A 72089-nucleotide genomic window follows, 5' to 3' on the forward strand; every position below is an offset into this window, starting at 1 on the left:
GAAGACAACTATTAGTATAAGAAGTACAACATAAGGGATGAGGGAACTCTTCCCACCTCCCAGCCTCAGAGGGAATGGAGTAAGAGACTGACAACATCAGCTGGTCCAGAAAGGAAACTGGCACCTGACTCGTAATTCCCCTTAGGTTTGTAGTTTATTAGAACAATAGCGCCCCAAGAACACGAGTGGGTCTCAAGATGGCTGGGAAAACATTACACAGAAACAATGACCTATATGGAGAATCTAAACATGATGAGGCCTTAAAGGGAAGAAGGAGCTTCTTTTTAAAGACTAGGAAGAAGCTTCATTACCAGTGTGCGTATATGGGGATGGAGGCAGAGATGCCTTTTCAGAAAGCAGCTTCAGAATGCCTCTCCCATCAAGTCCCCCATCCCCAGGAGTCTCTCTGAACCAAATTCTCAAGAAAATGGAATAGTCTATTTATTTATAACCTTTTAGGAGTAGCAGGCAGTTTCATATCACACAGTTCAGTTCACTATAGCATACACTGACCAAGAGCATGAAGGAAACAGATATTGGTTAGTATCATAAATCAGGAGTTACTGTTAAGACCACAGCTCAGACAGTGTCTTCTACTCTAATACAGAGAGAGATGTGGAGAGTGGTGGTTTGCTTTAATTTGGGGATCTGGCCAAAAGGTGTAGGTCTTTGTTCTAAAAGCAAGCACCACGTGGAGCAAAAGGAGCCTCTGGTAGGCCACAGAGCCATGGCTTAGAATTCTAGGGTTCTTTAAGCACCAGGAGAAGCCAGAGGTTATCCATATATCTTGTTTTTTAGGTGTAGACCTTCTTTGAGGACCAGAAATGATACAATAGGTTTCTAAAATGGGTGAACTATTTATACAAGAAATCAAAATATTTGCCTGGACTAGTAAGGACAAAACACAGGCTAAATGGAACAGATGGTTATGAGATTGAGTTAACCAGTAGAATTAAGGCAGATGCCCAGTAATCAGGGCTATGAGTCAAATCAACAAATATGATTGAAAATATTGAGTGACTGTCAAGGTCTTTGATTTCCCCTATGGTTAGGATTGGGTTTTGATATGGGCGTGGACTTCACAGTGCAGATAAAGGTTAGCACTTTCCCAACCTCAGTAAAGGAGGCAGGCAGATAAAGGAGTACCAGAATACACCAGAAATTTGAAAGAGTTACCATTTTAGTATATTTCAGTTTTCTGTTTGCATTTCCTGGACTATCGTGTCAATACTCAGATGCTGTGTGTAGCTAACAAGGTAATGAAATAATCAAAGAGATGAATAATTAACTTTACCAAATCCACCCACTCATCCTGTGAAGCATGATCCTTCAAACCCACTGTGTGGTTCTTTCTACCCAATTCTTGAGTGCCCACACAGACTTAGAAGTACACAGAAATGTTTCTATGTACTGAATACTTCCTCTGCACATCCTATTCCTATGATGTACTGAGTTTTTATTTCCTTATGCTTTTTCAGGGACATTTTGTGATTTGTTTTCATTTTATTCACCTTCCATACCATTTGCTCATTTTATCTCTTGGTTTGGCATTCTGATCTAGATTCGGTGGTTTATTGACCTCAGATGCCTGTCAACTAAGTTAGTTCATCATTCCCACCCTAACTCCATGGCAACGGGCTGTCTCAGAGCTTTCTTGTGCCTGTGGACCTTTAGTTCAGTGCCACTGCACTCTAGCTAACTGGTTAGAACAAGCTTTTAAAATGAGAAGCAGCAAGTTAAAAAGCAGTGAATATAAGTGTGTTGGGTTGAAAGGAACCTGAATCCTTGTTGGAACATAAAGTTATCTCTTGGGTGTGGTCTTACTAAGGAAAAGAGAGCTATTTCCTATAAAATTACAGGTGTCTGAAACAGCTAAGATGTAACTTCTGATGTAAACATAGGGAAATGTTAATTTATTTTGAAGAAAATAATTAAAGCACCCATTTGGGAAAATGTCAGCTTTGGGACATAAACCAAACATACCTATAAAGTAGTGTTTTAAAACAATTCTGAAGCAAATATCTAGACATCTCTTTGAAAACCAGTTTGCCTCTAACGTGCTTTAATGTAGATACAATTATGTAGTCTACATTCTCTGTTAAATAAAAAAAATAAATAGAGTAATTATCTCTCAGGTCACTTTTAACATGTAATTATTATTTTAAGAAATTTTTTTCAGGTCACAGTCTTTGACTTGCTTTAAATATTAATAGGAAATTATATTTTATTGTAAAATTACTATTTGGGAAAAAACTATGTCTAATCATAAAAACTTCTATGTTTTAATAACAGTAATGGCAAATACCACTTAATGAGTATATTTTGTACTAGACACTTGCTAAGATTTTGACCATGTGGTCCCATGTCATGCACCCTGTCATCTAGTGTTAGATTATAAGAACATCTATAACAAAATACCACAGAAGGGATGAATCTTATCTGGATGGTGCTTGGTTGTTCTTCCCCAAGCCTTAGAGAAATGGATGTATTCTGAGTCTCTTTCCTTGGTTTATAGATGTCTGTTTTCTCCCCATGACTTATCACACCCCCTTCTCCTTTGCATGAATGTCTTCTCTTAGAAGGACTGTCAAACGTTCATAAATAGGTTAGTGAGGACTGAGAAAAAACAGATAGACATAAAGAAAAGACAGAGACATAGGATAGGTTCAGGGGGGCTCTGAGTCAATACCGCAGCAGCCCGAGTTTACTTCTCACAGCCTTTTTATACCTAAAGCAAGGGGAGGCAAAAGACCCCCCCCCCCACTCCTAGGACACAATGGTTCAAGAAACAAACAAGCATAAACATCTCCTTAACTCTCAAAGCATCTAGTAACCACGCCTTTGACCAAACATCCTGTTATGTGACCTTGAAGAGCAAAACTTCTAGTAGCCACACCTTTGGCCAAACATCCTGTTATCTAGCCTTAAGAAGCAAAGACAAACTTGAACTCTCTGACTCTGAGTCAAATGGAATCAAGCCAGAAGCTGGAGTCACAGTAGGCGCCCACAAAGGACAATGGTGGTATAGATCAAAGATCACCTTATTGATCACAAAATTAACTTCCTCTGTTCAAACTTCACCTCCAAAAATTGTCTCAGTCTCTGATTTTGTTTTTGAGATTTCAGTGCATGGTTGCGGAAGGCATATAATTCAGCTCCATTATGTTTTAGATCTTAAATGTCCTTGAAAGCTTTATATGTTGAAAGTTGGTTCCCCAGCTGGTGATACCTTCAGGAAGTAGGCCTTGATTGGAGGACTAATGTCACTGGGGCTGAGCCCTTGAACTGGGATTCTGATACCTTCCCTTCTCTGTTTCCTGGCCATTCTAGTTGAAAAACTTCAAAGAGCCTTGTGCACCATGATACACTGCCTTGTCACAAGCCTGCAAGCAACTGGATGCTGCCACAGGGCCACCATGTCTAACAATCTCTAGGGTGGAGTCCTGGCTTGCTGCTGCCATTGCTCACACACTGCTACATAGATTAGTAGATGGCCAGATTAATAATTCACTTCCAGTTTACTTTCTTTCAGAAGAGAAATGTATACACATTACTCTGGATAGGAGTACAATGTGATGTGTAACTGTCCACTCCTAGACAAAATTTCTTCTCTATAACTCTGTCATTTATAACTTCATTAATCTATTACTCAGGTTTACAACCTTCCAGAGGCTCATAGCATTAAATTTGACTCTGCCAATTTATTTTCCTTAGGAACTCTGACTCTACACAAATCTTGTCTACATTTGCTTTTAAGTGACTCAGTCAGGCCCTTTTATCTGCTTTATCTTTTTCTCATAGCCTCTTGATTATTTTGACCCTTTGCAAATGCCATTTATATGCAAGACTAAATCATTCACATGTGCCAAAGCTTATCCTGCTCAGGAAATACTATGTCTCACCACAGGGCTCAAGCAAAGTCATTACAAATCCAAACCAGTTTCAAGATTTGTTCTGAATCAGCTTGTTTTCTGTGACTGGACATAAACACCAACTCCATCACGCCCAATTTCCTCAGCAGTGCCTATTCTTCCTGTATTGTCATCCCATTCCTAACATCATAACCCAGTGATTCTAATGGTTTTTACAAGCCAGTCCATCATGGAATGCTTTCCTTCATGTTGCTTCAGGTTATGCTGCAAGCCTTTTCTTAAGGAGGGATGAGCTTCAATTATTTGTGTTCTTTGCTCTATAGTATTCAAACTAATCCCATGCACACATACATCCCTACAGCCTTATAAGCCAGATTCAAAGAGGGCATATGTTTTTAGTTTTTTGAGAATGTTGTACATGTTTCAATCATATTTACTCTCTCTCATCTAACTGTTCCTAGATGCACCCCTTTCCCTCCAACCCAACTTTGTGTCTTCTGTCAATTTTCACTTTTATTCCCATTCAAGGTCACTTTGCTCAAATCTTCTTGATGTGTGGCCATCCTCTATGGTATGGTAGAATTATCAGGAGATATATTCTTTGAGAAATTTGTCTCTCTCCCAGCAATTAAGAATTACCAATAACTCCTCAGCTATAGGACTTACTGATCATTGGAATATAATTAGAACCTACATATAAACCTACACTCTTATAGTCACCTAATTTTTTGGTGAAGAAATCTTGATGTTTATTTATTTGTGTTCTTATTCTAGCTATTAACCCTGAATCCTTATTGGATAGCTGATGGATATTTTTCTCATTTATATAGTCTTTCTCTTCACTTGAGTAATGTCCTTTACTGTACAGAAATGTTTTAATTTCACGAGGTCCTATTTATTAATTGCTAATACTAACACCTTTCCTATCAGACCCTTTCAGAAATTCCTGTATTAATGAGTTCAAGTGTATTCCTTAGTTTCTCCTCTATCAGAGCCAGGGAATTGGGTTTTATGTTAAGGTATTTAATCCATTTGAAGTTGATTTTTTTTATACAGAATGAGAGATAAGGATTGAGTTTCATTATTTTACATGTAGCTATCTAGTGTGAGCAGCACCATTTATTGAAGATGTTTTATTTTCTCCATTTACAACTTGTACCCATTCTCACTAGAGGGAATAGATTCATCCAAAAAAGCACCCTACTATACATAGAGGATGGCAGCTAATATGATTTCTCCCCATGGACACTACATCTTCAGATGGAAAACACTTATTTGCATGTCTTTTCACCCACAGCTAAGGCTATTCAACTGTTACTGTGGCAAGAAGCCATGCTAGTCCATGGTGCATAGGGAAGACAGTCACATTAGAATTGCCCTCATGGACACCAGCCTCAGATAGCTTATCTTCAGTGGCCTGTGTCATCATCCACAGCCGAGCCAACGTAAGTGCTTCTCCTAAACTCATCTTTGGTTTTGTCGTGTCTCACATTCAGGAAGCAAGTGTGATCTGAGCTTCTCACAGGGAAACAAATGAATGTCTATTCACTAGACAAGACACTAATGATAAATCCTAAGGGAATGATTCAACTCAAATGTAACTTGATGGGATAATGAGTTCAATTAGGATTGTTTTCAGGAGCATAGGTGAAACGTTATTTAGAAAGATACCAGTGATTTATAGATGGCTGCACCACTGAAAGAAAAAAAAAGAGGAAATCTTCCTTACTGACTCTTAGCAGTCCATAAAGCCTTGAGGTGAAAGGTGAGACCTCAGGAACCCCTCCTCCAGAATCTTTAAGTACCTATAATTCCTTGAGGAATGAGCTTTTAAGCCTCTCATCTAGGAACTGTTAGCTGTCTATAGTAAATTTATGTCAAAAATAATTTATGGGCTTATATATTGTTATTTAGAAGGCAATTTGACCATTTAGCAAAATAGCTTCTTGGTTAGACCTTCCCAGTGATGAGCATTTAATCAAGTTTATAGTACCATACATGAATTCCTTTCTGTGGTAGAGGCATCAAATCCAGGAAACAGAAAGTATTTGGTAACCCCAATAACACTCTTGCCACGATCTCATCAGTGAGTTGATCTTTCCTGGCTTATTGGTATAATTACGTACAGCATTCATAGTTGAGTAAATTCACACAGGTGACTACTTTTACCCAATAGCCTGTACAGCACCTTCTGACATTGTAAGAGCTAACAGGGAAGAAGTTTACAGCCCAGTTCCAGCATGATTTCTCTGTGTCTTACAACTGAGATGAGGAGTGTATTCATTAATAGGTTTACCATTTAGTTCTGCTGGGCAACCTCTAAAAGCAGCAATTACCTGTATTACTTTAGGGACCTCGGGTGATTATTTGACCAATAATTCAAACCCCTGGTAGTAGGATTTTCTTTTAATAACTTATGGTATCTGGCAGTAGCTTTATCTATCCTTATAGGCCTTTGTAAGTCTCCTTCAGATCATTAGAACTCCTCACAGTTCAAGATAAAAGCCACCATGTCATTCTCATAGTTCAGTGGTTGATGTTGCACAGCATGATCCAACAAGATTCACATGTTTCATTCAGTTTTCTGAGCTTTCAATTCTCCAAATGTCAACAGATCTCCACTTCCTAATATTTTTAAGGATTTCAAGTTAATTTTCTTGTAGAATGCCAACTTATTAATGATTGTATTCAATTTCTGAACTTTTGACAATAAGTGATATCTTGTTCTTCTTATTTGAACCTATCAGGAGTAAGTTCTCTACTACTGTGGACATCCCAAGAATCAAATTCAACCTCTCAGATAATGACTGACCTAGCTGCAGTGTTACATTTGGTCACTTTGTTAGAATTGTATTTGCCAGCATTCTTTTTTTTTCCAGATTAAAATTATACTAAACAGAATTGGCAAATGTAGTTAGAAAGAATTAATAAATGGTTGAAAAACAAACACATAAATGGAGGGATTTTTTTTATGTCGGGTAACAAAAAAATGAAGAAATTTAATTATTGTCCAGGAAAAAAAAATAGCATAACTTGAAGCAATATTTGGCATCAACTCTGACCTCACACCATATATAACCAGGCTCAAAATATATCCCTGATTGTATGAATTCTATTATAAAATGCTTTGAAGAAAAGATACAAAAAACTTTTTACTACTTTCCATTTGACACGTTTCCTAAATAAGTTACTCTAGGTTTTCAAATTATTAAAATTTACTTATAAATTGAAAATTTCAATGACAACATTTTATCTTTAAATGACTTATTTTTTATTTTTAAAATTGCATTTGTGTGTGTGTGTGTGTGTGTGTGTGTGTGTGTGTGTGTGTGTGTGAAGTGCAAGCCATGGCATGCATGTGTAGGTTAGAAGACAACCCATAAGAGTCATTTCTCTACTACTATGAACATCCCAGGGATCAAATCCTTAGGCTTGGTGGCAAGTACCTTGCCTACCGAGCCATTTTAATAGCCTGAAACTTTCTTTTAAAATACCAGATATGCAAACCACTCTCTTTCTCACCAATTGGACTCCTGGAGCTCCACCTGGGGCCTGGCCTTGGATCTCTGCATCTGGTTCCCTCAGTCATTGGATGAGGTTTCTAGCACAACATTTAGGGTGTTTGGCCATCCTATCACCAGAGTAGGTCAGTTCGGGTTTTCTCTCACCCATTGCCAGTAGTCTATTGTGGAGGTATCCTTGTGGATTTCTGGGGACCTCTCTAGCACCCTGCTTCTTCCTATTCTCATGTGGTCTCCATTTACCATGGTCTCTTATTCCTTGTTCTCCCACTCTGTTCTTGATCCAGCTGGGATCTCCTGCTCCTCAAGCTCTCTTTCCCTCGACCCTTGCCCTTCATTACCCCCACTCACGTCCAGGTTGTCCATGTAGAAAAAGCACAGGGACAAATAGCCAAATGAATGGAAACACATGAACTATGAACCAATGACTGAGGAGCTCCCAACTGGATCAGGCCCTCTGGATAAGTGAGATAGTTGATTAGCTTGATCTGTTTGGGAGGCATCCATGCAGTGGGACTGGGTCCTGTCCTCAGTGCATGAGTTGGCTGTTTGGAACCTGGGGCTTATACAGGGACACTTGGCTCAGCTTGGGAGGAGGGGACTGGGCCTGCCTGGACTGAATCTACCAAGTTGAACTCAATCCTCAGGGGAGTCTTTGCCATGGAGGAGATGGGAATGGGGGGTAGACTGGGGAGGGGGCAGGGAGAGAACAAGGGAATCCGTGGCTGATATGTAAAATTAAATTATAAAATAAAATTTGAAAACTACCAAATATGAGAATTCCTCTTTTGAGTTTTAGGAAAGGGCAATATAAGAGACTGCCAAAACATACAGTCTGTTGTTGTTCTCCTTGGTTATTTTCCAGAGGTCAAAGTAATTCCTTTCAAAATAGGACCCAAAGGACTCTGAGCTGGAACTGAATTGAATGTCCCCTCCCTTAAGACTATACTTTATGATACTAGAGGGCACCATGCAAACTTCTAAAGGGAAGAGGGAATCAACAGGCTCCACCCCACAGCTCTGATGCTTACAAGCCACCTCAATGACTACCACAGCATGATAACCCTATGAGCGAAGTAGTGGCACACCTATCTTTATAATAACAATTGGCTCTCTAACTGGACTTAAGACCCACTCAACAAGAGTGGATACCATGTCTGGTATGGAAACCTAAATGATGCATGGTGCTAGTGAGAGCATGGCTACTGGAAAATCTATAAACATATGTCCTTTTATTCCTAGATAAGTGTAATCTTCACCCTTTATCAAGGAAACTTCTCTATGCAACAGGTGAGGACCACAACATAGATTATGTTGGGTCCTGTGAGAGCTGGTGGTGGGAACATTGGATGAGACTAGAAAAGCCTTTGCACACTGGTGCCTTCAGGGCTGTTATGAGTCACTTTTAAATTTTACATTTACAAAAAGTTTTCATAGCATGCTAAACACAAAGAAATAAGTGCTGTGTTGACGTTATGAAAGGACTCCCAGATGAGCTGACTGTCTTTTGAGTGTAAATGACTTAGAGAACAACACTGTCAGGTGACAGTTTGAAGGTTCTTTGAGCACCTCCGGAGAAGAGGACCCTAGCTCACCACTGAGGTGGTCACCATTGAGAGGGAAGTAAGTGGAGCTCACTGACATTTTGTAGATAGAAATGGCAGTACTTGGATCACTTGTGCAGATGTGAGTGAGAGAGCTCAGAGGAAGATTTCTAGTCTCCTATAGTAAAAGTTAGAATGATAAACAGCAAATTAGAATTGCTAGAGAAGCAGATTGTAAGGGAAATATCCAAAGTCATGTTCTGAACACAGTGTATTGAAATAGCCAGAAACCATCTAAATTAAAATGATGAAAAAATGGGCAAAATAAGGAAACCATATTCCCTAAAGAATGATCTGAAGGGCTGGAGAGGTAGCTCAGTGGCTAAGAGAACTTGTTGCTCTTCCAAGAATGATCTGCATTGAAGAAACAGAAATGACTAACCTGATTCCTGATTTTTTCCCCTTACACTACTTTTTTGGAGGTTATTTATTTATTCATTTGAGGCAGCATCTTGCTATATTGCTTGGGATAGTTTTCAGCTCATAATCCTGCCTCAACCTTCTGAGTACTGGGAGCATGTGCTATCACACCCAATCTTGTCCACTTGTTCTTAAAATCAAAACTGTCCAGGAGCACTGTCATGAGACTCTTTTAGAGGTTCTTTGTTTGCATGGTGAATATCTGTGTACACGGATTGTTTGTGTGTGGGGTATATGTGTTGTTGTATGCATGTTATGTGTGTGACTGTGTGTGTGTGAGAATATAGTCATGCACATTCTGCAGTGTCGGGGTGCTCAAAAAACATCTGTGTTGGTTCTCAATTTCCACTTTGTTTGCACACTGTGAGCTTCCAAGGATTCTCTTGTGTGCACTTGTACTTCTCCATAGGTCCTCTACATCCAGGTTTTACATGGTCCTCAGCACCTGAACTCCTGCACCCTACTTCTACAGCAATTGTTCTGTTCATGAAGCTGCCTAAAAATAATGAGTTATGCTGTCTCATATACCCCCTAGCAGCATGAAGTGGAATCTCTAGATCTAGGAAAGGTGGTTAAAGATGAGTATGTGTTAAACTAAGTGGTAGAGCAAGTGCTTCACCCATGTGAGGTCTTAGATTCAATCCCAAGAACTCCCCCCCCCCACACACACACAATACTAAAGAACAGCAGCAAAACGTTATCTGGTACCATGAGACCCTTGTTGGAGTGTGCATATATATTATCTTTATCTTATTTCTACTTAAGCTAACTGAGTTATTTTATTTGGTATTGTCGTTTGTTTTACAGATAGATTAAACTAAAGATGGAATGGGATTATCCTTGTATAATGCATTTTAAGTTGCTTTACTTCAAACACTATAAGAAAAGATTCTGTAAAACTTTTCATTCCACATGTAATGGAAATATTGTGTCCAAGAGAAAAGGTAGCAGGCATTCTTGGTTCTGATCCTGGTAATTTTACAAGATTTTATTCAGGCATGTATAACTATAGATTATTAAGAATCTAACATAAATAATAGTCACAAAGAAGTAGTTGCTGAAGGTCTTCAGATGATACTTCCTGAAGAGGATTTGGGTAAGCCATAAAACTCAGAAGCCATTTGAGGCAAGCACAGCTACTCATAATAGCAGTTCAAGGAACCAGTTCTCTGGAGGTCTCCTGTATAAAGTCACTCCAGCAAGAATTCTTTTCATTAGTCGGCCAAGAGTTTGTCCAATGAAGACTGTTCCTTCAGCACCTGTGGTTCTCTGGGAAAGGTGGCGATTTTTCAATGTTATTCTTTATTCACTTTAAAATAGTGGTTCTCAACATTCCTAATATTGTGACACTTTAATATATTTCCTTATGTTATAATGACCCCAACCATTTATATATTTTCATTGATACTTCATAACTTGGATTTTATTATTGTAATATAAATATCTGTGTTTTCAGATGATCTTAGGTAATGTAACCCCTGTGAAAGGGTAGTTTGACCCTCAAAGGGGTCTGGAACTACAGGTTGAGAACCATTGCATTGAAAGGTTAATCCCACATAGTCATTGTTTCATTTTCTATATCATCTACCAGGGTAGACAAATATCCTCTTCCTGTTCCCTTACATACAAATTCTGCTACAAGTGAGGAAATGCCATGCTTTTACTCAAATAAGTAAATGAGATGTTAAATAGAGGCTGGAATTCATGTGACTAAAAAACAGTATTCATAGTGTGAAATGAAAAAGAGTGATTACTGTTCTTTGTCCCAGTCATATTCCCAACACTAAGGTATTTTTTGAAAAGTCAAGGATGTAAAACCTGAGGAGAGGGATTTGATGGAGACATCCCATTTAGGGCTGAGTATTCGAAAGTCTTTTTTACCCTCATACTGTCTGGCTGTGGGTCTCTGTTTTTGTTCCCATCCATTGCAGAAGGAAGCTTCTCTAATGACAGTCAAGCAAGTAACTGATCAATGAATATAGCAGAATGCCATTAGGAGTCATTTTATTGCTACATTCCTTTAGTAGAACAGTAGTATTTACTTTTCCTCTATGCCCCTGGGCTATATAGTCTCGGGTTCTTGGTCACCCCAAACAGTGTTGGGTATAGGTTCCATCTCTTGCAATGGGCCGTAAGTCAAAAGATACTGGTTATTTACTCCCATATGCTCTGTTCTGTAGCAAGAATTTTAAAAGATCTTACTAATAAAAACAAACCCAGTGCCAGGCATTGAGGTAAATGCTGGAAGATCAGAGACAGAACTGCTACAACTAACCTCACCTCGCCAATTCCTCAGCTGATCCTGTTTCCTCAGACTGGAAGCCTCTGTGCTCTCATCCAAATGGATCCCAGCTGAACTGCTGCTCAAAAGCCTAAAAGCTTAACCAGGCTCTAGTTCCTGGTTTTCTTGCCTTATATACCTTTCTGCTTCCCAACATCACTTCCAGGGATTAAAGGCTTATGTCACCATGTCTGGCTGTTTCCAATGTGGCTTTGAACTCTCAGAGATCCAGATGGATCTCTGCTTCCAGAATGCTAGGATTAAAGGTACGTGTGCCACCATTTTCTGGCCTTTATGTCTAGTGGCTGTTCTGTTCTCTGACCCCAGATAAGTTTATTAGGGTGCACAATATTTGGGGGAACACAATACCACCACACTGTTCCACCACTGCACTAGCATATCTTGCAGGCAGGACACCATTGTAGATTGAAGGGTCTGTAGTTGGGTTAGTGTTTACATTTCTCTTGGTAGCATGCAGAGTTCTTCCCAGTACCAAGAACACTAGCCTATAGGAGTGAAGACTCTAGGTGGGTAATAGCTCAAATTCTCCATGTTCAGTGACTTGTGTAGGTGTTGTCTTTAGCAATAGAACCTTACCATCAGTTTGTGGAGAGCAACTTATAGCCTTGGCAACAGCCTCGGTTGTTTGAAGATTCTCAAGGGACCCTTTTGGCCAACAATTGGATTGGATATAACCCATTCTTGGTACTAAAAACTTGATTTGGTGGCAAGTGATGGTCTGTTGGGATTCAGTCTCCCTTATTATTTGGCAATTTCATTTAGATCTCCTTCATATATGTATATATTTTATGAAGCTTCTTCTGTGTTAGGTTTCCATACTACCAATCAATTGGCCCTTAATTTTAGCTATCTCTCCCATATTCTTTCCATTGTTCCTCTCTTTGCTCCCTCTCAATGGTTGATTCTCCCATCACAGTTCCCTCCCATCCATCTATAATGCTAAATTCTATTGGATGTGTAGTTGGAAAAAATATTTTTCCATTCTGTAGCCTGTGCTTTGTTCAACTGACAGTGTGCTTTGCCATGAAGAAGCTTTCCAGTGCCATGAGGTCTCATTTATTAATTGTTAGACTTTGTGCCTGTGCTAATGGTGCTCTATTTAGAAAATCTTTTCCTGTACTAAAGAGTTCAAAGCTATTTCCCACTTTTTCTTCTATCAGGCTCAGTACAACTGGTTTTAGCTTTGATCCATTTGGAGCTGAGTGTTGTGCAGGATGATAAGTATGGGTCTATCACTGTGGAAGAAGAGGTGGAAAGAATGTAAGGGCCAGAGGGGATGGAGGATACCAAGGATATAAGGCCTTCTAAACTCAGCACAACCAATGCACATATGAATCTATAGAGATTGGATAGCATGCACATGGCCTATTTAGGTATGCACTAGAGGGGGTCCTAAAGCTGAAAGGAGAAATAGACACATGCTCCCATTCCAGAAGCTATCTCCAACTGGTAACCACTTGCAAATAAATTTAGTTTTCTCCAAGGTCTCTCACTGGGGAAACAAACTACTTTTAAATGGAGGCTACATGCCCAGCAGCAGATGGCCAACAGAAAATGAATTCAGTGGCATCTTTGAACATTCCTGGTTTCTTAATACCTTGTCAGAGCTTTTAAAAACTTTTTTAAGTTTTTGGAGACAGGGTTTCTCTGTGTAGCCCTGGATGTCCTGGAATGAGCTCTGTAGAACAGGCTGGCCCGGAACTCAGAGATCTGCCTGCCTCTGCTTCCAAGCTTCTGGGATTAAAGATATTTAATTTTTACTTGTTAATTTTATTTTTTTCTTCCTTTTTTATCCTACAGTTCCTTCACACAGATATTGCGACTTCTGGTTTTGTGTTTTAATAACATTACTGAGTAACTGAATGAGTGGATCTCTGTATCTTGATCTATTTCTTGGGCCTTTTCTTTGGCTCCTTTCCTTCTGCTTATTTGCTTTGTCCTCTTCAGATGTGTTTGCTTTTGTTTTATCCAATATTTTATTATCTCTTACATGCCTGTTTGTTTTCTAATGAGAGATAGAAAGGAGATTGGTCCAGATGGGAAGGGAAATGAGGGAGAACTGAGAGGAGCAGAGGTAGGGGAAACTGTAATCAGAACATATTGTTTAAAAAAAAATCCATTTTCAATAAAAGGAAAAAAATGTCAAGGATGTGTTTATGTGTTTGAGGATCATTGTTGGGAGCTGCTTGCTGGGCGAGGAGCTCTCCCTATCATAAAAGGAAAAGCTAAGTGTCCTGTCCTCTGATAGTCTCCCAAGGTTTCAAGAGAACACCATGGGCAGCCTCCTTCTTCCTTAGAATGTCAGGTCACCCACTCACATCTGGCAGGCTGGGTCAGTGGAAGACAGCCATGATGACAGGCAAAGCCAGAACAGTCTTCCTTCTTCTTCCTCTGGTGTCTTCACAAGTGGTCAAGGAGAAATAAAACACCCAAGGGGGCCCTTAACTCCATGAGTGGATGAGGGTGTGGGAAGGAGAGCTTGGGGGAGCAGGAGAAGGGGAGGGAGGGGGACCTGTGGTTTATATGTAAAATGAAAAAATAATCTTAAATTAAAAAAGGTTAAAAAAAACCCCTAATCCCAAGCTAAGCAATTCTCTTTGTCTAACAAATACAACCCTTTCCAAAAGCTATATAGTTTTGGGTAATAGGTATAATACATACTTGCCCTTCCATTCCTCAAACAAAAAGTTCTGAATCTAAACATAATTTAGATCAAGTATCCTATGAAGCTTGATTTTACAAAACAAGAAATTAAAATGGGGAAAGCAAATTACTTTCTTCCATGTTGAGCCCTAAGTTGGTACAGGTGCTGGGATCACCATGAAAGATTAAGTCTGTGCTAAACATTCCTTTTATCAACAGAATGAGAGAACTGCTTGTGTGTGAGATTCAAAAACTGGAAAAATGGCTACAATTTTAATAATGTTAGTATAGTTTTCTATTATGAATATATGAAATATCACATAATGAGTGTTTATATGTATATATATAATATATGTAATATTTCATTGTGCCCTCCTATTTCATTGATATGATCATTGTCTTAAATAGTTTGCTGGCTATGACACTAATATATTCTACATAGGTTCAAACTAAGAAAGGGGAGGAGAATGTAGCTGGATATTTCAACCGCAGGGCCAGGCAGGATCAGAGAAACCTTCTGACTACAGGAGAAAACATTTCTTTATCTTTCATTCATATAAAGTGCCTCATAACAAAAAAACCCTGTATTTTAGGCTCTTAAAGATGTTCAAGTTGCAGGCTTTAAATCACAGAAGGACAGACAGATCTTCATTAACATCTTTTTTTGAAAAATACTTGGGCTGTATTCTTGCATGCATGATATGTGTAATACTTCCCAACTGAATATGGTGTTTACACATAAGCTGTCTAAACTAATTCAGAAACTCTCTAACACATGGCAGATGTTTTGTGGGTATTGCTGTTAATGAGGCTGACTGAATTTCCAAAGTCTCCCCGCAACCAGGCTCTGCCTGGACTACCAGTTTAATAAAATGATGCTTTCACTGTGATAGATGAGGAAGCCATGATCCTGTGCTCATTTTGCTTTTAAAATTCAGACAGATCCTCTCCTTTTGGTCAATTGATTTCTTATTTTGTAGTCTGCATGATGCTTTTAATAAAGGAGACGTTTCTTGTTTTTGAAACAGCTACTGTGATAAGGCATTCTTTGTTTTTTAATGAAGTTTGTTCTCAAATGAGTAGACAATAGTGTTCTGATGGCCCAAGTGCTCTATCTTCAGATACATCACTCTCTTAAGATTTTTATCGCTGTATTAGAACATCATGACCTTCAGCTTGGTGGGAGGAGGAAAGAATTTATTTCAGTCAACAGCTGTAGTCTGTGTACAACTGTAGGGAAAATAGGTCGGAAACCCAAGGTAGGAACCTAAAGGCAAGAACTGAAGTTGAGGCCATAAAGAAGTGTTGCTTACTGACTTGCTTCTACTGCTACCTTATAGATTCCAGGACCATCTGCCCAGGGGTTGTACCATCCATCCACAGTGGGCTGGGCTCTCCCACATCAATCATTAATTAGGAAAATGCCCCATAGGCTTGCCTACAAGTGAATCTTTTTTTTTAAAACTTTTATTGATTCTTTGTGGATTTCATATCATGCATTTTGATCCCACTTATCTCTCTGCCCCCTCCCACCCACCCTCTGCCCTTACAACCTCCCTCATCCCAAACAAACCAATTTAAAATAAACAAAACAAGAAGAATCTTGTTATAGAAGTTGTCATAACTCCCATTGAGACAGTTTACCCTTTAATCTGTTCATCTTTACTTGCAAGTGCTCATTGCTACAAGTCATTGGGAGTCCCGGTGAGAGCCCATTATCAGCTGTGTAGCAGAAACCAGAGGCCTCAGGCCAGACCAATAACTCATGGCAACGAACACTTACAGGTGAATCTTATAGAAGCATACTCTTAATTATCATTTCTTCTCAGATAACTCTAGCTTGTATCAAGTAGGAAAACAAAATGAAACAAACAGAAAACAAAAACAGGACACTGACAAAATTCTACTTTACTTATCATACATAACTATCCTTTTATCTGTTGGCTATCTACTTATAGATTCAATCAACCAATCATAGACTGAAAGTACTCTTCAATGGTATCTTCATTGAACATATGAAGACTTTTTTCTTGTCATTATTCACTAAAGTATAAAAGTCTAGCAACTGTTTGCACATGTTAGATTTGTACTGTATGGAATGCCATGGATATTCTAGAAATAATTTGAAGAGGGTAGGGGAAAGTATGTAGCTGGTTTGTAGATATTATGCCTTTTTATACAACCCATATTAGTGGCTACAGATTTGAGTTCCCAGAGGGGGTCATGCAATCACTCCAAAGAAACAGAGAAATGGCCCCTGAAGTTTCTTTGCATCTAGTTCAAATGTTAACTGCCAATGTACTTGATCTGTTCCAAATTGTCAAAGGCAGTTTGCCCTAATCTATCATCTACTGAAAGACACAGCAAAGCTGGAGTAAAATTCAATATTTCAGAGTCAAAACCTTTTTGAAAAAGCACAGCATCACACTCAAAATCGTTTCTGAGTCTACAAAGGGCATAGAAAGTTTCCTCATTTTTTAAATTTTGCTCAATATTTAAAATTGATAGAATTTTCTAATGTGGTTAATGATTTCTTTCTCAGTCAGATAGGAATTTTAAATGATCACTATAAACAGGAGATTCTTGCCACTGTAAAATCCTTAAAAGTCACTTAAACTACCACCATGGTAACTTGAAATTATGCTGTGATTTTTAAACATAAGCTAAGGATCTTTTTCAAATTCCCTGTTATAGAGGATAACCGCAGAGTGAAGGAGACATGGGAATGGAATCTGCTTGGTATGGGTTCTCTCTGCCTGCTGTTCAGAGCCAGACTGATCACAGACATATCAGAGAGTTAATAATGATTTTTAAGGTACTTATTTGTTAACACTGAAATATAACAAAAATTCATCAAGGTTTATACACAATTTGGTCTAGTAATAATTTGGCATTGAGAAAATATACATATATAAGGTTAGCAATTTTGAATACTTGTATTCTGAATGTTTTATTATTAAAATACTCAAAATTCTATACCTTACATTTTATGTTTTTAAGGAAAGATTTTAGTTCTTCATACTCTTCATTATATAAGTAAAATGTTAATAATTTTATCTTTCAAATCTTGGTATTTTTAACATTTGCATCTCTTTTCCTAAACATCTTTCTCTATATATTATAAAATATTTCTAGATCTCACAAAGACATTGCATAGAATTAAAGCTATATTCAAAGCCCAAAGGGATGCAAGTCTGGAAGCTCGTAATGACTATAATTCTTTTAAGGAAGATACAGACATCATTCTTTCTGAAGCAAGAATAAAATCATGTTCTTTATTCACCGTCAATGGGCTTGCTTCTCCAGAATCCATTACTATCTTTTATCTAATAGCCTATTACAGACTGCAGAGCATGTAAAAGCAGTGATATTGCTCAGGGTATGGAGAATTCATTTTTTATTTCAGTGCCATTATTAAATAACCCTTTCGATTGAAATTCAATACCGGCATGCTACATGATAAGCTATGTTAATAGCTCATGTTATGCAAGTATTGAACAATTATTTGAAACTTAATAGTAAGCCTATAAAAATGTGTAATTGGCCAGATTTTCATCCACAGAAATATTATGCAGTTACCTTACTGTTAGGAGATTAGAATGAGTTCCTTTCAAAAGAACCCATGAAGCAAGGCAAATAACTAAAGAGGGCATTCCTTTTATACAGCTCTATTGGGATGAAAAGCTAGATAGGCTCTCCTTTAAAAAAAACAGACTTGTAATATTAAAGAATGAGATCTAAATAAGAAAACTTAACCATATTTTGTTCCCTAGTTTTATACACACAGGTGTCGCCAAGAAAGCAAGGTTTTCTTTCTATGATATGAAGAATATTTTAAGCTTTAAATATACAGTGAGGCCCATTCTAGTTTACTAACTGCTACATTTTAAAAAGGAAAACAATCCCAAATATAAGAACCAGAGATGGCAAAGGAAAAATAGCCTCTCCTGGCAGGTTTGACATACTTAAAATTATTAGCACTACTGTGCTGTGTTCAGACGGCAATGATTGTGAGTCAGAGGGGAGATGTGGGGAAGGTACAGTTTCCATGGAGAACTTAAAGCACTGGACAGGAGGGGTCCCATGGTTGTGTACTGATAGAACTATAGGGATTAATTCCATGGCATTCCAAATCTCAATAACATCTTTTGTTCTGTAGCTGTAAAAACAAATGAACCACTGATCCAAAACGTAAATCAGAAGAAGCACCTGAAAGTGAGCTGTGATGCCTAAATTTTAGCAAAATTATATATGGAAAGTGGACTAAGGCTTGTGGAGCAGGAAGTCTCACAGCTTAAAGGTTAATTTTTGAGAGGAAACCCAGCTCCTTCCTTCCTCCTCCTCTGCTGCGCTGTGTGTATCCCAGGGCAGTGCCCCCAATGTCAGGTTTTTGGATACAATTACTTCATGCTCTTTGTAGGTCTTCTCTGTGTTGCCTGGATCCAAGAAAGAATCCAAACTAAAGATGCCTAGGAGACAATTTGAATAAGATCCCACATTGTAATCAGAGGTAGCCCCTTTCCCTGACAACCATGGCATCAGATCGCACCTAACTTATAACTCAGACCCTTCCCCTTCTAGGAAGCTCCCCCAGATGTGATCTCAATCTCTTCCCAAATGCATTTGCAATCAGCATCTTTTCTCTAGTTAGAGAACCAGCCCTGTACATAGTCCAAAATATTCCCATCCTCATTCGTGGAAACGAAGTGTGGAAGGTTCTCTCTCCCTGATTACCTATGATTACATGCCACTTGGTCTCAGCAAAGATTCATCTTGATCACTTTTCACTTGCTGGCATATTTTTAATGATCCCAGAGGACAATTTAGTTTGCTTCCTCACAGTGAAATGTCAGGATTAAAGTACCAATCTGTTTGCAAAGATTGCTATGTAAATATTTTATCTGAAAAGGAAGGATCTACTTTAAGTACTCCACCCTGAGTTTCATTGTCATAATATTTCTAATTGAATCCACCTTTGAACAATGTATTTTTAGGAATTGCCATCACCTGCAAAATTGGTAAGAGAAGTTTATGTGCCCCAAAGCGAAGAGGCAGGTTTGAGGTAGGCCTTCTTTAGGTTAAGCCTGAGTACTTCCAGAGATGCTCACTGTGCCCCAGCTTGGGTGATACCTGAGTCCTGCGGCCAGCACTCTCAATTTTGTAGCTGATCAGTGATTATATATATATATATCCACCATGTTAGTAAAATAGAGATTGGACTGAGTATCTATTTTTTTATTTCATAATTTGATTTAATTTTACATATCAGCCACGGATTCCCCTGTCCTCCCTCCTCCTGCTCCCTCCTCCCTCCAGCCCACCCCCCATTCCCATTTCCTCCAGGGCAAGGACTCCCCTGGGGATTCAGCTCAGCCTGGTAGATTCAGTCCAGGCAGGTCCAGTCCCCTCCTCCCAGGCTGAGCAAAGTGTCCCTGCATAGGCCCCAGGTTCCAAACAGCCAGCTCATGCACTAAGAACAGGTCCAGGTCCCACTGCCTGGATGCCTCCCAAACAGATCAAGCTAATCAACTGTCTCACTTATCCAGAGGGCCTGATCCATTTGGGGGCTCCTCAGCTATTGGTTCTATATTTTTATTTGTTGAACCTGACAACTAATTTTGGAGCCTGAAAAAAACTTGAAAATGTTCTTTCTTCATCTTTATGATTTTGAGGTCTGGTGTTCATATTGCTTAATAATTCACTTAAACTATAAACTAGGGGCAGCTGAATCTCTATAGTGTATGAAGGAGACACTGAGGAAATGGAGTCCTAATTCCCAGCTAGTTTTGCTGCCTTCCACCAACTGACCAGGAGCAACGTGCTTGCATGTCTGTTTGCTTTTTCTCACTGGAAGTCTAGGGATGACAAGAATCAGCATACAGTAGTATTTTGGGGAAGGTCTGTATTTAAAACTCTTTAGATTTTCTTATTTAAAAAAAGCTTGTAACATTTTTATTATTGCACCTAACTTTCTCATTTCTATTCAAATGTGTTTTGGGTGTAGAAGAAAAAAGGAGCCATGCCACTTGTTTTAAGCCAGTATAGAGAACAGTCACCTAATGGGCGGCAGTCACACCGCAGGAATGCGGCCATTTTCTTCATGTCAGGAAAAAGTCAAGACCCCAAAGCATTGGAGAACACATGATCAGAGTAGACATAGAAGGTAAGGGAGAGTTACACTTTTCTGAGTAATTCAAAAAAGCAGGAAGACTTACAGAACCAGAGCTCTTTGGCAGAGCTCTTGTAGAATATTATGCCAAGAGTGGTGGGAATTATAGGAGAGAAAAAAGAAACCTGTATTGCCTTATTAAAAAACTATTTTATCTATCCTTTAGCCAGGTCCCTTGGCTAGGTTGTTTACCCAATCCAACTGGAATGATATTAGGTCTCCACCCAGGCCAGAGTTTCTATTCTCCCTTAATGGGCCCTTACTTCACAGTGCTTGCTACTCAAGTGTAAAGACCCAAGTTCAGATCCCCAACAACTATGTAAATATCTGGCACATATCTGTAATCCCAGCTTTGGGAGGATGGGGTGGGTGGGAAGATGTAGGATTGTGGCTAGCCAGTCTAGCCAATCAGTGAGCTCCTAATTCAGTGAGAGTCCTTGTCTCAAAAAATAGACGGTGTTGTGATTTCAATGACAATGGTTCCATAGGTTTTGTATGTTTGAATACTTGGTCCCTAATTTGTGGAACTGTTTGGGAAAAGTTAGGAGGAGTTTTGGCTTGGGTGGTGGGCAAGGTGTCACAGCAGAAATTGGTTTACAGGTTCCAAAAGACTCATTTCATAACCCGTGTGCTTTCTCTCTCTCTCTCTCTCTCTCTCTCTCTCTCTCTCTCTCTCTCTCTCTCTCTCTCTCTCTCTCTCTCTCCTCGCTCTCTCCTACTTGCAGTTCAAGATTTGAGATCTCAGCTGTTTCTGCTGCCATGTCTTTGTTGCACCATTGTGGGCTTAACCCTTAGAAAACTTAAGTCCAATTAAATGCTTTCTTTTGTAACTTGCCCTAGTCATGGTATTTTGTCACAGCAATAGAAGAGTAACTAAGATAACGGAGAGTAATAGAGAAAGTCACCTGACACCAACCTGATGTGTAGTACCTTCATGCACACACATTGGCACATAGACACATGCATACACACATGTTCATATATGGCACACATACACACACACACACAATTTTAAGTGTTTCGAATTTCTTTAAGTCCTGTCTGAAAATATGCACAAATGGTGTCACATTACTAATGATAATTTTAATTTCATGTAGTATTCCCTCAATACCTAATGGTGTTGACCTACTCTTTAGATTTTCCCATTAATTTTTTATAAATCTCAGTCATATATGCTTTTGTAAAATCTCCCTTAGTTTAAATCTCTGACCTGCTACTCTTCTCATCTTCTGACCATGGAGCAATTTAACAGTATTTATCACCCTGTCATTGCAACTTCTGACATCCTTGAGATTGTCTTCTTTTTTTTTCTTGATTCTTGGTGTTAATTTCCTTTGATTCTCTAGTGGTATATGTGCATGGGTATAAATTTCTACTCTATTTAGCTTAGTTCTTATTACATTGGTACCAAGCATATTCTTGTCATTGATGGGTTATTGTTCTGGTATTCATGTTTCACATTTTTCTTATAATTTATCTTTGTGGGACACAAACCACTTCCCATAAGCCTATTCTCCTCTCCTTGCTTCCCTGTTCTTTCTTATTTTTCCTTTCTCTCTCCTCCTTTTTAATGTTCCCTCCTTCCCTCCCTCCCTCCCTTCCTTCCTATAAAAATATTGTTAATAATAATAATAAAAATCTTACAAAAGGAAAGATAAGCCAATCAATGAATTGGTAGATGATTTGACAAGATACTTCTCAAAAGACGAAATATGAATGGCCAATGAATAAATAAAATGATGTTGAAACTTTTTACTATAATACCAAACAAACAAAAACTTAAAAGGACAATGCTGCCAAGAAACTGCATTGAAATGAGCACACATTGTTGGTAGAAAACACTACGATTCCTTAAAAAGTACACACACACACACACACACACACACACACACACATATATATATATATGTATGTATATGTATGTATATGTATATATCCATGTTCAGATGATCCAAGCACACAGCCCATTACATCATTACATATCGGGGAGAAATAACATTAACATGTATGTGTTTATTGCAGTCCTATACACAATAATGAAACAGTGGAATAAGCTTAGGTTCCCTTAAATTGAAGAATGGATAAAGAAAATAAGGTATATGTACAAAATGAAGCGTTATTCACCATGAAGAAGAACAAGTTATGTCAGTGGAAGGAAAATATTGTGTCAAACAAAAGAACCCATACGCCACAACATTAAGCTGCATATGTCTTCATTCCTATGTTGAAATTAGGTTAAAAATAAAACAAGAACTAACAAGAAAAGATAATCTTAATATGATAGAGGGTGTATTAGATCAGAAAGAGGAATTGAATCAGGGCATGGAGAAAGGAGAATAAGAGAATATATTAGAGAAGGTGGGTGTATATGAAATATGAAATATGCATGTGGGGAAAAGTCACAGTGAAATATGTTAATAGCATAATTGATATGTATTAAAATCATAAATCTTAGTTATTAAAAAATAGAGTTTCAAGCCCAGTGATTAACCTGAGGATAAAAAGATTAATAAGTTAAAAAGGGGAAAAAAATCACATAGAAAGCTGTTTTTCATTCCACAATGTGCTATACAATTGTGTACAAATATATTCATTTATTTAGTATTACATGGAATATATTCAAGGTAGAATTCAACACATGTGAAATGAAGACAGGCAACAATATCAATAGCAATGAAAATATTGATATTATCTAATCCTCTAAGCATATGAAGGAGAGAGGCTGGAAGGGAAACAAGCCACAGAAGAAAAATTGAGGGGATATGATGGAGCCCCCCTGCTACATTGTGCACCATTTTTAAGTGAACATTCCAGTCTCTATGCTATATTTTTGATATGAGATATCTTTAAGATTTGAGTGAAACGTAACTGAATTTAAAGGAGTAATGTTTAAAAAAAAATCAAAACTAAGAATTTAGAAGAGAACTATTTCAGTTATGTCAAAATCCAGTGGTTGGCAATTATACATATGAATGGAAACACTGAGCTAGTAGATCCCAGACAGACAGAAATTCTTGATGGCTTGTACATACAGCCCACAGCTTCCTGTCTCTGTTACTTTATAAGCTAGCCCAATTTCCCAGAATGCGCTTTCCTCCTGTAGTCCTAAAGCTTCTTAGTATCCTATGGAATCATCTATTTTTTTTCTGTATCATGTTTGTTCTTCTCTCATAGAGATGGCTGCTTTACAGCTATGCTTTCTGCAAACATGCCATTAATCATATATGCCAAGCACTATTTTAATTATTTCTTGGCATGTTTCTTAACCTCCTAGGAGGCAGAGACCATATGATATTCATCTCTGTGTTTGGTGTTCTAGGTAAATGTGAGGTAGGGTTGAACATAGCAGGACCATTGTCCATTAAGTAAGAAATGCCTATTTGGATTATTTTTTTTTCCTATCATTTGTAGTATTCTCAATCATAAAGCATATTTAAATTCTTTAATAAATGGTAAGACTCTGAAGAACTGAACAATTTGATCTTACAAGAATTGAAAGATACTAATTACCTGGTACCTATGTGCTCTAGTATTACTGTGTAACTTTTGTTATTGTGTCCAAAGTCCAGATGGATTTTTATCAGCTCAGTAAAGGCTGTGGATGATCTGATTTTTATTTAATTTAGTTAACTATTGTAATCTTACAAAAAGCGGAATGACAAAATTGGTGTGGATATTTATTTATGACATTTTGGTGCTTAATAAATTTAATTGTAATAAAACCGCAATGTCCTCCTTATGATCTGACCCATAATTTTTGTTGACAGCTGATGTTATAAAGTCACCAAATCTTCTGAGGCGCAGAAACTTGGTTGTAGAGTCTTCTGAGATCTGGAAACTTTACTTGACCCAGGCAAGTTTTTATTTACAACAAAAATATAATTCTGATGGATTTTAGTCCCAAATACAACTCAGGAATCTCTGTATTGGAACCTTGCTTATTTTTAATAACCATGGTACTAGAGCAAGTTTTAGTTGATGAGAGAGCTGTAGTCTTCAGCATTTTCTGAAAAGGCACATTTACATAACTCCATGGAGGATAGTACAGGATGAAGTGTGGCCAGTTATTAAGCAATTGCACATCCGATACTGTTCTGGGTGCATGACATCTCAATTTCTAGGTTTTCTATGAAATGTGTGTTATGGCTACCCTCCTTACTAAGTCTAGCACCTGTGGGAGGCATCTGCATTATGATCTTCTGTAGACTCTGTGTGGGATGGGCACTTAGCCCTTGGGAGTTTCCTGACAGTAAACTTCCTTGCATGGAATAACTCATGATTCCAGTATTGCTGTTAAATCTAAACTGAGTGAAAGCCCACCAAAGCGCCAGCCATGCTGTCATCCAAGATACGACCAAAAGGCTAAGCTTGCCAAAGTAAAAGGCAAGTGTCTGCAGCGTATTCCACAATACTTAAGCCAGTGAAATGTTTTGTCTTTGAGATGTGTGTCTTGATTTCAAATAATGAATTCCTGGGGATTTAATCTTGACACAACTTTTCTAGTGAGCTGAAAAGTTCTTCCTGTGGTCGCATATTCTTTTGTGCCTAATTATATCACTAATTGGCTCATTTCATGGAAATAACTTTCCTAGGAAGGCCACTTATAAGGTGGGTATAAAAAGACACCATAATAATCTTCACAGCACAAGTTGGTTCTTTTTCAATGAAATATTTTTTTTAGTGTCTTTTTCTTACAGCCAGCCAGCAAGCTCTGTAGAGCTAGAAGATGATAGATCAATAACTTTAGCTTCAAGCAAAGAGAAATTTGGTCATCAGCATAAAACTTAGTAAAGTGTGGAGTCTGGAACCAGGAAGCTTAAAATACAGTTTTCCTCTACCGAAGACAGTTATGCTAAATATATTCATTTAATTTTCTAAGCATGTTATTAATGCTTTCAAGTAAAATCATACACCCTGTATAGTTTTAGAGAAAATAATATAGAGGAGTAGGTTATTGATTTTAATAGTCTTCTAGTGAAGAGCTGAAAAATTCTTTTTAGACATATATAGCAACTCAAGAGCTTATTGTAATCTCTTCATTTTTTAGTAGTTATATAGATCATTAACATGAGCCCATCTTGAGTTTACTTTTTCAAATACAGTTCACCCAAAAAATAAGGTGTATCATTGAAGAAATAATTACATAGACTTGTGTGTATGTATTCAGTGTTTATATTCTATTCTCAGAATTGTAATATTCACAGACATGTGAACATTGATTATCCATCAATGTAGTGGGCATTAATTAAATGCCCAATGAATGTAAAACACTATTCTAGGCAATTAGAATAGCTGGGAGTCTCTTTAATTAAGAAGCATGCATTATAACCAAAGAAAAAAAGATACTAAAACAAAAACAAAAACAGATACTAAAAAAACGTACAAAGAATGAGTAGCACACATGATACATTGGTATATAAGTACTGTTGAAAATTCATCATGATAAGGAGAATTAGGAAGGATTTCTCAATAGGTTTCATTGAGTGGGTGAAATATGAAGAAGCAGGAGCCGCTTGCTTGGAGATCACTGAAGGGGAATGATACACACTGCAAACAGACACTACCAGTGCAAAAGCTACTGTCAACAGAACACGGATTGGGACCGTGTTACCTTTAGGTTACCTTTCCTAAAATCTCTCTCACGTCCCTCCTGCTCTCAAGTGGTCAACCTTTTTCTCTTTGATTATTATTGCTACATTCACATATGTATGTATGTGTACTCAGAAGTATACAATTGCAACCTGCTGATGCCATTTTTATTGTTTGTATATATCTGGTTTGGGGGATGATCATTCTGCATTGGAAAAACCAACACAGGCCTCAACCTAGGGATCGGCTAATTCCCTTTCTCCCAGCAGTCGTTAATTTCCTGGATTTCTTTGCCTAATGGTAGGACCCTGTGAAATTTTCCCCTTCCATATTAACTTGGGAAGAAAACAATTAACAGTCCTACCCAACTGCACTATAGGTCATGGTAATCACTGGCATAGCAAAGTATAGATGAAGATGCAAGAAGTTCTCGTTGGTTGTTGTTTTTTTTACTCTTAGCTCTTTTCTCTTTAGGGAGCCTGCCACCCAATTCCCAAATAAATCACACAGAAGCTTATTTTTACTCATAAGTGCCCAGCCTTACCTTGACTTGCTTCTTGCTAGCTTATCTTAAAATTATCCCATCTATCTTGCCTCCAGGTTTTTACCTTTCCCTATTTCTATATATCTTTTCTTTCCTTCTTATTCTTATTCTTATTTCCTTATTCTTGTTCTCATTCTGTGTCTGGCAGAGGCAGATAGAACTCTGAATTTGAGGGCAGCTGCTCTACAGAGCGAATTCTAGGACAGCCAGGGCTACACATAGAAACATTGTGTTAAAAAACAAACAAATAAATAATGAAAAGAAGGAAGGAAAGAATGAAATGGCTACTTGCTTTCTTTAATATCTCTCCATTACAATTATAAGTCATGATTTCTTATAAATATATACCTTATTTTTAATATTTAAAAGAGAATAAATGAATACAAAAATCAGGTAATTCCATTAAATTATATAGCATTTTCCTACAGGAAACAAGGTTTTCTTTATTTTTCTTTGAAGACAAGGAGTCAGGTAGTGTCCTAAAAATTGGTCTCAGACTTTTATCATAGTGAACTTCCCAAATTACTTTGTGTCTGTCAATATCTTCTTTATAGAACTTTCTTTGAAGTTGATACTGTGGGAGAAAATAGAACAGCATACCAGGATTTTACAAGTGATGGAGGCAACTCCAATGAGAGTGAAAGCAATCCTGATTTCCTATTAAGAAAACACTGATTATTGGCACTAGGAGGACAGAAGTCCAATTCTCTTTAAGTAATTAAATTTCTACATCTTATGTATTCTCATCCCTCCTGAAGATCTGGTATATTTTCTTTTCACTGTAAATTGGATCCTAGCAAAGGTCAGTTAGAGTTCACAGGGAATCATTTCCTTGCCAACTAGACAACGAGAATGAAGTATTTAATTGAAATCAAATCTAAAGAACATGCAATAAAAATACAGAACTGCTTCATTTCAAAAACACTTCATTAAGTGTACTGACTTTGGTTCTGTTTGAGAAGAAAGGTTTTCTATTTCTTTAAGTATGTCAATAACCAAGTTGAAGGTGATAAGGGATACATGCATGTTCCAGGCTGGTTAGCCGATTACCTCTGTTTGTCTTGCTTGTGGAACATGAACGCAGATATGAGGAGAGAATCCCTTTGTAGATGCATCTGCATCCATAGTACTGCTGAAACCACAGCTAATGTTGCAATATTATCTGCCTACACACTTGTTTCTCTCGGCTTTGTAGATAGGACTTTCTATCTGAATGTACATCAAAAGGATACAATGCTTAGAACTCAAATCCCTTGTGTAAAGACATAAACCTTTTTGATTATGTAATATTTCCACAAAACCATAGCTGCCCTCTTTCCTGTAATCCTTAATTTGTGAGTTTGAAAGAGGCAGCCTACCAGTTGAAATAGATTTCCAATCAAGTTATTTATCTGTTAAAACAAAGAACGACCCGGGCGGTGGTGGCGCATGCCTTTAATCCCAGCACTCGGGAGGCAGAGGCAGGCAGATCTCTGTGAGTTCGAGGCCAGCCTGGTCTCCAAAGTGAGTTCCAGGAAAGGCGCAAAGCTACACAGAGAAACCCTGTCTCAAAAAACCAAAGGAAAAAAAAAAACAAAGAACGAAGTATAGCAGGAGACAGACTTCAGTGGTAGGACACTTAGCATACTGCAGAGATGACTCCCAGTAAGGCACAAGATTGACTGGGCAGAGGTGAGGCACACCTTTAATCCCAGCACTCTGGAGGCAGGGGCAGGTGGATCTCTGTGAGTTAGAAGCCAGCTTAGTCTACAGAGTGAGATCCAGGATAGCCAGGCCTATACAGGGAAACCCTGTCTTGAAAAAGCAAACGAACAAACAAACAAACAAACAAAACAAAAACCAAACAACAGAAAAACAAATTAAGCATTAATCATTTTACAATACCAAATATTTGCTAGTAAATAAACCTTTAAATAATATGGAGGAATTAAAACCTGCAAAAATAGCATATGTATCTTTTAGACTGTACCCACATGGAATTCTCCTTCTTGCTCAAGACCCATGTGCTATGGAGTGTAAAATCTCCATCCTTCTGTTCCATTTAGAGCTTGAAGAATTTGTAGATTTCTGTTCAGCAGTTTGAACTCTTATTATGAAGGAAATGTGATAAAGTGATAAGAATGAAAAACATGCTCTTAAGACCAATGCTATGGTGGAAAGGTTTAAATTTAATGTTTTTAAAAATTAGTTTGTTAGTTTGGTTTTTATTTATTTTATGAAGAAAACATTACAGAAGCCAAATAAAAAATACAAATATAAATCTATTTTTATCAAATTTGCATTATAGAAGTGAAGATTTCTTCACTATCCTATTGTAAGGCTTACTGTGTATTTAGTATCTATTCAACGAGATATTTCTTGTCTTTTTTCTGTCTGTAAAGCTTCCTTGAACTGTTACTCTATCTCAAACTTTCCCCTCTAGGACCATAAGAAAAATCTCATTCTGTTGCTTGAGCCATTTAATGTGTTGTCTGTTTTTACTGAGTACATCTTGTCAAATGATGTTGCCTTTGGAAAAATAAAGTAAAAGCATTTGGGCCTGACCTAGTAATTTGCCTTGGGTCCTGAAAACAGTTGTTCAGTGTTTGTGAACATGGGTTAAAATGAATAATTTATTAGTGGAAATAATAACTGTATACTTTAGATATTTAAGAAATTGTAGAAAAAATACTTCAAGAGACTATAGTAGCTATAGTTACTGACAATCCACTTGTTTGTGCTTTAATTTAATGAAAATTGGATAATGGACTGGACACAAGGTATTTTGGTGACATTTTCCTAGCCCCGAAAAAACTTGGCATTACAACTGAAAATAGGTATTATCTTTAAACCACTTAAACTGAGTATTTTTCTTCTACTTATTTTGGTTTTAGAAAGGGTAAAGTACACATTATTTTTTATTTTACCTTCTGAATGTCAGGAAATAGTGAGTCTTTCTGAGTGTTAGATGCTGAATGGCATCTCACATATATGTGTGTGTGTGTGTGTGTGTGTGTGTGTGTGTGTGTGTGTGTGTGTGTTAGCATGAATTTTAAAAGGTCTTATTAATAAAAACAAACCTGGAGCCAGGTATTGGGGTGAATTCTGAAAGATCAGAGATGCAGAACAAGCCTCTCAGTCGATCTTGTTTCCTCAAACTGGAAGCCTCTGAGTCCTCATCCAAATGGATCTCAGCTGAACTGCTGCTAAAAGCCTAGAAGCTTAAAAGCCTCTAGTTTCTGGTCCTCACATCTTATATACTTTTCTGCTTTCTGCCATTACCTCCTAGGATTAAAGGTGTGTGTCGCCAAGCCTGGCTGTTCCCAGTGTGGCCTTGAACTCACAGAGATCTGGATGGATCTCTGCCTCCCACGTGATAGGATTAAAGGTGTGTGTGCCACCATTTTCTGGTTTCTATGTCGATCTAGTGGCTGTTCTGTTCCCTGACCCCAGATAAGGTTGTTAGGATACACAATATATTGGGGGACACAATATTCATATATAATATAATATAATATAATATAATATAATATAATATAATATAATATAACTTTTTAATCTAAGTCCTGCAGAGTGTGACTGATAGGAAGGAAATGAGGTCTTCAAGATATGACTAAGTTGAAATGTAGGTTCTAGATCAAAGTGCTGAGCAGCATGAACATAAGGACAGAAAATCTGGACGTATAAATGCACAGAACAAGACAATGTGAAGACAAATGGACAGAATGAGAAGATAACTGTCTACAAGACTGGAACAAGAATCACAGGAGCTATGAGTTTTGCTGACATCTTTGTCTTAAACTTTCTGCCTCCAGCATCATGAAAAATTCCCACTCTATTACTTAAGCCATTCTGTATGTAGTCCTTTGTTATGGTAGTCTCAGCAAAGTAAAACAAGATTACAGGGAATATTCTTGGGCTTATACTAATATTTGCTTTCTACTAATATTGAGTGTATACAACATTAGGCATAGCATATTACAAACAGGAAAAAAAAGAAAAGCAACATGCTTAATAATATTCTAAGATTTATGGTTGCTATATGAACAGGTTAGACCCATGGAAGAGAAAAATACAATGTTCCTTGTGAAGAAAGAGTTGTGAAGACCCAGAAATCCAATTGGATGAACATTAACAATATAACTGTAGCAATTAGCCTTACAAGCCATCTTCTGGAAAGCATATGTGAATAAGTGTAAACAACACATGCAGAAAAACCCAAAACACTATAAAATGTCAATTATTAGTAATAATTGGAAACCATGACTTGTCTAGACATTTTAGCTAGTGTGGTTAAGTATTGATGTCCAGGTATCAGATATATCTGAATTCAAACTCTATCTCTAATACTAACAAACTGATCATCTGGTCATTAACGTGACCCCATGTGTAAAATAAGGTATTCATAGTACTAAACACACTAGAATCTCTTAAGACTCAATGAGATAACACGAAAATAGTTGCTAAATAGACTATCTATTTATGTTAATATATTATTCCTATTTTTATGATGTGTGTAGAACTGAGGAAAATGAGTTTCAGGGCTGTTTCATGTCTTTAGTATTAGCTATTCTTTTTCCTAAGACAATCAGTTGTTTCTTATTGTCAAGTGTATTATAAAGGCATATTTAATACACAGTAGATTACCTGTTCACTGGACGACCCACTACAATCACAACACATTTTTAAGGACTTCATTTTCTGGAGTCAACTTTGAAGAATGACAGGTTATACTTAGTTCACATTCCTGCAACTCAGCTCACTGATTTAAAATTGATTCTATCCATCTTGTGAATTCATGGATGATGTCTTAGAATCTAGGCCAAGTTCATAGCAACAGCTTTATATTGTATAAGTGTGAAGTACTGTTGTGGGATGTACTCGATAGAATGTTACAAAAAAAAGTCAAATCATCCCAGTGTAGCTCAAAGTCAAAAAGAGGTGTTTTACTTACCTGACAGGACTATACTCTGAAATTAAACATTATCACATGTTTTATGAAGACATCGATGATTTCAATATGTTGATGAATTCATAGGAACAGGTCTCATAGTGTGAGCAGACCAAAGAGATGTCAATAATTAGAACCTTCCCATGACTTTCTATCTGTCTGAATACATAAATGTAGTATCAATACTTTTCTTAAAAGGTCAGAACCTCTTCTTTTGTTCACTCTGAAATACTTTATTGGAGTAAAAAAGTAAAAACAAGTCTTAAGCCCACAATATTCAACATACAACATACACAGACACAGACAGACAGACAGATACACACACACACACACACACACACACACACACACACACACACACACACACACATCCACTCATTACCTACTGGTAGGACACTGGGGTTGCCCTGCTTTCAGTATTTGCAGGCTATAAGTTTAGCAGTTCTTACCTCTATTCCTGAGCATGTGAGGTCTTAGATAGTGAAGAGTGCTCTAGGCCTTCAAATATCACTTCTCCCCATCTCCACCCCCAGGGTTACATACTAAAGGTTTTTGAAAAATCATGAAATTTGCAGGGAAATGGATGGAACTAGAAAAATAATCATCCTGAGCAAGGCAACTAAGACCCAGAAAGCCAAATAGGATATATACTTACTTATAAGTGGATATCAGCTGTTAAGCATCCAAACTTTAAATCTTTACAAAGAAATGGGGAAATAGCTTCATTTTTGAGGGCCTTATTTAATTTCTGTTTAATCCCTTTAAAAATATTTTATATGGACCCCTGATATTTTTACTGATCTCATTTCTCCCAGCTAAATAAAACATTATATTCTAGAGTTCAGATGGGATATGGGTGTGCTTTATGCCATGTGAACATTGACTTTCTAGTGACAATCAAAAATATGATAAATCATACATATGTCAAAGGAAACAGCTGGAAGCAAAACTGCCCAAATTATCCCCAGATGTTGGGGCAAGAATGTATGATGCTCACTCACTCTGTTCAATTCTCCTCATTCTGCAGATTCCAAAAATCAGCGGGACTTTTTCTTCAGTCCAAAGGTGACAGTTCAGACACAAATAACTAGCCATTATCTTACAAATGAAGTGCAAGAACACATGAAAAAGTACATCCAATATGAAAATTAGAAGCAATAAGCTTTTTTTTTCTCATACAAGCATGGATCACTGAAGGATTTAAAGGCTACAGAAATAAAAACTGCTCAGCAAATCCTAACTTTCTCATTTTGTGGGAAATCCTAAATCTTTCTCCTTTATAGATCCTAATTCTACCTTCTTGTAAAAAGCTTGGCAATTCCCACTCTTTTTATGCTTCTCTCCATCACTGTGAAACTCAAATCTTGCATTCCATGCTTGCTATGAAATGAACTGATAAGATCTGTTATGCTATACAGTACTAAATCAATACAGAGGAATAATAGGTTCTGTTTTATCAATACTAGTGTTTTTATTAATATATTTAAACTATTTAGTTAATATACAAACTGGATTCATTGTAATACTTTGATAATACATATGCATTATTATGCTTTTTTCTTTTTAAATATATTTGTACTAATTCTTTGAGAATTTCATATAATTTTGATCATATTCATTATCCACTTGTGCCATAACTCCTTGATCCATACACAACATTCTCCTCCTTTTTTTGTGTCTTGTAGGTTTTACAAATAGATATCTTGCCAAAGAGATGAATCATGCTCCATCTTCTTAATTGGTGAAAACACCAATCTCTGACTCGAGTGATTGCTTAGAGACCTACACATGATGTGTTTTGTCTAATGACAAGTGAGGAGCCTTTAAACTTCAAATGAAAAAGATCTTTTCCTCTGACACATAAAGACCAGAGAGATATAATCATTCTCCGAATTTTTCTTAGAAGGTGTAATTATTTTTCCACTTTGGCATTATTCCAAACAACCTGAGAATGATGGATTACAGGAAGGTGAGAACATTAACCCTTAATGGCATGTATCATTGACCTGCTGTACTATTCTAGACTCTTCTACCAAGTTATGGATTAAATAGATATCACTTATATAAAGAGTGAAAAGAAAAAGTGCATATTGCTGTCAAACCCAGCTTTTATTCTTTTCAACTATAAAATATCTACTGTTTCCTCTAGGATCTAGATTACATTCTACCTCCACTGGAGTCATCTTTTTAACATTTTATCAGAATAAATTGATAATATATATTTTTATAAATTACTGATTGAACATTTAATCTCATATTTGTGTCACCTGTTGAATCTTCAATGGGACTTTGCAATACTTAAGGAACATAATATGTGATGTAATTCATATCTCTTTATACTTATTAGAATGTTCAATCTCTATGCAAACTGTCATGTCTTCAATAAACAGAGCATTGGTAGTTAACAATTCCTGAACCTTTGTGCCAAATCATCGGCTAAGCACTTTGGAGTACTTAATGCTCGTGTTACAATTGCAGAAAGTACTGTCACATTCCACAGTGCTGTCCTTTAGCTAGGTTAGATGCTGGTTGAAGTTTGTCAAATAATAATTTTAGTAACCTGACAGATTTTTCCCTAAACATATCAGGTATTCCTAAGAGTTGTCAACCTATCTATTAGGGATAAGAGTTTAGGTTTTATAAGATCTACAATGTAGGAAATAGCAGGAGGGCAGTGGACTTAGTTAGATAAAAGGCAAAATGAAGGAACTTCATGGCCAAATCACATTTTGCATGGGAAGTTAAACTCAACACAGGTTTCCTTGAAGGTTCAGATCATGATTTATAAACAAAAAACAGTATGGAAACAAGTTTAAACCAGATGCATCCATCTGGAGCCTGTTCAGTTATGACGATGTTTGACCTTTTCAAAGAGAGCATACAAATTTATAAAACTGCAGTGGAAGAAGTGGAGCTGTCATCTCTGTCACCATAGGAACACATTAAACATTGTGGTCAATTAGAGGGTAGCAAATTCTCTTTGTGCTATGGAGTCCAGTCCAGTATCACCAGGAAGACCCATGTCCTCATTCTTGCATCTTTCCTCTAGACATATGCCGTGGTAGATTAATTGTATCTGTCACTTCAGTGATCATATACATGTGTGTTTTCTAGAAGGTTGTGGGCTGTGTGATATGGTGCACAGCTGCCTCAGGCTGACAAGAGCATTTCCTCTGAGGTCACTAACTATTCTGCTAGTGTTTTCCTCGTGGCCATTGCCAGCTAGATGCCCCTAAATGCTTCATAATAAAGCCAAGAGGTGCAATGCTCAGCAAATGAACAGATGCTCAAAGCTGCAGAACCTCCACTCCCGGGGTAAAGGCTGAGGTCTCCTGGAAGACAGAGACAGAGTAAACTGCTAGCAAAAAATGTTATTCCCCACAGAAACACTGCTTCTTCTTACCTGCTTTTGTTTTGTATTTGAACATTTTATTCTATGTAAGGAATATTTCAAATTGTAAGAGGATGGAAAATCCAAGGGGGAAAACGTTGAGAGTGATGTTCTGTTTGCTAAGGAAAACAGATACCCTGTGCCCAAATCTCAAAGAGTTGATACTTATTCTTATTGCTACATTTTAGGGATAGTAGAAATTTGCTAGTACATTGCTTTGTTATTGATAGGACCTTGCAATGCAGCCCAAGCTGACCCTGAACTCCCCATCAACCTGCCGTTGCCTCCTTAGTGCTGGAGTTACAGATGTGTGCCTTCACCACAGCTGACCTATTATTTTCTTAATTTTACTTGTAATTTTCCAGTTATATTTTAATTAATTTTCCATTTGTGTAACACTAATTCTCAAGTCTTGGGTATTTTTCAAAGGTTTTTTGTTGTTGTTGTTGTTGTTTTTTATTGCATGAGTGTTTTACTAGCATGCATGTTTGTGTGCCACATGCATAGGCCAGAGGTAGGCACTGTTTCCCCTGGAGTGAAGTCAAAGACAATTGTGAGTTACCATGCTGGGAATCAAATCTGAGTCCTCTAGAAGTGCAGCTAGCATTTTCAAGTATCTTATATAGATGTGTGTGTGTGTGTGTGTGTGTGTGTGTGTGTGTGTACATATACATATTCTTGTTATTACCCACAATTATATTCAATATATAAAATATATCACACATTGTTATCAACACTGTGATGCTAGAAACAGAGCTGAAATGTCTGTATATAGTGATGTGGTAAATCCATGTAATTACAGCATGTCAGAAGAGCATGAAGCTTAATTGAGCTACAGAGCAAGGCTCCATCTCAAAATAAATGGTCAACTTGTAAGATGATTGACCATAGAACTCCACTTCAGGTCATCCTAGGGATGAGTTTAGCATGTCAGCAGAAACTCGAGGTTCATCCCAGAAGCAGGACAATGAGCACTTACTCACGGCTACTATATGTAACGTTTTAATAATCACATCTCATGTTAGAAAGATCACTGACTAGATGGGATAGTCGGGAAGGGTATTAAGTTGGGGATTCTAATAGAGATAAGCAATCATGCATAGGTAAATAGCACAAGGAATATCACAGAAAGAAAATCCCAGGAATGACAATGGAAAGACAGCCTAGAGTTTATTCTGTATTTCCCTCTCATGTGCCAGATGTTACAGATGCTATATCCCTGCATGGTAAGAGAAGGTTGTTACTGACGGAAGCATTGAAATGCAGATGTGCATACATGCATAGATGCATATGGGTTAGTCACAGATTATTGATCCAGAAGGTTAATGATATTTTCTTTAACAGCAGCTTGTGGTTATATTGTGTGCCCCAAAATATTGTGTACCCTAATAAATTTATCTGGGGTCAGAGAACAGAACAGTCACTAGATATAGAGGCCAGAAAATGGTGGCACTCACATCTTTAATCCTATCACTTGGGAGGCAGAGATCCATCCGGATCTCTGTGAGTTTAAAGCCACACTGGAAACAGCCAAACATGGTGACTCACAACTTTAATCCCAGGAAGTGAACTTTTAATCCCAGGAAGTGATGGCAGGGAGCAAAAAGAAAGATATATAAGGCATGAGGACCAGGAACTAGCTTGGATAAAGCTGGTTAAACTTTTAGGATTTCGAAAAGCAGTTCAGCTGAGATCCATCTGGATAAGGACTGAGAGGCTTCCAGTCTGAGAAAACAGGATCAGCTGAGGAACTGGCAAGGTGAGGTGGCTGTGGCTTGTTCTGATTCTCTGATCTTCCAGCATTCACCCCAATAGCTGGCTCTGGGTTTGTTTTAATTAATAAGTCCTTTTAAGATTCATGCTACAGCAATTCTCCCTCCCTCCCTCCCTCCCTCCCTCCCTTTCTCCCTTCCCCCCTCTCTCTCCCTCTCTCTCTCTCTCTCACAAATACACACACACATACACATTCACACAGACACACACCCACACACTCATACAGAGAGAGAGGGGAGTGTCATTTAGATGATTAAAAGTTTTTAACAGGTTTTTGATTATAGAAACTTACTTTATACCATTTTTCTTAATAACACATTAAGAAAATTTCTAAGTCCCTTAGGAATTGTTTAGTGTCTGACCTTCATGTTCACACTTGTATGCTCTGCACCAAATAAAATGATCTCTATCTCATAGATGTTCAATTATTGGTTGAATAAAAAGAAAGTGAATATTCATTCACTTTTATTCATAGTCTCCATTTATGATATTTTGTCAGCTATTCTTGAAGTGTGACTGAACATACTGAAGAAAGATATTTCTTCTTTGGGAAGTTTGATGAAATGATCAGGTTTTTTTTCTTTAAAACGTGAAACTGGTTTTCATTGTATAAGACTTTTAATTCATCTTCTAGCTCACACAATCTCATTGTTATACACACAACTTGTGGTGCATAAACCCCACTGAGTACAGCAAAACCTTGATAATGATCTTCACTGGCTCCTTCTTAGTCCCCTCTCCCTACTCCTAGGAGGGAGCAGAAAAGTTATTAGCAGCAAGCAGTCTGATGGCTCCATGAATGTGGTTTAGAACAGAGATTGCTCAAAGTCTGACGACTGGTGCTATCTAAACAGGTTGGTGACCCAGGACAGTGGGTTTTTCCCCTCAAAGGAATCTGTATTTTTAGATAAATGGTCATTAAGTGACACTTACTTATTAATGAATAGCAGTGTCTCTGAAAATTTAAAGACATGTTTTTAAGTATTCTCATGGCAGGAGATGAAATGCTGAGTTATTTTCCTTACGTGCTGCCATGAGACTCTATATCCTCCTTGTGCTCTATGTGCATGCTTGAAATACCTAGTGTTTCAAGGGTCACATTTTATTGAACTAAAATCCACTTGTAGTCATATAAATGTTTACACACACTCTAGTTTTTGTTCCAGATGCCCTTGCATTCTTAAGTGAAATCTCCACATTTTCATGTGAGGGATAGTACAAAGATTACATGATACCCCAAAGTTGAACCTAGGAAGTTCTATGCAAAGAACTGAAATGATACACCCCATAACTGTTTTTGTTCATTGTAAAAATACATTTGTAATACAAATTACTAAATGGTCTTATTAATGAAAAACCCAGAGCCAGATACTGGGTTGAAAGCTGGAAGATCAGAGGGATAAAACAAGCCACAGGCAACCTCACCTCCCCAACTCCACAGCTCATCCTGTTTCCACAAATCCTCAGACTGAAAGCCTCTAAGCCTCATCCCCGAGAGTCTCAGTTGAACTGCTCTTTATTTCCCACCCAGCCATGTCACTTCCTAGGATTAAAGGTGTGTGTGCTTCCCATGTAAAGAAATGAGATCTCAAGTGCTGGGATTAAAGGTGTATGTCACCACTGTCTGGCCTCTGTATCTAATCCAGGGCTGGCTCTGTCCTCTGATCCCTAGATAAGTTTATTAGGGTACACAATACATTGGGGTACACAATATATCACCACATACACTCAATGCTTTATTTAAGTTTCTTGGGAATTAAAATATTCTTATTATTTTTATTTATGAAATAAAATGTTCTCTATATAAATTGAAGAAAATGATACCCATACTATTATTTTATGAAGAGAAAATGGGACTAAATTCATGAATTCACATAATGATTGACCACAGAATCTGGGCTATGGTGGGTGCTTAAAATATGGTAGTTTAATTTCCATTTAAAGATATTGTATTTGTACTATGCATATGATGGGGAAGGATAATAAAATTAAGGACCTTACATAATTTTTCTGGGAGTAATATTGAAGTCACCTTGTAAATGAATTGACTGATAGCAAGTTCATTACAGAACTTATTCAATAGCAATTGGCAGTTTAAAACTCATTATTACGAATTGGCTCTTGGCTATAAATTTTACGTCAAAATGAAATCAATATGTAATTGAGAAACTACTGAAATGTCTGAATGATTTTACTGCTAATCTTTAGTACAGTAATACTTCTGTAGCAGGACAGAAATTAAGATATATTTTCTTTATTTCTTTTTCCTTCACAACAGGGTCCCACTATGCAACACTGATGGCCTGGAACTTGCTATGTAGATCAGGTTGGACTCACTCACAAAAAGGTCCCTGCCTCTGCTCCTCCTCCCAAGTTGTGGGATTAAAGGCAGGTGCCATTAAGCCTGACTTCATATGTATATGTCAATCACAATCGTAAGATTCTAAAATACAACTGAATATAAGAAACATGTATTACTGACATTTTAAGGAAAACCTGAGCTTTTTTTTTTACATGAAAAACTCAATATTAAAAATAATAAACCCATTTTATTCATCTAGTGACAAATCTTGATTATTTTAGATGAGAATACTGGTACCAAGGCCTCAATTTTTTTCATGTCAGTCCCAAACAATACTATATCTTCGGATTAAATATTTAGTACTGCAATCGACTTCATATTATTTTGATATAGAATAAGGTAATGACCCCACTTTCTTTTCACATTCATTTGCCATACTCAGCATCTTATGCTCTGTGTAGGTCTGTTCAAGCAGACTGTATTGAATAATGTTGCTTCAATGTTAATTGTTTCTTTTAGAGTATGTGAAGACCACCATTTTCATCATTTTCCTTAAACTTGAATTGGGAATTCTGATTTCTCTATGTTATTATATGCATTTAATATTCACTTTGCCAAATTTGTTAGGATTCCTGCTTGAAATATGACTGTGATTCTGTTGAATCCTATGCAGGTTGAAAGTTGATGAGTACTATATCATATTCCTTCTTAACTATTACTTTATTTAATAATTACTTTATTTTTAATTTATTTTACTTTATTATTTAATTATTAAAGTAATTTAATAATTACTTTATTTAGTAATAATTACTTTATTAATATTAATATTTAAGTATTAAATATTACTTAATTTAATTGATATCAGGGTTTTGCTAAGCACTGTACCACTGAGCTGTGTCTTTAACATGTAAATTGCACTATTTTTAAATCCACAAGTGTGGATATGTCTGTTTATAAAACCAACATCAGACCACAAGTTCACACTAACCACATCCCAAAGTTTTCTGTCATTGTTTTTATTAATATTGTTATCAGCATTTTGTATGTGTGATATGAGTACTTAACATAAAATTTACTTGCTTAGCAAAATTTAGGTGTACACATTGGTGTAGTTAACTCTAGGTACTGGGTTGTGCAGATCTATATAGCACATTTTTCTTGTATGAGAAAAACTATAGGCTTGGATCATTTCCTTTTTTGGAAACAGCTTCTCTACTTCCTGTAAGTTTGAATATTTCAGATTTTTCATATACTGAGATCACATAGGATTGTCTGACATATGAAGTTTATTGCAATTACCACAAGGACTTCCAGGTTCCTCTGTTGCTGGAGGGCTTCTCTCCAGGTTCCCCAAGCCCCGCAGTCCCATAATCCACTTATAAAATAATCACTCAGACGCTTATATCACTTATAAACTGTATGGCCGTGGCAGGCTTCTTGCTAACTGTTCTTTTATCTTAAGTTAACCCATTTTTATAAATCTATACCTTGCCACGTGGCTGGTGGCTTACCAGCGTCTTCACATGCTGCTTGTCCTGGCGGTGGCTGCAGTGTCTCTCCCCTCAGCCTTCCGCTTCCCAGAATTCTCCTCTCTCCTTGTCCCACCTACTTCCTGCCTGGCAACCTACTTCCTGCCTGGTCACTGGCCATCAGTGTTTTATTTATATAGAACGATATCCACAGCATTTCCCCTTTTCTTCTTTTTTTAAAAAGTAAGGTTTTAACTTTAACATGGTAAAATTACATATAACAAAACAATTACCGAGCAAGAATTATAGTTACAATATTAAAGAAGATGTCCTATCTATCTTATATTTGTGAGTTTAAGGTTTTATATCTAACTTATCTTTTATCATAACTGAGGAAATTACAACTATCTAGCTTTCAACCACATCAAAGACCTGAGAAGGAACATAATGGTACCTGAGAAGTAGTAGATGGATGCAAGCAACTTTCGGGAATCTTGCAAGAGTAGACAAAGACAGCTGGCAGCCTGGACAGTCACCTAATGTTTTTTAGCATTGTTGGTGCATTTAAATTGGCTACAGGCCTAGAGTATCTGACAGACCATTTTCATAAGCAGGAATTCTGAAAGACCATCTTACCCTGTCTTGGCAGAGTACAGTGGTCACTTTCCTTGTGTCCTGCTTGTCCAGAAAGGACAGCATTATATTTGTACTGTCAGCCGTCAAGGCAAGGGCAGTTCTTTGCACAGTAGGCCATTTTGTGCCAAAAAGACAAACTTCCAAATGGAAATGTCTTAGAAGCCCAACATTCTCTCGGGATCAATTGGTGCAGTCAGGAGCAACTGTGTCTCACGTCAACAGAATTCTAAGTTATTTAAATGCCATATTCTCTAGATCTATGAAGTGTTTGAAGATTACCTATCTCTCTGAAATATATCTATGTATACGTAAAAGACTTAACTAACATGGCTACAAATATGATTATCATAGATGACTAATTATTAATCTATTTTTTAATTATCCATTACAATTTTAAATGAGTTACATAAACATAATACCTCAAACAAGAATAGAATATATATACAGTATAACAAAATTAACTTCAAGTTTGTATCAATAAACTAAAATTTATACCAATGTAAAACATTTTAAACATAAACTAAAATCTATACCAATGTAAAACATTTTAAACAAGTTGTTCTTTAAAAGTAGTTTTATTAATCTACCCTTTTATCTTATCATCTCTATATCCTTCCATATATCTATATCATTCCTCTGTGTTATTTCAGATGGATGATTTTTTTTCTCTTCCCTTTAGTTTGTTAATGTACTGTTTCTATTCAAACACATCCTGAAATGCAGTCTGGGGACTATAAACAGCAGATCAATCCATTCTAGATTGGTGTGAGAGTCACATAGAAATGCATATCATGTCGCCATGTAAACTTTCAGAGGCATTCCCCATTTTATCATCTTATGCCCATGAATAATTGAGATGCATATGATTAACAATAAATAAAATAAGATGCTTTGTAGAAAGGGGCATGCCTGGCAAGCGATGGTTTGCATAATCCAAGTCAGTAGGGTCAAATACACAGCTACCCAAATTATACTCCTTTATCCAAATTTCTTCTCTTGAAAACCATAGAATAAAACCCAAATAAATATCAGAACCATGAATATCTTCAGTAATTATGGCTTGCTATTCCTTTGCAATGTGTTCTTGTCTTTTGTATTTTTCCCTTTGAAGTATTTATTTTACAAAACAAATATACACTGAAATATCATGAGATGAATATTAAATGCATATACTTATAATTTCTTAAAAATTATTTTAAAAACCTGGAAATCCATTGAATCTTATGTCCACCAGGAGATAAAAATAATATGTTTAGTCCACTCAAATGACATCATTTCCATGTAGCTCCAGAAATCCTACTCAGTTCAATGCAGAAAATCAACCAGAGTATTGATGGCATTTAAATATTTTTAATTTATGTTTTATTGTATGTGCGTAAGTGTTTGGCCCACAAATTATGAACATGTACTACTTGTGTGCCTGGGGCACTTGCAGTTGAGAAGAGAATTCAAATCTCCTGGAACTAGAGTTAAAGAGAATTGTGAGTTGCCTCATGGGTATGGTCCTCTGCAAGAGCAGAAATTGCTCGTTACCCACATAGTCATCTCTCCAGCCACCCAAACATTAAATGTTCAAATGTAAGTGTCATGTTTATTCGTGTATTTTATTTATGTGTTATTTGTATGATCATTTATCCTATGACATTTATTCCCATAAAAGAAGTCCCAATATTTATCATAATCTGTAAAATCAATACATTTATTTGAGAAGAAAATTCAAGAACTCATTATATTGTAAAAAGCAAATGAACTGACGTTTCTCCTTATAAACATGCAGTAAAATGAAAATCCTTGAATTGTTAACTTCTTTGCTAGATTTTATTTGTATGTATTATTTTGTCAACTAGAATTAAGTACATTCAAACTGACTGTGGTTAAAATATTTTGTATTCTTTTTTAATTCCTTTTTGTTGTTTGAGGCACACAATGTGTTTTTGATTCAACTCCTTATCTTCCTCCTCCAATTTTCCCCTATGCTACCCACCACTTTTTACTTCCAACTTCATGTTCTCTGTTTATAAACCTTGAATCCTACTCCTAGCTGAGTATGTATTGGTGATTGATGGTTGCTGCATAAGGGAAAGTCAGTTTTCTACAGGAATGAGGTCCCCAAGAAGCTCCAGCAGATGGTCCCACACCCATTCACACACTGGCAGCACGAAGTATTCTGATACTTTCTATTGCTTTGCTTTAAATATAGTTCTCTTACTACTTTGTGAATTACATCGTCTTTTATTTCATTCTTGGATGAAATGCCCCAGACCTGGAAGCACACAATTCAGATCTTGACCTCTGCTAACATCTCCTCTAGTATGAGAGAGTCCATATCTCTGAATCCTTTGTCAATCATTTTTATGAACTTGAAATGGGCATTTTCAGTCACATTATCTATTCAGTTTGCAGTACCCTTTCATTTGTTACATTCATTTTAATGACCATTGTTGATCTTGAAGTAGATGATATTTCATTAGCTCAGAATCTGCACTCCCAAAAGACACCTTATAACAGTTCTCTGTGCAACTGTAACATAGCCAAATCCCCTTTTGAAATGACAGTGGGTGTTGACATTGTCCATCACACCCATTTGGTTCTAAGTATATAATACAGTTTTTCTCTGTCCTACATGAGAGAGTATGGAAAACACCCTGTTAGCATTAGGCACCAGTTAATGCTTGTTACTAAATAACATCCCCAATTATGAGTTATCATTTACACAATACTTTTCATAGCCTAGATGTATTTTGTCCTGAATATAATTAAGTGTATATACGATAGTTCTTTCACTGGAAGAAAAAGACATAAAATTGCATTGAATGAGTCAGAGGGTAAATTCATCCCCTTGTCCCACCCAGAAAACAGTCCTTGCAGGTGATACTTGTCTGGAGTTTTTTAATTTTCCTCTTGTCCTCTCTTTCAGGAGAAAAAACATCCTGTGCATATCTTGGGTTATTTTTTCCTCTCATTTCAGTTTAAATTACTTATTGGTATGTGAAAATTATCCTTCTTTCCTTTTGATTACTGACAGAAACTACTTTCAAAGACATGTCCACCGTGCTATTGAAAAGTAGAATACTAGCTATCACTTTAATTGAAATAAGACTGTTATGCCTAGCAAACTTTCTGTGACATTTAAATATTTAAGGGTTATTTAGTAAGGATTCTAATAGGAATAAAATGAGACTTCCCAACGTAGCCTATTTATTAAAAGTATTAAAATTGCAATTGTTAATATGTATTCTGCTGATAATTGGATTGTGAGCGGTCACGGATACTTCTATTATAATGAAACGGTAAAGCATTTTCTACTTTAAAAAAATATTGTGATGGAAACAAGAAAAGAAATCTATATTATTATTGGTGGCTGAGGTTCACCGTTATGCAGCTGATTTCTGGAGTTCTATGTTTGGACTAACTATTGCATTATACTTTTTTGGTTTTATGGTGGGCACGTCATGTACTATGTTCCTAATGTAGAAGTTGGAGTACAGTTTGTTTTGGTTCTCTCCTTACGTCATGTGGCTTCTAGGTATCAAACTCAAGCTGTCAGTCTTAGCAGCCAGTACCTTTAACACTGAGTCATCTAACCTGCCCACCAATAAAAATTCCTTGATAGTCCCTCTCTCCAGCCCTGGAAACCACAACTCTGTGCTGTAGTCTGTGGATCTGCCTATTTAAAACACTACGTAGAAGTTGAATCACCATGCTTATTTTTCTCTAACTCACTTATTTCATTTACTGAAAAGTGTTAAAGGCTTACTCATGTGATCTAATAACATTAAATGGGTTTCTGTTGAAAGGCTCAGAAACATTTCGCTGCAAACACAAATCACAGTTTGTTTATCCATTAATAGCTGAATTCTAATTATGGCAAATTATAATGTGAAATTAAGTTGGAATGAGTTGGCCCCTTCAAAACATGAAGCACTGGAAGTGAGAAGGAAAACCTCGAGGAGGAAAGAGAAATGACTGGCATAATACAACATGCTCTATGCTTACACCTTCTTGAAGATGTACTTTATGTTATTTTATCACTTAGTGTATTTGTGTGTATATTTACCCGTGTGTGTTTGGCCAACAAAGCCAGAATATCAGATATTCTGGAACAGGAGGCAAGGTAGTTGTGAGCTGCCCAAAGTAAGTGATGGGAACCAAATTCCAGTCCTCTGAAAAAGCAGTGAACCTTTTTAAAAATTAGTTTTACGAACTTTTTTGTAAAAAAAATGTAAATGAATTAAACATATCACACACCCAAATTAACCAGGCCTCAAGTCTATATACAATTTAATGAATGTCTACATCATTAGAATAGGCAATCAAAAGGGAAGCTGTGGGATTTCACACTGAATTTTACACTTTCGGTATTGAATATGTTTTTATTTGCTTATCCACCATCAAAACTAAAAGGGCCCATGACAGAATTAGACTAGAAAAAGAAATAGCTTTATATCTTTGTTCATAACTTTGTGTCCATTACCTGCATTCAGTCTTTCCTCATCCCTTTGTATTCAGCCTTGCTTGTTTTCTTCACATCATGTTGCACCCGCATATTCATTTGTTTATATATATACAAATATTATTGGCTAGACTCAGCATATGAGAGAGAAAAACATTGTTTTTTCTTCCGAAGATTGTGTAAACATCAGTTAATATTACGCATTTGAAGTCCATCCAATTTCTTACAAAATTTTAATCTTATTTTTCTTTATAGCTGGGTAGTATTCACATACATCTGTGTACAAACATGTATACTTCACACACACACACACACACACACACACACACACACACACACACACACTTAAATTCTCATTATCCATTCATTCCATTATTCATTAATGATGGACAACTAGGTTGGTCCCAATTTCTTTTTAACAGTGAATAAAAGAAGAGTGCACATTCTTAATTACTGAGCAGTCATGTTGCCAGCCTTCAATTTATAATTTTGTGCTAGATTTGCTTGTTACAATTTTACAACAATATGAGGCGGTGTTTTAGAATATTTATATGGCAATATTTCTCTTCTAAAAATTTATTTGAAAAGAATAAACCTCTATCTCAAAGTTTATTTTACTTTAGTTGATATCTCTATGTCTTTTTACATTTTAAAAAATTAGTTTTTGAGACTCTCATATACTTTAAATTATAATTCTTATTTATTTTTTGAAATTATACTATCATTTCTACTTTCTCTTTTCTTCTTCCAAACCAGCCCAGATATCCTTTCCCCACTCCCATTAAAATTCATGGCCTTTAAAAAAAAATATCGCACATCCTCACCGCCCCCCCAACACATACCTAAGTACATAAATACAACCTGCTTAGTCTGTTAATTGTTTTCTGTATACATATGTTTTCAGGGCTGATCAAATTTCACACAGTGTGTTTTGATCATATATCTACTTTCCCCAGAAACTCCTTACAGTTCCACACCCTTCTTCCCTACTCATCAAACTTTGTAGAATCTTTGTTTTGGTTTGGTTTTTTAACTAATATATAATCATGTTTGTGCTACCTAAATATTCTTGGATTTGTGGCCTTTCCATTGGAGCCAGGTCAATTTTCCAATGACTACCCTCTTAAAGAAAGTTCTCTTTCTATCTATCTATGCATCTATGTATCTATGTATCTGGGTATCTATCTATCTATCTATCTATCTATCTATCTATCTATCTATCTATCTCTCTATCTCTCTATCTCTCTATCTCTCTATCTCTCTATATCTCTATCTCATCTATCAGTTACCAATAGCTCCTTGGCTAGTGGTGGGACTTAGTACCCATCTACCCTCTCCATGTTGGGATTTGATCTCTACATTTCTAATTGAAAAACAACTTGAGGTGGTAAAAAAAAAAGAGTGTTAGTTGTGTGGAATCCTATTTACTCAAGTCCCTTCACTTTACCATCTCTTAAATGACACTGATAATTTCCATCCTGTTACTGAGAAGACTAAATGAATAACTGTGTATAAAATTGTCACAACAAATTCACATATAAAAATATTCAAAGCTGACCCATGCCTTTCCAATGCTTTCCAGGGCTCTTCTGAATGCTTCCTGGCTTAGGTGAACACAGTCAGAATGTGGTTCCTGTTCAGCAGCTCTGATGTCTCCTGAATGACGCTCAGTACTCAACCTGAGGAGTGACATTTCACCTGGCAAATTTTAAGGCTGCCATGCTGCCACATTTGACTAACAAATGGGATGCTGGACTGGATTATTTACATGACATGGATTTCTATTCAATTATGATTTGTAACTATTACCAGAAATCAAATACATGTGTGCAAATTAGCCCAACTCAAGGAAGCCATGACTAATACATAGAAGTGAAGTTAGAGTTGGACAGGACATAAGAGCAATATAAGTGGTAGCAAACATAGTATTGAGTCAATATAGTTGACCTCTCCTTAATCCTTAAAATACTAAATTGCTTGGTCAGAACTTATAAAACAATTTCACAGTTTATTTCTATCAAACACTGTACCTATTCTAAAATATTAATCATTTAATTGAGCTGAATGATTTTTTGCAGGGGTCTGCACTATCTGTTGTTGGTTGTTTTTGCTCTTTTGGGAGGCCTGCCACTCAGCTCCCAAACAAATCACACATCGAAGCTTATTACTGCTTATAAATGCTCAGCCTTAGCTTGGCTTGTTTCTTGCCAGCTTTCCTTAACTTATCCCATCTACCTTTTGCCTCTGGGCTTTCCCTATTCTCTTACTTCTATAAATCTTACTCTTACTCCATGGCTTGCTGTGTAGCTGGGTGGCTTGCCCCTGATGTCCTCCTCCCCTCTTTCTCTGGCTACTTCTTACCTCCCAGATTTCTCCTTCTGTATGTTCTCTCTGCCTGCCAGCCCCAACTAACCTTTCTCCTGTCTTGCTGTTGGCCATTCAGTTCTTTATTAGATCATCAGATTTTTAGATAGGCAAAGTAACACAGCTTCATAGAGTTAAACTCATGCAACATAAAGAAAAATAAAACAACTTAAATGAATATTTCCCAACAACTATCCTTGTGGCATTCACAGACTTTTTAATCCTTGGTTCTCAATCAGTACTCTATAACATTGGTGAAGGGAGGAAACATCCAGGAATTACTAGTATTTTTTTCCTCTGGATAGAATATAACACTCAATGCTGTGACCATTTGTGTTCATTAAGAATCCCTCAGACTTCTGAGATGTAATAGGGATGTCCACTCTTTCTTGTGTCCTGGCTAGCTTCCAGCAAGATAATTACTTTCTGCCAGTAAAAATGATACCCTTGTAGTTGGCATTGGGTTAGGCCTTGATTTCTTTATTTTTTCTACTTCTAACTTGCATCTGTGGTGTCAATGGGGCTAGTATCTTAGTGTGGAATGGATTTTTTTTAAATGTTCTCTACTTCCTTAGTAATGTTTGTAGCAGAACACATTTGAGGATTTTATGTTGCTGAATTACAATCTCTGTCTCTATTTTACTAAATATTCTGGAGTCACTGAAGGAACATCTTGTTTTAAGATATGGATTTTATGATTATGCCTGCACATTCTCTGTGGTTTGAATGAAATGCTCCCCCATATGCTCTTGTCTTTGAGCACTAGGTCGCCAGCTGCTGGAAGGCCTTGAGGTGAGGGCAGGCAGGAGAAGATGGTTCACTTGGGTTTCTTACCGTGGTCACTACAACACCTTTCTCTGTTTCCTGACTGCAGTTATAAAGTAGTCAGCCACTCCATTCTCCTGCTGTCACATCTCCTCTAGTATTATGGGATATATCCACTTGAATTACAAGGACAAAAACAGAGCAATCATCCCATAACTTGTTTCTTGTTACAACAACAATATAAGCATGCTTGTCCAATATTCTGTAGCTTTTTACATAAATTTGATACTGTGTGTGTAGACATTCTAGGTCAGATGGGTGTTCAAATGCTGTATCCCATGAGTGAAGTTCCCATTTGTTTCAATATGCACTGACTTTCACTACAGCATAAGTAAGTTTTGTCAGACTCCAGTTTTGATTTTAACATCCTATAAATCTTATACAATATAATTATCTCTGAACATCGGAAATTAAAAAGTCAGAAAAATAAAAATCTCCTCCCATAGGCAATATTTTAATCAAGCATATTTTTCTTTCAGCTTCCTTTTTAGCACAGTTGTGGGAATCAAAAGAAAGAAAGTATTGAAAATTCACATGGAGATTGACTGCTAGTCCTTTTTTTTTTTTGAAAAGTTAACCTAAGGTTATTTCAAAGTTAATAGGAAGAATATTTTCTCTTATTTTAAAAGTATCCTTTTCTCTAATTTCTTTCTGCTTCTTACTCTTGGAGAGCAAAACTTATTCAGAGTCTGGACTCATAGGCTGATAAACATAAAAAAAAACCACTTCCCCTAATAAATACTTTTTTATAAATTAAACAGAACCACAAATTTACTCACAGATACAGATGAAAGAATAGGTGAATTGTTTTGGGAAGGGTCTCTCCCATATTCTTTAAAACAAAGCAGGTACATTTAGTCACTTTAGCTTCAGAATTTGTTAGTAATGTCAAACTTTTGAAGGCAGTGGTACTTGGAGCAGTGTTTCATTGATATGGAGGAGGAAATTGCACTGAAATTATTGGCTCCAAGCCACAAATCTAAAGATGTGCTTCTAGAATTGAAGTGTCACTGTAACTTTCCAATTCTTAGTGTCTTCTCAGGACTTCAAATATTTTAGGATTGTGTCTGATATTTATACAACTTCTGTCATTTCCTCAATACATCAGAAAAAAAGAGTCGGCATGACATTTCACTAAAATTCCTCAAGTTCTGCCAGTTAGGACTTTATGGCATTGTTTGCTAAAATCCAGGACTCTATTTCATAAGAACAATCATAGGAGAGATGAATTACCATTTCCCAAAATGCCTTGAAGCGAATTCTTCACTGAATGCACAGAGGAAGGCTAGGAAACGCAGCACGAGGAAGCCATTGCACTACCCAGGCTAGCAAACGAGGCATGGTTCATGTCAGCAAATATGAGGAAAGGCGAAAGATGTTGGGTGCTAGGTGAAGTGGGGGAAGCTTGCCTACTGGAAGTGATTTTAGAAGATGGCTAGAGGCAGTGACCAGAGCTATGACCAGGTGTTCCCTGTGAGAGGCTGAACAGAGTAAAAGGAAGATTTAGTTCATTCCACAGGAGCTGTCATTCTGCATCAGATTACTGGTCCATAAACTTTGGATCCCATCCCATAACCACAGGGGTGTGCCCAAGAGCTTCATCAGATTCTAAGCCCGGTGAGAGGTGAACAGGAAAGGAAACCATGATTGGATAGCATATGGAAAGTCTGAAATTTTAAGTATTATTTTTTCTTTTTTTTTTTTGAGATTATAATATAATTACACCACTTCTCCCTTCCCTTCCTCCCTCCAAACCTTCCCATAATCCCCTTTCTGATCTTTAGTCCATGGTATCTTTATGAAGTGATTGTTTTAAACACACACACACACACACACACACACACACACACACACACACACACACACACTTACAAAATGTTTTTCTTTTTTTAAATACTTAATCAGGAGGATGAAGAAAAGTGTCAGTGGTTAAGAGCTTACAGAAGACCTAAGTCAGGTTTCCAGTACCCATATCAGGTGACTCACAACTGCCTGTGTCTCTAGGGTATCTGGTGCCCTCCTCTGGCTGCAAGGGCCACTGTACTCACATGGAGAAACTCATACACAGATACATACATATGTACATAGTTTAAAATTGCTCACTAACATCACCTTTTGTTTATCACTTTCTTTACACATTTTCCCAGGTCACATTAGTAGCTCTATTTCCCACATTGTACAATATATCATGCTTTGGGATGTTCTGTATGGCAAATGGGTTACTCTGATTGGTCAATAAATAAAACACTGATTGGCCCGTGGCTAGGCAGGAAGTATAGGTGGGACTAACAGAGAGGAGAAAAGAGAGAACCAGAAGGCAGAAGGAGACACTGCCAGCCACCGCCAGGACAAGCAGCATGTAAAGATGCTGGTTAGCCACGAGCCACGTGGCAAGGTATAGATTTATGGAAATGGATTAATTTAAGATATAAGAATAGTTAGCAAGAGGCCTGCCACAGCCACACAATTTGTAAACAATATAAGTCTCTGTGTTTACTTGGTTGGGTCTGAGCGGCTGTGGGACTGGAGGGTAACAAAGATTTGTCCTTACTGTGGGCAAGGCAGGAAAACTCTAGCTACAATATCACTTAAGTTTATTCTTTTTATCTGAAAGTTTATAGCCTTTGACAACATCTCACAATTTCAAAATTTCTGCTCATCCTTTTAACCCTTGTTAACTACTAGAGATAGAAACTAGGACCTCAATATGAGCTAGACAAATACTGTCCCAGTGGGTTATATCCTCAATAGTCAGCTTGCTGTTTATTTTGACAAGGCCTCATTAATTTATTAACCCTAGCCTTGTAATTGTTCTCTATCCCAAGAAAGGTTTGAATTTGTCATCTCCTGCCTCAGCCTCTTAAGTAGCTGAATTAATAAACAGGCTTGTGTCGCCAGGCACTACCACAGTTGTGTTTTTCTTCTTTATTTCATTTAGCAACAGTGTCCTCCAGATTCACCCATATAATTGCAAATGACAGAACTATCCTCTTTTTAGAACTAAATGACATTCCATTATATGCTTAGATGATAGGGGTTTGATTTATTTGCTTTTTGACAGATTATTTTTATTTCATGTGTATGACTCTTTGACTTTCTTTATTTGTGCATACCATTTCATACCTGATACCCAAGGAGGCAGAAGAGGGCATTGGATTCACTTGGAGCTGGAATTGCAGGTGGTTGAGAGCTAACATGTGGGTGATAGTAACCAAACTTGTGTGTTTTCAGTCTGTGTGTTTTTAATCTTTTCAACTCTGTGTGTTTTCAATATTCTTAACCACTGATGGACACTTAGAATGTGTTCTATATCTAGGCTGTTTTAAATACTGTTGCAATAAACAAGATCATATAGATGTCTCCTTGACAAGCTGATTTTATTTTCCTTTGAATATATATTCAGAAGTTAAGTTATTGGATTGCACATTAGTTTTATTCTAATTCCTTTAGGAATCACATTATTGTTTTCACAATTGTTAGACTCATTTATATACTGCTTTAGACATATTTACTATTTTGATGATCAATTATAGACTAGAACTTGACTATGAGTGTTACCCTTGATAGTCATTAAAAGTATACTTTCATTAAGTTACACTTAAGCTAAAAGAGGTCTTGAAACTCCTCTAGCTACAGTAAACATGAATATTTTATTTTAAGAAATGGGAACTTGGAAATATTTTTGTATCCATATTCTATTAGCCTGAAAACTGATTAATGGATAGAACTAGGAGACCTTCCATAAGCGAGTGCATGGGACTCAACACCAGTAAGACAGATACAGTGAGAGTGCACAGAAGAGTGTACGATCATCCTAAAGAATGCTGGCCATGACATTACATCTAGTAGAGTCTGTCACAGGATGACTCTGAGGAGTTAATCTTGGTTGTCAACTTGACTGCATCTAGAGTCAACTAACAAACAAGACAGTGGAACACCTGGGTGGGATAGTAGTAATCAGTTTAGTTGCTGTGAGTAGACCCAACCTAAAGATGAGCAGTTCATTCTGATAGTGGTGGAGATAAACGAGTGTGTGAAAAGGAAAAGTGCTTGATTAGTCTCCATGATGGCAGGTTCACCTTGTCTGATGATCCCTTGCTGCTGCCACCGCCGCTGCCACCGTAGCCATTCTTTACCGATATTAAAACCCAGGTTTTCCAAAAGCAGGTCGTGAAACCCAGATTTTTTTTTTAGCCCTCTAATGTCACTGAGGACCAGTAGCTCCCCTGGAATCCTCCAGGTCTTCAGCATCAGACTGGGACTGCTGAGCTATTCAGCCTCCTGGACTAAGCAGTTACAGGATTCTCAGCTTCAGTCTCATTTTATCAGTTCTGTTCCTACAGAGAAAGCTGACCAATAAAATGACAAGCAAACTGAGAGTAAAGTCTCTCTCTCTCTCTCTCTCTCTCTCTCTCTCTCTCTCTCTCTCTCTCTCTCTCTCTCAAACACACACACACACACACACACACACACACACAGATCACACCATACACAGGCACAGATGCACACGCACACACCACACACAGAGGCACAGATGTGCACACACACACACACACACACACACACACTCACACAGATCACACCATACACAGGCACAGATGCACACATACACACCACACACAGAGGCACAGATGTGCACACACACACACACACACACACACACACACACACACACTCACACACTTCCACAAATACACAGGTGATTTGGGATAGACTGTCAGTTCCATCATTTTCCACAAGATTTTCAGGTCAAATAATACCACTTACTAAAATGTCCACTTGGTTTTATTTGAGATGTTATCCTTATCCTATACAAAAGTCTACATTAAATACTTAAAGTTTGTTAGTTTTCTCTTCTTCTGCTTGACTTATTTATCTATCCATTGGCTAACATAACACTTAAATTATGGGAACTTTTCAATGTATTTGAATCACTCCAGTGACTATTTATTTCCATGTAAAACTCAATGTGATTACTTATTTCTATCCTTCAGTATTCCTTCTCTGGAAAGGTATTCTAGTTTGTTTCTCCAAAGAAATCTCATAATCAAATTGAGTTTAAAAGTGATGAAAGACAGGCACTAACTAGTGTTTATACTGTAATTTTATAGTTTATTATATTTACAACTTATAGGAATACTGATACATTTATGATATTGATCTACCTTAAGATCCAAGTTTCTTTTTATGTCTTCACATTATTTTTTATGTATTGTTAAGTTCAGTAAATGTGTTTCATATCTGTCTTTCTACACCTTATTTTGTTTTGTTGTTGTTGTTGTTTTGAGATATCAACTCTACAGCCAAGGCTGAACCTGAACCCCTGATCTTCCTGCCTCTACTCCCCACATATGGAAATCACAATCTGTAATACCACATTGAGTTTACTTATTGAATATTTACAGAATCTGGCCTTCGGCTATATCAAACCATTGGTTTTTGATTTGTGTGTTTAAGGACAGTGTATTTTGAATGTTAGAGTTTGCAGTTTGTTATCTTTTTAAATTGTCACATTTTAAGTATGTTCCCCACCGTTTCTTTCAAGTTTTCTATATATTTTCACTTGTGAAAGTATTCTAATGACCACTAATATTACAAAAGGCCACCAGAACTTATGAACAATCTACTAGAATTAAGTCTCACTGTCTATGAAGAGTACCTGTGAAAGCAATAAAAGCAAAGAGAGTCTCAATATAAAATTGCTGTTTGGAAAGTAGCTCAGGCAACAACAGAATGTAGGAAATGACCAGCGATCAACAAGATTATTAACAGAACCACTGGAGATAAAAAGCTTTGATTTTCTTCAGCAAAGGGAAAATGTTACAGAAAGTTGACAGCTGAACTTTCGACTGGAAATCTTATTTTATATTAAACTTGATACGATCATCATATTTATTATATTACACAATATATATTTTATAAACTTGAAAGTGCATTCTCAATATTGTTTTAGAATAGTCACTAAAAAGAGTAAAATTATATCTAAGGCTTTCTTATAGGAAGTGTCACATAGCAGAAATAGTTTAATTCTTTCTCAAATTAATTTTTAAGAATTATTGTCAATTATGTGTGTGTGGGTATGTCTGTATGTGGGAACGTTCATGTGAATGAAGATGCCCATGTGGGCCAGAGGTGTAAGATACTCTGGAATAGGAGTTAGAGGCATTTGTGAGTCTCCTGACACTTGGGTTCTGAGAAGCAAACTAGAGTTCTCTCCTAGAGAACTGCTCTTCTAGAGCAGCATACGTTCTTAACTGCTGAGACATCTCCCCAGCTCTCTAAAGCAGTTTAATTTAAAAACTGGCAAAAATAAGAGTTTCAAATCAAAAACATTTAAAAAAAGATGAGCCACAGAGAAAATGAATGAATGAGATGGTAAATAGAAGTCTAAACCTATCAATAATTTAAGAAATATCTAATAATATACTGCTTATAAGATATGAATTTTAAATATAAGAACTTAAGTAAATGAATAAACATTTCAATATAAGTTTAAATGATTAAATAGAGAAAAACAAAAGATTTAGGGCTGTGCAAACAGTAAGTAGTTTTAAACTGTTAAAGCATTCAAGCAGCAGACAAAGCTGCCTGTGCATCTACAGGACTCATTGGAAATATATCCATTTTACTGGATGAGATCTACATGAGCAAACTGTGGGTGAGGGGAGGTAATGGAGGACAAGGTTCATGGAAAAGAGAGCTTAGGGGAGCGGGGGGTTCTAGCTCGATCAGGAACAGAGTGGGAGAACAAGGAAAGAGATACCAAGATGAATGAAGACACCATGGGAATAGGAAGAAGTGGAGTGCTAGAGAGGTCCCCAGGAATCCACAAAGATGACTCCATCATAGCCTACTGGCAACGGTCGAGAGGGTGCCTGAGCTGACCTACTCTGGTGATCAGATGGCCAAATACCCTAACTGTCATGATAGAACCCTTATCTAATGACTGATGGAAGCAGATGCAGAGATCGACGCCTGGGTCTGAGGCAGAGCTCCAGGAGTCCAACCGGCAAGAGAGAGGAAGGATTCTATGAGCAAGATATCGAGTCCATGATTGGAAAAAGTACAGAGACTACTAGCCAAACTAGTGGAAACACATGAACTGTGGACCAAAAGTTAAGGAGCCCCCATGGTACTGGACTAGGCCCTCTGAATATGTGAGACAGTTCTTTAGCTTGAACTGTTTAGGCGGCCCCCAAGCAATGGGACCGGGACCTGTCCCTAGTGCATGAGCTGGCTTTTTGGAACCAAGTGCCTATGGTGAGACACTTTGCATAGCCTTGTGCAGGGAAGAGGGACTTGGACCTGCCTCACCTGAATGTACCAGTCTCTGCTGACTCCCCATGGGAGATCTTGCCTTGGAAAGTGGGAATGGGGGGATGGGTTGAGGGGGAAGCTAGGGCATGGGAGGAGGGAGGACAGGGGAATCTGTGGTTGATGTGCAAAATGAATAGAAAAATCTGTTAATAATAATAAAAAAGAAAATGCATATAGAACCATGAAAAAAATATCCATTTTATGATAGCAAAAGCACAAAAAAACGAGGATGACACAGAACATAGAATGACATGCACCCAGTACCAGACTTTACAAAGCATGAAGCAAAAACTGACAGAAGCAGAAGTAGAAGATTCACAAAACATGATAGACTAATACTTTTTCCTTTTAAATACACATATTTCAAATATTTATTCAATGTCTATTAAAGCTTTCTGACCTACAACATAAACAATTTCTAATTTCATTTTGTATTCTTTTTTAAGTTTCGATTCTTTATTGAAAATATCTTTTCCCCCTCGCATAGTATATCCTGATTATGGTTTCCCCTCCCTCCACCCCTGCCAGACACTACCCATCTCCCCTCCAATCCAGATCCACTCGTTTTCTGTATCTCATGAGAAAGCAAACAGGACTCTAATGGATAAATAATAAAATAAAATAAGATAAAATAAAAACTAACATACTTGATTGGACAAAACAAATAAACAAAATAAAGTAAAAAGATACAAGAAAGAGAGATAGAAGCAGACCCCCACTTGCTCACACACTCAGCAATGCCATAAAAACACTAAACTGGAAGGCTTAATATATATACAAAAGACTTGTAGGGTCATAACAGAAATTAGTCTGTAATTCTTTTTTTGTTTGTTGATTCTCTATATGGTTTGGATAGCCAGATAACTAGGATCTTTTAACATGAATTGGGCAATGTTCTTTCTGTTTCTTCTTTGTGGAAATATTTGAGGAGTATTGGCATTAAATCTTGTTTGAAATTCTGGCAGAATTCTATATGAAAACTACCAGGACCTAGGCTTTTTTTAGTTGGTAAATTTTTAAATACTACTTCTATTTCACTAAGGGCTATAGATCTGTTTAAATTGCTTATCTGATTTGGTTTAACTTTGGTAAGTGGTGTCTATTGAGAAAATCACAAATTTCTTTTAGATTATTTCAATTTGGTGGAGAACAGGAAGAAAGTATGTCCTTATGATCCTCTGGATTTCTTCAGTGTCTGTTGTTACGTTCTTAATTTCGTTGATTCTTTGTATTTTTGTTTTTGTTTTTTTTTTGTGTGTGTGTACTTTCTTCTTTTTGTTCTAGAGCTTTCATGTGTCCACTTACATTACTAGTATAAGGTCTCTCTCTGTGTCTCTGTGTCTGTGTCTGTCTCTGTCTCTCTCTTTAATGTAGGCACTTGATGCTGTGAACTTTTCTCTTAGAACCACCTTCACTTGGTCCCATAAGTTTGGATATATTCATTTTCATTCACTTCCAGAAAGTCTTTAATTTCTTTCTTAATTACTGTCTTGACCCATTTCTCATTCAGTGGATTGTTGAGTTGCCATGAGTTTTTAAGCTTTCTGTTGTTTCTGTAGTTGGTGGTAATCAGTTTTAATCTGTTGTGGTCAGATAGGATGTAGGGTGTTATTTCGATTTTCTTGAATCTGTTTAAGTATAAGAGATATGTGAATTAAAATGAAGATATACATTTGCATATTAATTTAAAAGAATATATTATTGTTTCACACAGTATATCTACCCAAATTTTCTAAGATCACTGGTGTAACACTATAGAGATTTTTTTAAAATCTCTCCTTGACAATTGTAATAAGTGTAGTAATGATCTGTAAAATCCATATTGTATAAGCACAGTAACAGAAGACAATGTATTACTTCCAAATCTGCAGACAAATATTTGCCTGTACTTTTTTCATAAAAAGTTTTAGTTTGAAATTTGAATGCACTGAACCTTACAGATTCCCTATCCCAAAGTTTATGTTATTTGTTATTAAAATGATTGAAAATTCAAAAGAATAAGTAGAATACTAAAGAGAATTGGAGAACAATTGAATTATGTGCCACCGATTGAATGCCCTTTAATTTACATCCATAATCTGATTTGAATACTATCTACTTTAAAACACCCATTTTTTGAAGGTCACAAATGAATATTCCCTAAAGAAGAGTACTGAATTAGGTCAAGTCCAGATCCCCAAACTAATTATTTGATTTGCTTGACTTTTACCTTGTTAAAAGAGGCTCAATATTCTAATATGTTTTTATGGTTGTTGTATTTGGTAGAATAATGGTTCCTCAAAGAAGTCTATGTTCTAGGCTCTGAAAGCTGTGAAGATATTATATTACAGGGCAAGGAGAAACTAAGATTGAAGATGAAACTAAGTTTGTATCAGCTGACTTTAAGGTAAAAGATTTCTCTCAATGTTCCAGATGCTTAAATAGAATTATAGTGGACCATAAAAATATTGCAAAGAAGAAGAATTAGGCTCACAATGGTACAATACAAATATTTTATTTGATATAGGTACTTATAATTCATTATGGGTGTTCATCTTGAATTCTGAATTATTGCTGACCAGAAAACAGAATATGAAGTTAAAAAAGCCAAAAAAGAAGAAATATTTCTCAGGCACCATCAGAGAAAATGACCTGATGCATATTCCTTATTGCAAATCATATTCTTTCTTGAGATCTACCAGAAGCTGGCAACCTGTCAATTAAAGCATGATCTCATTATCCTTATTCTCACAGTGGGCTCACAGAATTGTTTGTTTCACCTTACTGTTTTTATAAAAGTGAGGCTAAGTTTCATTCCATCCAATGTGTATGCATTCTTAATTGTTTAGTGAGAACTTTTGTTAGAATTAACAATTTAAGCCTATATTAATATTTGTGTTATTATGTCTCTAGTTGTGAATATAACAAACTTCAGTATTTACTACTTTAAAGATACCTGTTTTCTCAAGTCTACAAATACAGAAAATTAGTTTAAAAGATCACTGAAAAGAGAAAAACACAGTTTAGGGACAATGCACAAAGTATATTTCTCTTTAGAGGACATGTCATTTGATTGCATTCTATCTACATCTATACCTACATCAATCCACATACAGTCTTTGTTTCTTTGTTTGTATTGAAAATAGATTTTACATACACTATATTCTAATTATGGTGTCCCTTCCTCCAGTTCCTTCCAGATCCTCCCTGACTACCCACCCACCCTAATCCATACATTTTTTTTCTCTCTCATTAGCATACAAATAGGCATCTAAAAAATAAGAAAATAAAACATGATAAAACTAAAACAAAACAGAACAAAACAAAACAAAAAACCAAACTGCAATAGGACAAAATAAACAAACAAGAATAGAAGAGTCAAAGACAAATCATAAGAAATACACATAGACACACACACACACACACACACACACACACACACACACACACACATTTGAACATATATAGAAATCCCATTTAAAAAAAAAAAAAAGATCCACTAGATACCAAAGTATACACACACAAGGCCTGGGAAGAAAAAAAAAAAAAAAAGAAAGGAAGGAAGGAAGGGAGGGAAAGAGGGAAGGACAGACAGATGGACAGACAGACAGAGCATTATAAATGAGACAAGGAACTTTCAAAAGTGCCATTGAGTTCATTTTGCCCTGGCATGGGGTTTGTCTTAAGAGTGGTTCGTACATCTAGTGAGACTCTGTTGCAGAAAACTATTTTTTCTTTTGCAATCAAACATCAATTGGAGATAGTTTCTGAGTTAGCAATGTGGGGCTTGTGTTCAGTCCCCCTCAGTGCTGGGACTTCCGCTGACTGAGACTTGTGCAGGCCCTGTGCATGCTGCCGCCGTCATGTGTTGTCAGCCCTGTTGTGTTTAGGTCTTGTTTCCTTGTCCTTTGTCCCTTCTGCTCTTGCACTCTTTCTGCCTCCTCCTATGAAGATTCGCTGAGCCCCAAGGAAGTGATTTGGTGGAGATATTCCACTCAAGACTGAGTTCACAAACAATATTAATGAATTTAGTTACCTGGTAGCAAATCCAGAGACCTTATAGTAAATTAGATATGGGAAGTGTCAACAGTGAGATACACTGAAAGAATTAGTAAATAACAATTGGAAATTTGAAAGTGAGGTTGGAAGTCGAACTCTATGTAAATTGAATATAGGTCATAAAAATGTGAACTCCCATACTTGTTTGATGTTCAAAGCATGCATTTCAGCAAATATTTACTCATATTTATAATCACAGGAAGAAAAAGAAATAGGATCATCTATAGAAACAGAAACAGGAAAAAAATAGGATGAATATGAATTATACTTAAAAATGTACCAGTTGCCTTTTCAATTATTATCTGAATTAAGTAATTTAAATCCTGTCTAAAAAGTAGATCTATTATTTATACCATTTTTAGTTAGATAATGTAATTGCATAAGGGTTAGCCGCCTGCCACAGGCCATGCACTCACTCAGAAATCTGTCAGAAACCCAATCTGTCTCGTGAAATTCTACACATGAACATGACAAAATAGTAGTTCCCCCAAAACTAGTTGTCTCTCAAAATGATGTGCTTTCAGACTTAATTTCTAATTAAGAAATTCCATTAAATTGTTACCTGTCATCTAAAACTAGCTCTTATTCTGTAATGACATTATTAGCTAGATACAAGTACATTCATCTTGGTCACCCGTTTTTCTCACCTTCTTTGTATCTTCTGGTCTCCTCGCTGGATTGTGAGTTGAAAGGATATTATATAGCTCCTATCAAAATTGTCAAATCCACTCTATAAACAGGTAAATAAATTAGATATTTCTCAAATAAAAAATTAACAATGGCCAATATATATATGAAAAAAGGTTCTACATTTTTAAGCATCACAGACATGCTTAATCAAAGCTATACTGAGATTCTCACCTCAATCAAAACAACTATCATATAATAAAATGGTATTAAAAGTGGGGCATAGGGAACCATATACTTTCATGGTGGGAGTGTAATAATCCAGCCTCTATGGAAATCAGTATGGACAATTGTCAAAACACTGCCAACAGAAGTACCACATGACCCATGGAGCCCACTATTCATAATAAACCTGAAATAATTCAACACACAACAGAGATAACTGCAGTTCCATGTGTGGTACCACTCACAATGGGTAAGTTACAGAATCAAACATGTTTATACATATAGCATGAAGGTAGGTGGAACTATTTAGGATGAGAAAGGGGACAGCAAGGATAATAGGGAGTGAGTGAATATGAACGATATAATAAACACACCTGTCGACATCATTTTACAGAATCATTATATGCTGAAATAAATTTTAAATGATTTTTACAAAGGTACTACTTCCTGCCTTCTTTCCTGCTATTTCCTATAGGCTGTCAGTTCTAGTGGCAATCAGCTGTGACTATGTCTCCAAGGCAACAGAAGCCCAGGAGAAGTAACTTGGACACCTGAATAACTTCATGGAGCAGAAAAATTTTCCTGGCTACACCAATAATATACAATATGTGTTTAAATTCTAAAACAGACTAAAATACAAATATACAATTGTAGTAGCAAAGAGAAAGGAGAGAACATGACAGCGTTCCCAGTGTACTAATGAGTGAAATAAAATTTTTAACAGTAATAGTATCCTTTACAGAAAAGTTGATACATCATGGGCACTGGGACATCATTGATAATAACAAGCAAGATATAAATGAGCCTGCAGTTCTAAGTAAGCAGGAAATATTATTGTTTAATTACAAAATGGAGGACGGTGCTTAGAGGATATGGGAATGATGCCTAACCATCTATCTGCCTTTATACTGAAAACTATGAGAACCTGAAGGTATAAACCATGGGTCATATTGTAATGCTCATTCATTATATTTAATGCACATCAAGGACTGTGTTTTGTGTTCGATGGGCAGGATCAGAAAACTGAAACATACCACATATGCTCATGAAACAATCCACAGGAAAACCACAAAAATAACAATGGCATTGCTACAAGTGTTGAAATGGAGGTAAAGAGAGTCTACCTGTGTAAGGGAAGGAAAGGAGAATATGGAAAACTGAATGGTGGGGGAGAAGACAGCATTTGTCATACTGCAGATAATTTAATAGCAAAATCTTGGTGGAGAAATAGTCAGGGTGACATAGAATGAAGTTAGGGAACTATCCTAGTCAGGTTTCTATGGCTGTAATGAGACACCATGACCACAACAACACTTATAATGGAACATATTTAACTGGGTCTGGCTTACCATTCAGAGATTTAGACCGTTGACTGTCGGGAGCCATAAGCCCACGCAACCCTTGACACACATGCTGCCATATTTGGGTTTCTCTCCTCTTTTCTTAGATCTAGGCCTTGCTTAAGTCTCCATAGCACCAGCACCTCTTCTCACAGACACCAGAACCTCTTCTCAGGTATCAGGTGAATGGGCTGCAGTTAAGCAATTAGGCAGTTAGAAAAGAGTAGATAGATAACCTTCACAGCAACATTCCCTGCTGGCCCAAAAGCCCATAATTAAGTCCCTTCCAGCTTGCAACCCCCATAATTAAGTCCCTTCCTGTTTGCAACCCCCTTTGCCTACCTATATATGCCTTGAGAGAAAAATAAAATTTTGGAGCTTGATCAGACGTCCTGTCTTGCTCTCATTCTTTGTGTCTCTTGTCCCTCTCATTCGCCAGCCCTCCCTTTAGGTCCCCATTGAGAACCCTGCTGGCTGGTACAATTGACATCATGGCAAGATACACAGTGGTGTGCAGGCAAACATGGTGCAGTAGTTGAGAATTCTGCATCTGTATCCACAGGCAACAGGAAGAGGGAATGACACTGGGCCAAGCTTGAACTTCTGAAACCTCAAAGCCCATCCCCAATAATACACTTCTTCTGACAAGGCCACACCTCCTAATAGTGCTACTTCCTGTGAGCCTATGGGGGCCACTTTCATTCAGACTACCACAGGAAGTCTGAATGATTAGAAAGAAGGATGTTCTCGGGTTTTGTCATGACGTAGACGGTGAATAAGACTTTATCATCTGTTTCTGTAACAGTGGTTTCACTCTTACCTCCCCTGCCTTTTATCAGCATGAGAACACAGGATGTCCACTTGACCAAACTGCCATTGCAAAGCCTCAAAAGAAAGATCTGTACTGAAGATGTCATTTAGGTTGGTCCTTGAATCCCACATATGGCCAGACTATGGCAAGTAGCCTCCCAATACACAATACACGTTTATTTCCCCAAAGCTATCTTCTTGGAAACAACAATAACAACAAAACTGTGGTTTTATTGTTGTTCTTGTTTCTAAAGGAAGTAAAGGATTCGCCACATTTTAAGCAGGGTGTTTATGTCATTCATCTGGCAGAAAGCTGGGAAAGGGTAGTTGTTAAACCAGCCACTTGTTTTGCTTTTGGAACAGTGCTATTCCTAATTATTTTCAGTGAAGCTGTAACAGTAACCAGCATTCACTAGGCTCCACCATAACAGCCGAAAACAGGGGAAAGAGACAGCTTAAGCATAAGAAAGCCAAGGGAAGTTAAAATCCCAGGAGTTTGTAGGAGCAACAGAGTGACTAGAGAGCACAAAAGACCACAGGGTGAGATCGGATTCTTTCAGTGACTCAGGAGTGCTTTATTATTATAACAATAAACAAAAAGATGATTTTCCCCCTCCCCTGAAGGGGGATTATTAGGACAGCCCTAGGAACAGGAAGGAGTGCTCCAGATTAGAGTGCGCACTATTTGATTCTCACACTTTTCTTTCTTCTAATGAATGCTCAGCATAACAATGTGCGGTATTATCCTACACTCCCACAATAATCCTTGTTAATGCTGTTGGGACACCAGCAGAAACACTCTATTGCTGTATCTGTGCCCCACCTCTTCCCCCAGTACTGAACACCTAGGTGCTGGAGATTTTCAGTGTGAAAGGAAAGACAAAGCAGGGTTTGTTTGTTGTGTGACCTCTGTTCATATGTAAGAATGCTCTTCCTCATCTTATATGTGTCGTCAAAACAGATTACTAAATACCATAGCACTGAATGTGAAGGTGGTATGCTAATGCCCTCTTGATGTTTAATTGCAGAAGCTTTTCCTGGAAGAGAGCCAAGAACTCCTATGAACCAAACAGTCTTAATTTAGTTCCTCCTCTGCCTAGCTTACGCTGAAGTGCTGTGATCTTCCTTCACTGCCCCATGCTCAGAGGCTGTGTGCAATTTTTTGCTCTGCCTGGTTTAGCTTTTGTTACATTCAGGTGACGGTTAATTTAATCACTCATAATATTGATGCACTCTGTTACATGTGTTAATACCCAGGTTGATCTGTTTGCAGGGCCTTTGGGTTATTTAGTGTCAGCCCATTTCTCTGGCACAGACAAAGCTCAAGATGTTTCACCCAGTCCACAAAAGAATTTTGTTCTCATTAATTCTTACAATGCTCTTGAGTGGGAAGTAGATTATATATTCAGAGCAGCACAGCAGCAGCACTAGAAACAATATTTCCCGATACCTTTCCACGTGTGTACTCTCACTGACATTATTTGACAAGTGACGGATCCAGGTACCTACCAGGCATCAAACCTCAATTATCCCCAACTCACACTGGCTCAAGCACTTTAGTTAGCCCCCAGGGTGCTGAGTACTCCAAGACTCAGGAAACAATGCCTCCCCTGGTGTCCATACCAGCGTGGCAGGTATGCGATCCCTCTATTGGAAATGATCAGAGCCGTTCACACACTGCTTCTGAACACAAAAATTGACCACTTATTTACAATGCCCTAGAAAGTCTTGGTTTACCTGTAAGAGTGCTCTGGTTTATTGAGCAGAACTAGAGGGTAGAGGGCAAAGATAGCTTCAAAGAGGCTGAAACATGCAAGTGAGACCTAATTACTTTGGAGTATAACCTGAAGCATCAATGTGAGAGGCCTTATAACACATCCCCTAAATATACAAACTTGGATGTTACTCTCTGACCTCCTACCTTTCACCCTGAGACAGGGAAAATAAATAAATAAAATTAACCAATAAATAAGTCAATAAATATATAAGAAAGTAAGTCGGTAGATCTTCATCTTAGAGAATTCCTACACTATGTTTGGAGGTTAAGATGATGAACAAAGAGGCCTTGCTGAGCTCCTCCCCTTTGCCATTAGATCAGTCTTTGCCCTGCAAACACACCTCACACAGTTTGGAACTGTCCCCAAAATAAGGAAGATACGAATCTTCTCTAAGCTCCATGCCATATAAAATTCTAATTGAATAGAATGACTTTGCTTTTCTCTTGCAGACATCTCTTTGATATCAGGAATGAATGAATGAACCTTGCAACAGGTGAAATGCATTACCCTCCCCCCTTTCTGTATGCACATGGGATGATAATGTTTCATTTTAAATAAACAATGATATTAAAAGGTTAATCTTGTCCTTCCCTAGGTGTGTCTATATGTGGCATTTACTAGCTTAATAGTCATAAACAGCAGGGGACAAATGTATTCAGTTAGTAGAAATAGGAAGAAGGCACAATAGAAGTACCATATTGGAATTAGTCATTTCTTATCTAATTTATTGGGATTGCTGCCTGTGGAAGATGAGATTTCAAGGCCTGTTTGAGTGATGAAAAAGGGAGAATTAGTCAGGGAGAATCAGAAGTTTTGTGAGGGAAAGCAATTTGCCCAAGGTCACTTAACTAGCCAATGTCAGGGTCGGGAATTAAATACAGTGAAAGGAAATGGATGTTTCTATAGTGAGTCTCTTAGAAGAGCACCTTCGAGCTGATGTCAAGAATTTCCTCCAGGAGGTACATGGGAGTTGCAGTGACCTTCGTGAAATTATACATTGTGACTCAGAGAAAAGGGACTCAGGTTTTTCATCTAAGGAACACCTAAACCCACTTTCTGCATTACCTACGAAAATGCTTTTCACATCCCTCTCAAACCTGGAACAAGACAAAACTCTCTGTGCAAAAGATGAAAACACGCTTTAGTCAACCCTTCGACTAGCAGAGCAATCTTCATTTTTTTATTTGTTTGATAAGTGCTTTATTTCAGCTACATATAAATATGAATTCATATATAGATGCATATACTAAGCCTTGGACATTTCCTATAAAAAATTAACATTAATTCCATTAAAAAGTTTTATAAAACCATAGGAGAAAAACAACAAAACTTAGAAGTAAAACTTAACCGTGTATCTTTTTTTTTTTTTTTTTTGGTTTTTCGAGACAGGGTTTGTCGGTGTAGTTTTGGTGCCTGTACTGGATCTCGCTCTGTAGACCGGGCTGGCCTCGAACTCACAGAGATCCACCTGGCTCTGCCTCCCAAGTGCTGGGATTAAAGGCATGTGCCACCACCACCCGGCTAACCATGTGTCATTTTTATGTGCAGCAATGAAATTTACATATTAGAATGCAAAATTCTCAGTCACATGTTTTTTTCCTCAGGAATCTCTCTCAACTAATTAACTTAGGTAAGCATGGAGCCATGCAGGCACCCGGACTGATTTTAGCAATGTCAAGTTGGAGAGCAAGCTCTTCCAGTCAGTTGTATTATCTGGACCTATTGTTATACTTTATCAAATTTCCACCTTAGCCTTGCGACCTTCCCCTCCCCAACTCCCAGATGACCATCTTCCTTGCTTGTGTGCAGACACTATTCACGCTTTTCTTCCAATGAACTGAAAGCTCTCTGAAGGCCTGAGCTCAGCCTAGCTCATTATTAGAACCATAGCACCTAGTGTCAGAGCTAACATAGTGATATTCAGTAAGTATTTTTGAACAAAAACAAAGCTGGTTATGGCTTAATGGCATAGTGGTAGATGTCAAGCTTGGTGTGCATGAAGCCCTGGCTAACATCAATGACAAATCTAATAAAACTCTTCTATATTGTTTATTTTTTCATCTCAAAACTTATGAAATGTCTAGACAAAAATTAAAGGCTACGGATGTTTCACTCTCAGTATGATACCATTAGTGTGAAGCATATTAGTAAATAAAGAATGTTATGTACTACGACAAATGTTTTCTGGTAAATAACATGCAGCATATATATGAAAGTTTCACTAGAGGCATTGAAAGTCCTGAAAACATGCACTGAGAATCACTGCATGAAGTTATTCAAAATAGTCAATTTTTAAATTTTATTTGCTCATTAATTATAAAAATATAAGTATATAATTGATAAAAATGTGATACATGTGATCATTTGATACTTGTCTAATACTGTGTAGTTTTCCACAATCAAATGAATTAGCATATTCATGACCACTCATAGGTACACTTTGTGTGTGTGTGTCTGTGTTGTGTAAGTGTGCACTCATATGCATGAATGTGTATACTTTAAGGGCATGAACTCTTTCTTATCGAATTTGAAGTAACCAGTGTGGTACCATTAATTATGGTCAGCAATCCGCATACTAGATTGCCAGAGCACATTCATGTTAGAACATTTATATACCTCAGCTAGCATCTCTCCCCATTCCTCTTGCCTAGCAACCAGCATCTTGTTCTGCTTGAGTAAGCTCAACTGTTTGAGCTCCTGTGTATAAATCGCATCACATTTCAAAATATTTATCTTTTTGTATCTAGCTTATTCACTGTTTTAAGAATAATTAGTAGATGCTATTTGAAACACTGCATATTTTAAAATCAAATTTAAAATACATATGTGTGTATGAAAATGGCAATATAATTCTTTAAAATGACAGTTCTACTGCAGAAGTTATCATAACTTGAGCTAGCCTTAGAATTTGGATCTTAGTTCCTTTCTTTACAGGCCTCATGACTTTTAGAAAGTTATCCACATTGTTATTTTATTTTTTCTTTAAAAAATAATAATATCTACTTCGCAGAATTGTTATAAATGTGATAGATAGTTAAAATCAGACAAGAAACACTTGTTATTGGTTCTTCTATTCTATTTAACTTCTCCTAATGTCCTCTGACTCCCAACACATTTTGTAATTGTATTAATATATTTACAATATTGGTGGAATAGGCCTTTATTCTTCTTGTCTGATTGACTAACTCTGACATTTTCTTGGAGAATCAACTTAGTCTGTTTCTTCTCCACTAACCTTGCCTAAACATCTCTGCCTCAGTGATATCATAACCCTTCCCCATGCTAAAAGTCTGCTGTAGTTTGGATCTGAAATGTCTCCTAAGGTCCATATAATATGTATTCCCTAGTCCATAGTACTACTGGAAGGTAGGGAATAATTGGAAGAATTTAGACCATTTTGGTGTATTTATGAAGGTAATGCTAGGACCCTGACTACCTTATGCTATTTTTAAATTTGCATATACTATAAGATAGTAGGTAGCCTTCTCTTCACAGGCTTCTGACATAATCTTGTTGTACACCTTTTCCTGGGGAAGACTTAAAGAAATGCCTATCCCCAGTCAATCCAGAGAGAGAGGGCAAGAGCCATGATTCTTCTAAGTCCAGGTTGCTGAACAAATGAGTTTATTACAGTTACTTACAGAAGCCAGGGTAGCTTGAAGCAGCTATACCACTTAGAACCACCGCCCCCCTCCGACACACACACACCCAGGGACAACTTATAGGCAGCTACATCACCGAGCAATCCCACTTGCATGTGGTATAGATGAGCCATGAGTTCACATGACTGATGAGTTCTCTGGCTATGTAGCAGCAGTTACACTATTATTCACTTCAGTAACTTTAGGGTGCACAGTGACTTCATCAGGAGCTCACAAAGACTCATGAGCCCCATGATCCCTATAACCACATGATCCCACAAATTCTGTGAGTCTCTATCATTCCATTGCTAAGTTTTGAAACATTGGAAGCAGCACGTAAAACATAATTACCAAACTTCTTTGAAACAATTGAAAGTTTGGTGGTAGTTGTAGATTGCCAAAGGAAATGATAAAGGTGAATGCTAAAATAGTTTCCTCTTCAAATAGGCAACTGGGGGGTACTGGGAATGTGTGGAAAAATGAAGATTCTGTACCACTTAGGGTGCATCTGTTAACCTTCTGTGGATATGTAGTAAGTAGTTGTATGGCTTTGAAGCTCAGGAGACATGTTTCATTGGAGAGATGCATATTTGAGAGTCATTCATGTACTCAATTAATATTTGTTCAGTGTCTTCTGAAAGGAAGATCACTGCTCTAGACACAAATTATTAATACTCAGATTAATTACACACTGGTGGGACTTTTGACAGGTGTGCAAGGAAAAAAACTCAGCCAAGATGACTTACAGATTACCTGCTACAGTCTTCTCCCTAGCAAGCCCCCCCCACCCTCTCCAGTGGATCACACAGATATGCTCCTCCAAACTCCCTTCCCATGCCACTCACCCTGTTATCTTATCCCACCTCCTCTCTCCAGCAAGGATTTCCTGGAACCCCACCAGCCAAGATGGCCAGAGAAAAAAGTAGATCAGCGAAGCATGTAGGCAACTTTCAGATCTTCAGTATCCTTTCTCTCCTCTAAATCCAATCTCTTAAGTTTCATCCCCAATTCTACCAGTGGCCTTTCCTCACTCTGCCCCAAACCCAGGGGACTAAACAGATCCTAGTAGATCACCCTGCTTTCCTCATTTCTGTGGACCCTCTGCCTCCCATACCTATCCACATTCGTAAGTATCAGTTCTCAATATCTAGAAACACATTTTACCCAGAACCCACAGCAGCCACACCTGACAGTATTCCGGAAGAATTCCCCACCAGACAACACACAGTCGCCACATTCTCCTAAGAACCAGAGTGGGCAAACAGAAGCCGAGGAACAAAACACCCACCAAAGACAAGACTAGATATCAGCACCTAGAATTCCAATATCCCAAACCCAGATGCCTAGACGCTAGCATAAAAACACAATAACAGGCAGGAAAATATGTCTCGGTTAGTGCTCTGCAACCCTATTGAGACCTGAGAATTGTAACTTAGCTGGAGCACAAGTAGTCAAGGACTGTAAAATAGCCTTTATGAATATGATAGAGGAAATCCCTTAAAAATATTTATGAAAACAATGAACGGCGAAAGGAGATGAATAAAAAGCTCAAGACCTGAAAGTGGAAATGGAATCAATAAAGAAGAGCCAAACTGAGGGAACTCTAGAAGTGAAAAATTTAGGAACTTAAATAGGAATTGCACTGGGAAGTATCACTAACATAATACATACCATAATCAGTATATATTATGTGAGAAAAAATGATTTTCAAGAAATAAAAAAAGGGAACAGATTTAAAGATATCTACCTCAAAAGTCTCTACAATACCAGGATTTCCTAGAGTTTCTGGTTCTGAGTATGAATGGCTTGACCAGGAGAGTACATACTTATATGTTAGATGTATTTTTCTTCAATTATAACTTCCTAGACTTGACACAGGAACCTGTGACTTCATTTTGAATCTAATCTACATGATGGCTCTGTTCGTTCACATTTGCCTTCCATGGTCCATCATATACAGTGTTTTCACTACAGAACAAAACAAAATCTGACTTGAAAATGCCACTAAAATCATTTAGTTTGAGAAACAACCAAGGAAATCCACTGAGCTTGACTTCCTACAACTGCCTCAACTTTGCTCTCCCATGTGTTAAGAGGAGCTGCCTAATGCTTTTAGATTACCAAGTAAATTATTTTGATTTTCATTCATTGTGGTACTTTGTTTTTCTTTAGAAGATTTTGAGATGGCTGTTTTTTTTAGACCTTAAATGAATAAATTCATTTCACAATTAGTACTAGAATCCTAGAGCATCTCAGAATTTATCTGAATGCTTGGATCATTAGATATTGCCAAACCTAAATTTTAAATAACAATATGTTTTTAGTTATTTGAACAGTTAATTAATATGAAAAATGATAATCATAATATTCCATGATGTCTTTCCTAAGGCTAAACAAAATAAGGACTCACAGGGGGATGCTGTCAGAATATACTGGATTATATTTGTTCTAACATTGCAAAGGCAAAAAAATTGTTTACCTTAGCTATATATAATAACTCTGAAAGACTCAAATATAGTGATTTTTAACAAGATTTTTTTTATTTTATAAGAAAATAAAAATGGAATTGGAAGCAAAAAGCAACAAAGCAAGGTCAAATCGGTGAATGGGAAGTAGTTTTCCTCAGTACATATGTAAATTCCTGATGCTTCATACGGCCTAATTAGAATGCTATGGATAAATGAGATGTAGAAAAAAATGATTTCCAAACACTCTTTCTTTGTTTAAGTGATGAAAAACTCAGCTCTTTGATTGGCCATCTTAAAAGGGAGGGAGACTCTCGAGAAGCAAAATGTCCATTTTCATTCTGGTTTAATGATTCACTATCCAAGTGTGAAATTAGGTAAATAGACAGTCTGTCATGCAGACGTAAAATTTTGAAATGCCTAGGGATTTTTGATGGTGTCACCCAGTGTCTCTGTTTTTCCTTTTTGCTCATTTTCTGTAATTTGCAGAATGGCGTTGAAATGCTTGCCACTCTGACAGAGGAGCAGAGTCAGAACAGGTTGTATTATTCACCAACAACACAAAGAAAGTCATTCACAAAGTCTTCTGCCTCCTGGGTACAGCAGAGGATGTACAAGCACCTGCTTTCATAGAAAGCAAGATGCCCTTCTGTATGAGGGATCTTCTAGATCTTAGGTAAGTCTCTCTTTAGAGAGACAGGGTTTTCTATCAATTGGTTCACTATTTCTATTCTTTCTGCCTTTATTTGGAAATTTCCAAGATGGAAGAAGGGATATTATATTGAGAGCATGGGGAACACCAGTTTCTCTTAATAATTTTCTCAAAAAGAACACATTTTCTCTTGAAAAAAATATGTATAGAAGACAATGGTAAAGTTAAAGCTTCACTTAAATTCATTTCCTCTAAGCTGCTTTGTTGAACTTCTCACTGAGTCCCTTCACAGTTTAGATAAGAATAGGGAAAAATTTCCCCATTGAATATATTCCTGGGACAGAACAAGCACCCAAAGGAAATATCATCTGATCTTGTTTCAGAAAAGC

The 72089-nt window shown here is 37.1% G+C and overlaps 1 long non-coding RNA gene across 1 annotated transcript; it reads left to right on the top strand.

The window, feature by feature from the left end:
* Positions 1-15541: 15541 nt before the first annotated feature.
* On the top strand, positions 15542-39317 carry LOC121821585 (uncharacterized). The gene is made up of 4 exons (XR_006062357.2): positions 15542-20525; positions 24299-24384; positions 33280-33563; positions 39037-39317. It is a non-coding gene; the product is annotated as an uncharacterized LOC121821585 (long non-coding RNA).
* Positions 39318-72089: the final 32772 nt, after the last annotated feature.

Source organism: Peromyscus maniculatus, chromosome 12, assembly GCF_049852395.1.
Source record: "Peromyscus maniculatus bairdii isolate BWxNUB_F1_BW_parent chromosome 12, HU_Pman_BW_mat_3.1, whole genome shotgun sequence".
Classification (NCBI taxonomy): domain Eukaryota; kingdom Metazoa; phylum Chordata; class Mammalia; order Rodentia; family Cricetidae; genus Peromyscus; species Peromyscus maniculatus.